General features: G+C 41.2%; 1 protein-coding gene across 1 annotated transcript; it reads right to left on the bottom strand.

Moving 5' to 3' along the window:
• Positions 1-7,269: 7,269 nt before the first annotated feature.
• LOC106581802 (fidgetin) lies at positions 7,270-48,906 on the bottom strand. The gene is made up of 3 exons (XM_014164127.3): positions 48,743-48,906; positions 47,873-47,910; positions 7,270-13,345 (listed from the first exon to the last, which is right to left on the bottom strand). The coding sequence occupies exons 2-3, from the start codon at positions 47,895-47,897 to the stop codon at positions 11,121-11,123; spliced, it is 2,250 nt and encodes a 749-aa protein (XP_014019602.1). The 5' UTR covers positions 47,898-47,910; positions 48,743-48,906; the 3' UTR covers positions 7,270-11,120.
• Between the last annotated feature and the right edge of the window lie 23,183 nt (positions 48,907-72,089).

Consider the following 72,089-nt stretch of genomic DNA (forward strand, 5'->3'; position numbering starts at 1 on the left):
TTTGTTTCTGCACAGTTTCCTCGACTGTAAGAAACTCGACCAGACTGTAAAAAAACAATAAATCTTAATAACACAACAAAGTTGATACTGTGGGATTTCAAAATGTTTAAAACCATGACAAGAGAGAAACTGTAACACCCTGGCCATAGAGAGGGGTTTTTGATCTTTATTTTGGTTAGGCCAGGGTGTTACATTGGGTGGGTGTTCTATGTTCTTTTTTCTAGGTTGGTTTGTTTCGTTGATTTTGGCCGTGTGGCTTCCAATCAGGCACAGCTGTAGTTTGTTGTTGCTGATTGGGAGTCACACATAAGTATCCTGTTTTTCCTTTGGGTTTTTGTGGGTGATTGTTTCTGTCTAGTGTTTTCTGTTTAGAGTTTTTCCTGACAGGACTGTTTGGCTGTCGTTTTTGTTTATTTTTGTAAAGTGTTCTCTTTTCATTAAATACCAAAGATGAATACACATCCTCCGCTGCACCTTGGTCTCATTACGACGACAGCCGTTACAGAAACTCAACCAATACAGCAAAGAGCTGCTGTTTTTATGAGTAAGTTTATGTTTAAGTTGTTATTCACCACTGTCAACACTGTTCAACACTTTTATAAGCCATAAAATGAGCCTTCTCCCTACTTCCACTCACACTACATCCAGCACTGCAGCTGCAATGAGTAGGGCAGTGTTCCGATAAGCTTGCGTTGTAGTTATTAGCACCTTGTGTCTTTTTTAAAATCAAGGAATATTTCACTTTCTCCGGTCATAGGAGTAATAATATGAATTGGTGAATGAGGCAGAAATAATGCAGTGCGACATGAGTTTCGCCATCAGCTGGAAGACTGTCCCCGTTTCTCAGCGACGGGAGGGAGAGCGGAGGGACGGTGAGTCGGGTGAGAGGCAGCCTCGCCGCTGCTCCCTCCCCTCAGACTGACCATCAAAAGAAAGAAAAAAAAAAATATATATATATATATATATATATATATATATATATATATATATATATATATATATATATTAGTACGCTCACTCGGCTGTGCCTCACAAGTAATACAACAAATTGTCTATTACCAGTGTGATCATATACCTACATTTTTAAATAGAATTTCAAAATGGTCTGAGAACAACAACATTGGCAGGGCAATTCAAGCATAGCCAACATGCAGTGATAATGTATTGGGCCTATAAATTACTGCACAAACCTCATTGCTACAGAACTGTTTTTAATTGTTGCATAGGCTTACGTTTTTTTTAAGTCATGTTAATAAATAATCTGAGCTGTAGATCTTGGCATGCATTTTGACTCAGAAAGTGATCTTGACTCAGAAAAGGTTGGTGATCGCTAGTCTAGGGTTTACAGAGAATGGTACGACAAACAAAAAAACATCCAGTCAGCAGCAGTCCTCTGGGTGAAAACAGCTCGTTGATGAGAGGTCGAAGGAGAAAAACAAGGATCTTGCAAGCTAACAGGCAGGAAACAGGAAACAAACAGGAAAATAACGGCGCTGTACAACAGTAGTGTACAGAACAGCATCTCGGAACGTACAACTCGTCAGTCCTTGTCACGGATGGGCTATTGCAGCAGACGACCACACCGGAATCCACTCCTATCAGCTAAAAAGAAGAAGAAGCGGCTCCAGTGGGCAGCTATCATCAACACTGGACAGTTGAGGAGTGGAAATAGATTGCCTGCTCTGGCGAATCCCAGTTCCTATTGCTTCCCATCCTGCCTAGTGTCCATGGCTCCATCCTGCCTGGTGTCAACGGTACAGGCTGGTGGCAGTGATTTAATGGTTTGCAGAATGTTTTCCTGGCACACGTTATGTCCCTTGATACCAATTGAGCAACGTTTCCATGCCCCAAAGAATTCAGGCTGTTCTGGAGCAAAGGGGGTCCGACCCAGTACTAGATGGGTGTACCAAATAAATTGGCCACTGAGTGCATACTTCCATAATTTTTTTCAACTTGGTACCGTGCTACTTTCAGACCAGTCTTGTGAGGCTTGTGGGCGTCCTAGAGCAAAACAACCGACATGTACATTTACATGAGATACTCACCTTTCCATAGAGAGGTCATATTAGTTTAGCCCCAACTGTTCAGACGCTACATGGAGAAGACCTATTTTGGGGATATCTCCTGGTCTGAGAAACACTTCTGTAGCTGCGGAAAGGCCAACATCGGTGGATGCAGTGGATTGAGACGCAGCCCATGCAAAAAAACTTAAACTGATTTTTATGGGGATTTTTTTATTAAGCTAATTAGATTTCCACAGGGGCGAGGACATCGACTCTAGGGGGTTAATGCCACCTCCCTGGGAGCTATGCTTCAAGCAGTACACTAGATAGTCCCTAATATAATGGTGTTATTTTAATGTATGGTTGAGACACACTGATAATGAGACAGCCTAGTTCTAATCAACCCCACAGAGCTCTAAAGAGGAACGGTAATGTGTCGGCTGCACGCACACAGCACCACTAAAATGTTTCAATTAATAAAAATGTAATTTTGCCTGGTCCCTTAGGATAGGGATTAAATATGACTTCAGGGCCAAATCACACACAGCACCATGTTGTGGACAACACTTCCTGCTCTATGAGTGTGTTTACACACACACACACGCATACGCACACACACACACACAGCCCCAGCATTAGACTTGTCTCTACGGTTTGTTAGCACTTGAGAGATAAAACTTTACATGCTGCTCCCAATTAGCACAGCAGTGACCATGCACTGTCTCATCTGCTGAACGTTCCTCCTGAAGAGGAGCTAGTTATGTGGGGGCTCGTGAGAATGGAAAGAGTGTGGGAGTGGGAGAGAGCGAGAGATAGAGAGAGAGAGAGACAGGGTAGAGAGAAAAACAGATAGGTGGAGAGGAGAGAGGGAGAAGAGAGAGAAAGAGAGAGGGGGAGAGATGAAATGGCTTAAGCATTCATTTTGAGTAGAGAGACAGGTCCTATTAACATTTAACAGCATTTGTTCAACTTGGTGCGGAGGTTATGATGCAAATGAGGAGGAATTAAAAGTGGCCAGGGGTTTGTCATTGATGGATTGCAGTCTGGCAGTGCTTACACTTCCCAGTGTCCATCAGAGGCGATTACTGTGTAATTAAACCTTATTTCTGGACTCTCCAGCGCATAATTACTTTGTGAATGTAACCATCATCTAAAAGCTACCAAAATGCTTTAGCATTTAGACTAGCAGTAATTTCCATGGGCTTGTGTCAGATATAGCCATCAGACAGTGCAAAAGAACTGTCACTTTTAATAAGAGGCAAAATATTAAATGAAACAGTATGCTTATTACTGAAAAATGTGGCTTTCAAGAGTCCTTTCTGTTATTTGCATAATTTATTCACCCCCCCCCCTCCTCCCCCCACCACAAGCTTTAGCCAATTTCTCTCACATCTAAATAGATTGCACATTTAAGGCTACTTAAGGAAAATTATCACTTTGCATATTTTAATTGTTATGAAGGAAGTGATTTGAGAAAGGTCCATGGCTCATCCTCTCGAGCCACGCGGTTGCTGGGCTGTCTGATTCAGCTGCTTAGTGCTGCAGCGCCGCAGATAACCCCCAAGTTCACACACATCCACTACAGTTTCATCAGAATGCAAATGAACCACAGAACACTGAGACAAGTGGATCTTTGATATTTATAAAATACCCACTAATAACTTGAATGGACTTCGTTTGACACAACTTTATTTTCCTCTTATCAACATTGAGTTTTTTTTCCCTCGTCAAATGCTCCTGTTAAAAAAATTATTTGACATTTGACTAGATGCTCTTTTCCAGAGCGACTTACAGGAGCTGAACCGCACATTGACAGATTTTTCACCTTGGGTATTCGAACCAGGAACCTTTTGGTTACTGGCCCAACGCTCGGCTGCCTTCCCCTGAATGGGGGGGGGGGGGGGAAGAGTCGAATGTAAAATGTTTGTATATGTAAAAAAAAAAATCTAAACAAAAGGTTGTTTAAAAAAGACTGTCTACCAAATGTGAATGTGTTAACTTACCAGTAAATAATTATTAAAAGAAAACATGAATTTGATGAATGGCAACATTGGAGGTGTAGCAGCAGGTAACCAGGGCCCAGATTCACAAAATACTTCTTACGCAAAAACTTAAGAAGCTTCTTAAGAAAAAAAAAAAAAGAAGTTCCTAAGATAGTTAGTATGTGCCATTCCTCAACAGTGAAGCACAGTGGGTGACAAACAGGATAAATAAACAGACCATTATTTAGATAAGTTGTAATAGTAGCTTAATAGTGGCGGCAAATGAGATAGAATAAATATTGAAATACTAAATTATTACTACTATAATTACTATTCTTGCAGAAGTTTTGACAAGCAATTGCCTAGCTACAATATGGAAGACATTCATCTGATACTAATATCTTTATTGTAGCACTATGGAAACTTAAACATTTCAAGATAGGCAAAGTGGGGGATTCCACATTGACTTAGTTTAGCAAAAGTCAATGTGTAAGTAACCTAACATAAAGAATGATGCGTTATAAAAGGGATGATAATTTTCACTCCAATAAAGGTCTGCAGTAGCACTGTGAGTACAAAGGCAAAGGTTCCATGTTGGAAAATTGGAAGCGTACCTTTCAAATCTACTATATCTTGACTACGTATAAAAACCATGGTGGTCAAAAGGAAAGGTAGGTAGCATTATATCCATGTATAGTAACTGCATTCAACACATGTTTACTAAAACAAGATAATGGACATGAACTTAGGTAAAAGGTTTAATTCAGACTTTTATTTGAGGTATGATTGTTCTCTTTGTCCTTCACAATTAGTACCACAGACATAAATTACAAATGTCAACACGTGGAAACAGCTAATAAAAATATTTCACATTTTCTTTCTGCTTTTGATAACCTTCATTGTTGGGATTAGGCCCAGGGTTGTTCTGTGTGTAATGGAGAGAAAGCCTGTTGGAATGCATCCATAAATCACAGATTGTTAATATGTGCACACGGCAGAAACAGAGACACACAGCATTACAAATGAAACAGCACTGGGAACAAAACGCACTGGGACTTTGTTCCTTAATGTTAATTGTACAGCAGCTTCCTACGCACATACCATCAACTGTATAATGATACGATAAAAAAAGGAAATCTACGCAGAAATGTTCAATTTACATAAAGAGAATCAGAGGCAATGTGGAGCTGTGAACAGAGGCGTGCGGTTTAATAATCCTCCCTCGATGTTTTTAGTAAAGATTACATTTTATCATAACATTTGAATGACTGTAAAAACAACACATTTGGTTAATGGTAGTATTACAATTATACAGTCAAAGCAATTTTCTAATAAGACAAAGTCTTAAAGACAGATAAAAAAGTATGACTGTCTCAGAGAGCATTATTTGTTATTTGTATTGTGCATTGTATAGGTCTTTCAGAGGAAATAACTTAAGTTTCCAAATGTTATATCTCTTGAATAACGTTATCAATGTCAGAAGTGAAATTATAAACACACATTGCAAACATGGACAACAATCAAGTCTAACCAATGAGTGGAAATATAAGAAAACACATTTGGTTTCCAGAAAAAACATATTTATTCAGTATTTAGTTTTTTTGTACGGTACCTTGGAATAGATTAAAATACATTTACATTGACTGCAGGTATGGCAATACATACACACATACAGTATCAGTCAGAGGTTTGGACACCTACTCATTCAAGGATTTTTCTTTATTGTAACTATTTTCTACATTGTAGAATAATAGTAAAGACATCAAAACTATGAAATCACACATATGTAATCATGTAGAAACCAAAACAGTGTTAAACAAATCAAAATATATTTTATATTCTTCAAAGTAGCCACCCTTTGCCTTGATGACAGCTTTGCACACACTTGGTGTTTTCTCAACCAGCTTCACCTGGAATGCTTTTCGAACAGTCTTGAAGGTGTTCCAACATAGGCTGAACACTCGCTTTTCCTTCACTCTGCGGTCCAACTCATCCCAAACCATCTTAATTGGGTTGAGGTTGGGTGATTGTGAAGGCCAGGTCATCTAATGCAGCACTCCATCACTCTTCTTCTTGGTCAAATAGCCCTTACACAGCCTGGAGGTGTATTGGGAGATTGTCCTGTTGAAAAACAAATGATAGTCCCGCTAAGAGCAAACCAGATGGGATGGCGTTTCGCTGCAGAATGCTGTGGTAGCCATGCTGGTTAAGTGTGCCTTGATTTCTAAATAAATCACTGACAGTGTCACCAGCAAAGCACCCCCACACCATCACACCTCCTCCTCCTCAATGCTTCAAGGTGGGAACCACACATGCGGAGATCATATGTTCACTTACTCTGCGTCTCACAAAGACACGCCGGTTGGAACCAAAAATCTCAAATTTGGACTCATCAGACCAAATGACAGATTTCCACTGGTCTAATATCCATTGCTCATGTTTCTTGGCCCAAGCAAGTCTTTTCTCCTTATTGGTGTCTTTTAGTAGTGGTTTCTTTGCAGTAATTTGACCATGAAGGCCTGATTCACACAATGCTTCCTCTGAACAGTTGATGTTGAGATGTGTCTGTCACTTGAACTCTGTGAAGCATTTATTTGGGGTGCAATTTCTGAGGCTGGTAACTCTAATGAACTTATCCTCTGCAGCAAAGGTAACTCTAGGTCTTCCTTTCCTGTGGTGGTCCTCATGAGAGCCAGTTTCATCATAGCTCTTGATGGTTTTTGCAACCTGCACTTGAAAAAACTTTCAAAGTTCTTGAAATGTTCTGGATTGACTGACCTTCATGTCTTAAATTAAAGATGGACTGTCGTTTCTGTTCTTGCCATAATATGGATTTGGTCTTATACCAAATAGATCTTCTGTATACCACCCCTACCTTGTCACAACACAACTGATTGGCTCAAACTCATTAAGAAGGAAAGAAACTCCACAAATGCACTTTTAACAAGGCACACCTGTTCATTGAAATGCATTCCAGGTGACTACCTCATGAAGCTGGTTGAGTGAATGCCAAGAGTGTGCAAAGCTGTCATCAAGGGAAAGGGTGGCTACTTTGAAGAACCGCAAATATAAAATATATTTGATTTGTTTAACACTTATTTGGTTACTACATGATTCCATATTTGTTATTTCATAGTGTTGATGTCTTCACTATTATTCTACAATGTAGAAAATAGTAAAAATAAAGAAAAACCCTGGAATGAGTAGGTGTGTTCACATTTTTGACTGGTACTGTATATACATGTATGTGGTGCATTTTAATATGTATATATCAATAGCAAATGTACATTGAGTACACATATGTGCAAGTTTATTTCCTGTACATGTGTATGAAATGTATCCATTTGAATTTCACATATCTTAATGTTAACCCCCTCACACTTACACGTTCAATTGTAAGTGCACACACATACACATTAACATGCGCACCACAACAATTCACAAAGGATTAAAGCGAGTCATAGTTTAAAAACAGATTTTGCATTAGAGACCTTGGAGAAGACCTATACAGCCCACAATATACTTGCAGAAATGTGGCATTATGAGTACTTATATAGCCCATAGAAGTCAGTATCTCAAGTGTGTGTGCATTATCGTCACCTTCACACTCATAAATGTGTCTTATCAGTTTTGCTATTAATACTGTTCAGTCTTTCTGAGGTAGACTGTTCAAATTCAAGGGCAAGCTGTTCATTTAATTTTATTTTTATAATCATTTTTGTTATTTTAGATTTTTTTTTTTTTTTGTACAAATGCATGACATTCAAAAAGACAGAACATAAGTACTACATGTACAATATGTAGCAATGAGGTAGAAATGGTTATAAAGAACAACATTTAAATATAAAACGGATAAGACTACATAAAGATGAAGCTAACATTTATAGCAGTTCTGTACAAAACCCACCCAGAGGGGACACTGATAGAGTATGGAAAACAAAATTCAAGTGATTAAAGATGCACTATGCAGAAATCGCTCTGCCATTTCTTGGTTGCTAGAATTCTAATAGTTTGCCTAATTTCAGTTTATGCGACAAAACAAGCAAGTATAGCGTAGAGAATCATTGTACCATCTAAACCGCTGTGAAATATTGTTTCCATAACCAAAATATTGTATTTTCAGCTGTTTGAAGCTGGTGTACAAAACCGAAAGTAAAAGACACAAAAACAAAACATAAGCATGGGAAGCATAGAAATAGCGCACATTGAACATATCTACTGTACCACTTCTTAGACTTGCTTTCAATGAGAAGGACAGATCTATAACTATACTTCTATCTGAATTTGTTTTAACATTGTCAGAAATGAGGGAAATAAAAGTGCTTATCAACCTAGCTACTTTGTTGCACATATTTTCCTATATAGGCCGATCCTTCACATTGTTGTCCCCCAGACTGAATTACTTACTTCAGTGAACATCCTTAACCTCAAGAAAGAGTATCATATGTGTTTGAATGTGGTGCCATTTTTTTCTGATCGCTTTGCTTTCCCTGTTCTACTGCTCTTATCGTTAGTGTAATGTAGTGTAATAATGTATAACTTGTTCAAAAGCTATTTTCTTTACATTGAATTGTTTCCCTTAAATTCATGAATGTGTCCTACTTGCACAAGCAAATCTGCTTAAGTCCCTGTTAAAGAAATAATTGCCATTTTGAGGTTAATGAGCTTATGTCAAAATAAAACTGTTGATTTCACTTTGGCATCAAGAGAGGCTTACTAACAAATTTTTGTATGACAGAACAAAGCTTTCACTTGGTGAACTACACTTGAACTTCAGGGGACTTTTATCCTATGCTTGTATCTAAGGCAATAAAAGCCATATAGCAATATAAGACACAAAGATCAAATACAATAAAACAAGCAGATTTAGTATAGATTTAGATTCATGGGATATTCATCAATGCAGCTATTATTATTTTTAAAAAAAATTGCAGTGTTGTTTCTTTGTGCAGCTGTTATTCTTTGTAATAGCGTTCATGAAAAAGCAGTTCAAAGCTTTTTTAACAAAGCCAGGTGAATGTTTTGTCTTGAGACTACACCAGAACAGGGAACTGTCATGGACGATCAGTGATTCTACGGCCTCCTGTTTCTCAGTAAGTGCAGTTATTGAACAAATAGCTTTTGTAATTGTATCAGTGCATGTTTTGGAGAGAAACAAAATAAGCTGAGTAAGAGCAGAGAAATGTGTAAATATAAGAAATAAAAATTGGTGAAATACCACATTGAATTTCTTGTAAACATAAACGCAAGATCCCTCAGTGCACCTGCACTGTACTACTAACACGTTCAGTGGTACTGTATCTGGTGGCATCCCTTCCACTGTACTAGTGCCTTGCAACAGTTTCAATACTGCTTTAGTAAACAAACAAAAAATTAAAAAATACATTCAATGCAAGGCTCTTTCATGCAGTTGGCAGACCTCTGTGTCGCCATTGCCTCTGTTCTGGCATATTACTAAACACTGATAGTTAATAATAAAAGCCTAGCTGTAAGAAATGACACTTAAAGAAGGGCTCAAAGACAGGGCTAATGGGCCACACACGTCCCCAGACCCCCTTTTCAAGACCAACATGCTCTGAGAACTGAATAGTCTATAACATAGGTGTGTATGAATGGGGAGTACACTGAATGCGTAACACTAACACAAGCTGATTTTGTTGACAGATAGGCAGCATTTTTTGTTCCCTCAATAGGCTTCATAGTTTAATAAGCAAAACAAGCTCTGTCATCTATCCATTCTCTTAGATTTTGCTTTCAGAGAAAACTAATCAACTGAGGTAGAAAAATAACTTATGGCGTACATAATTCTTAGGTTTTATTAATGATAAAACAGCAGCGGAATGGGATTAAATACCTTGGGAAGCTGTCTGTTCAACCCCATGATGCTTGTCTTCAGCAAATGCGTCTTGCCATTATTCTGCCGCAAGAGGCCTGGCAGTGTTAACTGCAGATGAGATACAAAATGAAGCTGCTGATAATGTTCGACGAATACATATGTTATGCTTCCTCCTACAGATGAAGTTTAACAAAAAAACTCAAATGTGTTCATGTACTCTGGATCAAGGCCAGTCGAATGTGTTATAGTTGATAGAATTTAAGAAACATTATTCCTACATCCTTCCCACATATCAAATACAACTACAGTATATTCACAATGGGATTCTTCGCTTAGAAAATCGCAAAGAAAATACACAATACTCCTCCTTTTGTCTTCCAAATACTCCAGAATTCCTCTGGTACATTCAAAGTCATACTCTTGTCAATTTGTAGCCTATTGAGGTACCTTAACCCTCCTTTTAGATAAGGCAAATTCAAAAGCAAGCCAAATGCTCTTAGCAGTATGTCATGCTTTGACTAAATCTTTAGAGGTACTGCACATATCACAATCACTGTCCTGAGTTTTCAAAAAAGAGAACATCAAAAGAAATGATGTCTATAAATTAGGGTTCAGATTACCAATACCACATACTTTCTTCTGATCACAGAGACCGCAAAGCAGACACCGTTGAGGAATAGTGTTTCAATGGAAAAAAGCATTTCAAAAAAAGTTTTTGTCTCATATTAAAGCTTTTTGTCTTAGCACATGCCACCAAAGTAGATTGTGAGGCGAAGAAATAATAGCATAAAATAAAAGAGCACCACTTCAGGCACTTGATAGAAACTAAATCTCAAGAACAGCAGAACGATATATACACACAGAGGTTCCATTCTGTTAAACTCTACCCTACAGTCTCTAGGTCCCGTGTGGCTCAGTTGGTAGAGCATGGTGTTTGCAACACCAGGGTCGTGGGTTCAATTCCCATGGGGGACCAGTACAAAAATGTATGTCACTGGATAAGAGTGTCTGCTCAATGACTAAAATGTAATGGAAAAATGGACCCGCTCGCACCTTGGGAGGTGATGCTTGGCTTCAGCAGTATCAAGCGTCAAAATAATGGTTCTCTATGTTGTGTGCAGATTGCCAGCTGTTGTCTAAAGCGAGCCTTTGCTTCCCTCAGTCCTATGCCTTTACTGTACTGCAGGTGTTAAGGTCACCACTATCTGTAATTTTCCCTTGCCTAGTTTACTGAGGAGAGAATTCTAAATGGTAAACCTCTAAAGGGGTTTCCTACCCACATGTTCTAATGCTTCAGTTTCATTGACTACAACCAAACATTTTATTCCATTCGGTGTATGTATCCAATTCTTTTTGTGATATACTGGGCTGGAATTTGCTAAATACATTTTCAAAGTCTTGGTAGGAGACTGGTCTCATCTGGCTGGGATGGATGACTGAGAGGTCAGAAGCTGGGATGCCATGGAGCTGTCCTACCACTGCCTCCTGGCACAGCTGGGCCACGTCCAGTCCTGAAAAGCCTTCCATCCGCTGGACCAGCAGTGACACCTCTTTGTCACTGAGGCAATAGTTGTGCTGTGACAGTAGTTGGCTGATTATCTGGCGCCGTGCTGTGTTGTCAGGTAGGGGGATGAGGAGCCGTTTGGTGAAGTACCTCCTCAGGGAATCTTGGATCTCCTCAGGCTTATTGGTGGAGCAGACCACTAGGACATGGTCCTCGGCTGTGGTCAGCACACTGTCCAGCTGCATGAGGAGCTCGCTCTGGATCATGTTCACCGGACTCTCCTCACTGAGATGGGCCGATAGAAGCATGTCCACCTCACTGATGAACACAACTGAGGGCTGGCGACACCGGGCCAACAGGAAGGAGGCCTGGACAATCTTCTCGCCCTCCCCCAGCCACTTGGTCACCAGGGCTGAGCCACTGAGCTGCAGGAAGGCAGCCCCCAGCTGGCTGGCCATGCAGCGGCCCAGCAGTGTTCTGCCTGTTCCCTGAGGTCCGAAGAGAAGGAGGCTCCGAGGTAATGTGGGAAGTCCACTGAACATGTCTGGCCTCAAAATGGGCCACAGAATCTCTTCTTTGATGGCTGCTTTGGCCAGCTCCAGACCAGCTATGTCACTCCAGTCCACTGGGGGACCGGGCTGAAGGATCTCTGTGGTGACCAACTCCACCACGTTGGCATCGCTGTTCTTCAGCTGCTCCTCTGCAACGTGGCTGGATGAGGTAGCTCTGCCAATGTCCGAACCTGTAATGGAATGGGAGAGGTGCTCTTCACTTTGCTCGCCCGTGATGGGGGATCCAAACTTTCCAAAGGACTCACCTGATCTCAGGCTTCCCACAGAGCTTTTGGTTGATCCATAGGAGGGAGGGGTAAGTGCTCTGCCAGACTGACTGCTAAATTTTCTTTGCTGATCTGAGGATATTGCCTGCTTTGTAGGCTTAAACGCTAAAGATGACGGATCAGCATTCCTGTCAAATCCATTCCCTCTGCTTGAGTCTGAGATGCTGTTGTCTGGTATTCTGTACATAGGGCTTTGTGAGGAGCGCTGTTGATTGTAGTTGAAATTACTATAGCTAGAGTCCATATCTCCATGCCCTGTCATGTAGAAAGCTTTTCTTTTCAATGAGTTGGCTGAGCTGCCATTCAAAGGTGTTGGTGTAATTGGTGCATGGTTATGGGACTGGTAGGTATAGCCAGAGAGTGTAGAGGGGGGTAGGGGTGTGGGAGCTGCAATGCTGGATGGCAGATAAGAAGAGGGTGGTGGGCCCCCCCCAGGGCTATAGCCAGGGGCAATAACTGTCTGTGAGGGATAACCCGTCGGAGGATAATTGTAGTTGGAGAGGTTGGGAGACCCCACGTTGTAGCTGGGCACTAGAGTAGTGGGAGGTGGAGGAGGGGGTTGTATGAGACCAGCACTGTGCATAGGAGAAGGGTGTTGAGAGGGGAGGCCTGGGGTGGTCTGCCCGCTGTAACTAGAGTGCAGGTAGGAGCCATTGTAGCCCGTAGCGTATTCCTGAGAGGACAGGCCCGAGTGTAGACTGGTGGTCGTGTGACTCCCACAGTTACTTCTGGAATAGCTGGGCTCGTTCAGGCTGCTGGCCACCCCTGGGGTGCTACCTATGTTGGCCGACACGTCTGTAGGGGGAAGGGCAGCTGTCATTCCAGCTTTGTTCACAGATATAACATCTGGACCGCAGTTCATTGAGTAAATCCCCTCCTGCCAGGACTCACTCTCTGACTTACGTCCGTTGAGGAGTCCAGGCGTGCCATCGGAATACGAGCAGAGCAGTGCTCTTTCACTCGGACTTTCTAAAATCCCAGAGTACTTCTCTGCGTATTTCTTCAGCAGGTTGGAGGCGGTGAGTGCAGAGATGTCGTCGTTTGCCCAAGCATACTGGTAGGTGCGCTGCAGGTGCCCCCGGTAGGCCTCCACTTTGTGTGCAGGGGAGCGGGTGGTGGAGGAGATATCAAAGTGCTGCTCGGCCCACTGCGCATGCTCTGGGGTCCACTGCATCTTTAGGCCTAAACACCCAACAAAAAGAGAGAGATGGGTCAAAATGACTATCAGATAGCAGTTGCTATTTATTCTCAGTTTTCTCAAGTAGTTGTCAGAATTTTGTGTCTAGAAAAAAAGTTGGTTCATTTAACATGGTGGAAAAGTTGTCTTTGTGGCAATGAACTAACAAATTACTTTGTTTAAAAAGAAATCCCAATTTCCAATACCTTCATACAACTAACTTCCTCTACTGCAAAATAGGCTCTGCTGACCAGTTACATCATGGGCAGTGTGTGGATTTGGGACGCACAACCTGGTTAGCAAAGTATAATGCACCCTGCACAGAACAGAATGTCATAGACAGTGCAGGTCAGTCTATAATCCAACTCTCATGTAAGGCATTCCGAGACAGTTTCAAATCTGCTTCGAGGAGAGCAGCAAACCAATCTCTCAGGCAGCGCTCTGTTGCTTCCATCACACAAACCCCACTGCCCAGCATGAATTACAACGGCCCTGTGTCTGGCTGCTGCTTCCCAGTCTACAGAGTGAGAGGGAAAAACATGCCTCACTTGTCTTTCTCTCTTCCCAGACTTTATTTCACTGCCTCCAGGGCTCAAAAAGGCATGATCAAGTTTAATACTAAACTCCATCTGCAAACACAAGTCATTTTAGACTCAGCATGGGATTATCAAGAAAGAAACAGACCGCTGTGTTTACAGTATTAAAACACACACACACACACACACACACACACACACACACACACACACACACACACACACACACACACACACACACACACAGTCCTTATCAAAGTCAATCTGACTTAAAACCCTATTAGTAAACACTGAATCACAATGCAAAACCATCCATTCCATTTGCTTTATTGGTCTACCTCGGCCAGCCACACGTGCAGCAGCACAATACGACATCGCCCAGTAGCTTCATTCCCCATCCAAGTCTTTAAGAAACAAACAGAGAGTATCCAGCGGCGGATTACAGCGTAGTGTTTGTCTAGTAACAGAGAAGCACGAGGTTTCCCTCATGACTCCCTTCCAGCTGCTTGCCCAGCCGCCAAACCAGGCACCAGGAGCTAATTAGCAGGATGCCGCTGAGCTAATTGTGTTCATTTACAAGGTTTTAGTCAAAAGAGATCCATGCTACAGTACGGCTCACGCGGCTGTCAGCCTTCCGAGCTAATGGTTAAGAAAAGCCCATGGCCAAGAGCCCAGTCACTCACAGCAGCCATACTATACCGTAGCTAGCAGCAAGTCTATTCACAGTAAATACAATCTATAGAGCAAGACAATGATCTGAGAGACAAGTCTGTACGACCTCAAACAAAGGAGAATACACAGACAGACATATCCAAGTAACAGTGTACTTGAAGAGGCAAAATGAAAAAACTTTGCATTAAATAATAGGGATGATAGATGTATTCAACAAACAAAAAAAAACGATCAGCCGATTATGAGGAACAGGCTACACACAGTGCTGTAGGTGTTCCAGGGGACTGCTTGTGGCTGTCTTGGGAATTGAAAAAGTTACTTTCACCGATTACTGTACTCTTCGACCTTTCATATCTCTTGCATTACTCATCCTTTACGTTCTAGGTCATTAGTCCTCTTAGTAAAGTCCTCTTGATGCATGTGGGTTGTGCATAGCAATACAAAAAAAAGTATGATATTTCAAGTGGTAATTTTTTTTTCTGCAACAACACATTCAAGTGTATAAGAGCCTCAAACAATATTCTGCCTCTCATTTTAATGGCTTTTTTTTTTTTACATGATCTGTGCACATTATCTGACAACATCAATTTCTAGCTTTGCATAAGCAAAGAGATTGGATAGAAAACATATTTTGGCACCAGAGACTGTCTTCTACAATTGTTGTCCATCACATTTAACAGAAATCATTTTCAATGGCACCATTGTTCATCGTGCAGAAAAATATTTTTTTCTTTGAAATCCTCTCTGCACAAAGTGCCACTTTAGACAATCTGAGAGGCGCTTCTTGCAAAGTGTACTTACACATCTCAATATAAAATCATTTCTGCGTGATAATTAAGTACCTTACTGTGATAGATTTGAATTAAAATGGTCAAAAAAGAAACAGAAAGAAAATGCTTAGCAAAGAGCAATTTCTCAAGCAAGCATTTTGCTAGGACTGCCTTGGAGTGGTCTGAGTGGGGGGGTGTATATAAAACACAGGAAAATCACGTTTTTGACTGCATTTGGCCATCAATGAAATGGAAAGCCAGCAAGAAAAGAAAATGTTTTAAATACAGCAAGTCAGTGAAAACCCACTGAACTGTAGATGAGGGCTAACACGGAGAGACATCCCTCTCTCTGTTGAAAGGGGCATACCGCTTCACTTCGAAAGGTGTTTGACAAACTATAAACAAACTTGGTTTGAAAATTCTGTTTTCCCGCCACATAATAGGCTATATCCTTGCCTAGCCTAGCCATGGCTTTCAGTCAAGACGTGTGAGGACACTTGAATGATGTCAATCTGACCCAATAACTACATGAAATGTGATTACACACTTCAGGGATGACATTAGCATGGACAACTGTGTTGATTTAAAGCGTCTCCATACGTCATAAAAAATATCACCAGAAACTGCTCCTAACACTTAACTCCTAACGTCTAATACGGATGTTTAAGGGAGTAGCTTAAGGTTAAACATTTACTCATTTAAATCAGTAAATGAAGAGTGTGTGGCGCACACCACACACCACACAAATCAATTACAACCAAATCAGGCAACAATGCCAACTTTCTCTAGGTCTTGTTTTAGCCCATAGACATATGATTCACATTATCCCATCTGCATAGAAATACAAATGCAACAACATCCGCAGCTTCCTTTCTGTCTTGCAATTGGTATAATTACTGACTGTTCCATTAGTGGAATGTTTTCAGACAGCCTGAGGGCGTAAGCTAAAATTCCACTGATTAGCAACTCACAAAAAGCTCTTTGTTTAACTTAGCAGTCTCCTCTGTTGGTCAAATTCAAAACGGCATCCTCCAAATTTATGGGATACATGTCATTGGTCAGTTACATATTTCTTGGTTTTTGTTCAAAATGGCACTCGTAATGTTAAAAAAAGACATGCGGAAGTACAAAACCCTTTGTCTGGATATTGTATGATGTTTAATTTCTGCTACTGTGATCATCTCCAATGAAACAGAGACACTGACCTTTTTGGGAACTATTAATCTTGGTTGCCTTGGCCATTTTTAAGCAAACAGAACTGGGCCTCTGCTCTGTCCATCCAATTTCCCAGTGCGTAAATTGGACCACCGCTTGCACAATTCTCTATTCATTACTGGGCTGCTGAAAGGAAGCACAGAGGTGGCAGAGCGTTTTTCTTTTCCTTTTTCTGTGTGTGTGTGTGTGTGTGTGTGTGTGTGTGTGTGTGTGTGTGTGTGTGTGTGTGTGTGAGAGAGAGAGAGGGAAAGAAGAGCGAGAGAGAGAGGGCAATGCCTTTTAGGAGGATTCCCAAGCATAGAAAGCTGGACTCTCTTTTGGGGTGGGGGAGGGTTGAGGTAGCTAGCTGTCGTAATTGAAACGTGGCCTAATCAGACTCATTACCATTTCCAGCAATTTGCACCACCAAAGATGCTTATTAGGTAACTGTGTTTAATAAGCCGCCTTTTAGAAAATGAACTGTAATGAGCTCTTTAAAGTCAGACTTGAGCGTGATTATGCACTGGAAGTGTCTTGCAGGGCTGAAGCAGACTGGTACATTTAGTCGTGTACAATGTCATAATTAATCTGCACACACTCCGCACTCCACAGCACACAATAGCCACAGCTGAGCCAGTAGACCTGCTGAAAAATGTGTATAATTACTGATCATTACAGCCCTGGGATTTTCATCTGTGGATGTAAACATAATTATGAGAGCTTTTGCTTTTTATATTGCACACACAGACCACTGGATATGACAAGCGTGCAAATACTGTCGACAGACAATTACATTTACAAATCAAAACAAGCTCATATTCAAATTCAAATTCACTCAAGATATTTCGAGGGGGAGAGAATTTTCTAATGCAATATGTAGAGGTAATCGGCATGGCAACTGAAGCCCATTCATCTCACATATCAAGTTGACCATTTAAACTCAATTTAGAGGACCATGTGGCAGTAATTCCGATGAATCTATAGACCGCAGGGCACCATTTAACCCCTCATTTAGTAAAGATATGCCTTCTTCAGTCACTGTCTTTTTCACTGTTTCAACCCATTCATTTCTCAGCCAGACTATACTGTCAATGAATGTGATGCAGTTTTGCAGTGTGCTTTGTCTGTCACTGATGCTGGGCATCAGTAGCCAGAATAGATTCCAACCTTTACACTTGCGGACAGGCTTCCTGTTGAGATTAAGACACTGCCGAACCGGCGCGAGATATCGATCGGAAAACGTACCTCAATCCAGCGATGAGAAATTGTTGTACTCAGAATTGTCCCATTATCCCAACTGTTACACTGAGAAGATACAACGACTGCTAGGTTTTCAGAGAAACTGCCCTTTTCGTCCTCATGCTAGGTAGCAGAAGGTACAACACATCCCTGGTTGAGGTACGTTTTCTGAGCCATATCTCGCACTGGCTTCACGGTGTCTTAATCTAAACAGGAAGCCTGTTTGACCCCAGTGCAGCTTTAAGCAAGCGTAGGGTCGGAATCTATTCTGGTTTAGGGCATCAGATGATCCAAATGAACCAGACACTCATAACAATTTACCTCCATGGTGTGTTAATCAAATGAAATATTCAAACCACAATTAATCAAGTAATTACCTTTGAATATGGTCAGAGAGCAGTCAGCATCAAAGCATTGTGGTTAATTGTTGTAAGTTTCACACCGACTAAGGAAGCTAGGCCACGGATTCCAGACGATTCCAAGGCAATTCATGCAGGATATGATCGTAAATCTATGATGCACTTATCTTTAATGTAGTTGGCCTGTCAGTCAAACAGTACATTTGCTGTGACAAGGCCATTCTTCGTAATCACAGTAATATTCATGATGCTTTTCTCAGAGAACACACGGCACCGACACAGCCCGCTGTGACAGAGCTGTAATCATTTCAATCTAGTAAACACAGATTCTTCCTTTCAAAGCAGCCTGCTCCTTCAGTGATACAATGTGCCTCTTCCCTTTTCCTTTTCCTGGAAGCACAGGCACTCTTACCTCCGGCAATATATCCTAGAGGGAACGCGAGCAGAGACGAGTGTCTCACTGTGGCATTTACCCAGCAGCACATGTGGGCCTGTAAATACAAACAGGTCTCCAAGTCTCCAAATATATCCAGTTGTACCCAACTTGTTTCTAACCCCTTTTATTAAGACATAGGCTGCCATCAGGTATAGCTGCTTTATTTCAGCTGTTTGTGTTCGATGGATGACATAGGAAAATGTTAACATAGCGCTTTAGGAAAAATCAAATCACTTTGTTCATATCTATTCTACCAGTGTCATTCCTTCTTCTACCAAACACAGCTTTATTGTCTGTGATTTAATTGAATTGGATTACTCAAAATAGACTTTGATAATTTAAGAGAATTTATCTTTTCTGCTCTCTTTTCGAGACAAAACAATGCATAGTTGACCTTTTATATCCGTTGAAGGATGGACAAATTAATCAAACTCAGACACGGCACTAGAAAAATATTTAGGGTTGAATTATAATTGAGAAAATCTCTCTCGCTCTCTCTCTCACTCTCTCACTCTAAATACTTCCAGCGTCTCTTTTTGCCCAATTACATTATTAGAGCAAGAAAGGCCTTTCACCACCTGCATGGTCATCTATCAATACCAATAACATATTGTAATTATTGAGCCAACAACCAAGACACAATTCACATTTAATTGTAGTAATTATAAATCATTACACAGTATTTTCTTATATTAAGTACAGTGGCTGCATCATATTTCAAGAGCACGGGGTATATGTGCACACGACAGCAGGGAGTGTAATGACTATCTATTATCTTATATTGCTTGTAATAATACTTTTCAAGTATCTTATTTCATGAAGATTGGTCTAGGCATACTGTGTAACTAAAACTATAACGTATTGGAAATGTAAATAAGATACAAACCATGTCAACGCAGACTAATGAAACGTGAGAAACCCCGCAAATGTGGACTTCCATCCAAAAATGGGTAGTTTCAAATCTAACAGAAACACACGTGCGCACACACACACAGTTATTTTGGCTTGACTGAAAACTATAGCCACATCATAATAATTGAAACTGCTTGATGTCAAAATGTTCCATTTTCTGCAGTCTGACTTGGGGCGGTTAAAAAAAAAACGATCAGGAGCGCAAAGCAGCCTAATCCTGTCGGTAGAGACAACAGACACTACGAGATGTCTGGGAGCCCTCCCTCCCTCCCTCCCTCCCTCCCTCCCTCCCTCCCTCCCTCCCTCCCTCCCTCCCTCCCTCCCTCCCTCCCTCCCTCCCTCTCTCTCTCTCTCTCTCCCTCTCTCTCCCTCTCTCTCTCTCTCTCTCTCTCTCTCTCTCTCTCTCCATCACTCTCACTCTCTCGCCCTGACAAAACAAGGAAACACATGCATCTATGGCACCATCTCCATTGCTATTCAAATCTTCTAGCATTGCATTTTCATGGCCGATGATTCTTTTTTTTTTTTTTTTTGCACAAAGCTTCCTTTTTCCACACTTTATATGTATGCCCATAAAGTACTGCACACATTTCGACCTCTGTATCAAACGCTATACAGAAATGCTGAAGAAAAGCAATGAATCATCATCATTATGCAAATCCCCTACACATAACGCCACTTGTCCTGTTTTAACGGCCTGTGTAGACTACTGTAAGAATTCATTTGAGTGAAACTTGCATGGGGACATCTAAGATTTTCTCCACAATTGCAATAGGGTATGTTATTAAATAGGACAATACTGTAAAGTAATCTAAATTAACTGCAGTACCAAGCGGGTCAAACTGTACCTGCAAGTTTATCACCAAAAAATGTGAACATCTAAAATATTTGAACATCGTTACAATGCAATGTTACTTTCGGTACTTTTTTTACAATGTTACTTTCGGGTACTTTTTTTTTTTACATTGTTACTTTCGGTACTTTTTTTTTACAATGTTACTTTCGGTACTTCTGTCAAATGTGTCTCACGTCATATCAGGATTGAGAGGAGCGAGTCAGTCTAGTAAAATGTCTGAATCTTCTCAAGGGGGCAGTAGTAAGCTAGCCAGGCTACTTGTCTTCTCAAGGGGGCAGTAGTAAGCTAGCCAGGCTACTTGTCTTCTCAAGGGGGCAGTAGTAAGCCAGCCAGGCTACTTGTCTTCTCAAGGGGGCAGTAGTAAGCTAGCCAGGCTACTTGTCTTCTCAAGGGGGCAGTAGTAAGCTAGCCAGGCTACTTGCGCTTCCTCATGCAGCGACAGTGCAAGCCACTTTTGAGAAGCAAGCGAGAGAAGAGAGAAAATGCAGACAACATGGCTTCTAATGAAAACATCATACCTCCACACCAGCAGCTTGTTGACAAAACTGGCTCCAGAAGTGAACTATGGGAATACTTTGCTTACAGAGCAGATGATGATGATAATAATAATAATAATAATTTTGGGGTGCTTAATATTTGTCCTGTTACACAAAATATGTAATGGAAATGTGTTTCTTGCATAGCCCAACTCCCCCTGAGACACTCACATGGAGTGGGGTCATGGCCAGGATCACCATTGTCCAGCTTTCCTGAGGGGCGAGCCCACCAAAACAACTATGCAAAAGGTTTTACAAAGCAGTGCAGTGCAAGGGAGGTTCATTTTACCAAAACGACATAAACTATTTTACACATGACATTTGCATTGTATTGTTATTCTACTAGCAACTATATAATTATCTTCCCGTTTGTATGGGCTTGCTAACAGTAACCAGCCAGCCCTGCAGCCTTGGGCAGAGCATTGCACCCTGGGAGTTGTAGCATGCTGTGTAAGATCCATTGTAGAGACTATTTCAATACAGATGCTTTAGAAATGAGCTTCAAATTGTTATTTTATGTCATTTTGGAACTAAACTCTGTTAAATGATATAGCTGTAATGAATAATAAATCATAGGTTTAATAAATGTAATTTGACCCAATATTATGGCCATAGATGAGCAAATTATGTATCAAATTAATTTTTAAACAGTTTAGATGTAATTGTACAATTATGTTGTATGCTCTAAGTCTCAAATATGGTTTTGAATAAGGAACATTTAAGATATATTAAAGAAATGTAATATAGAATTGAATATATTATATTTGTTATTTTAGTAGTTCTACCAGTTATCTACATATTGTTCTACGTTTAAAAAATTAAGCCCAGTGGTTACTCTGTAACTTTAGCTAATACGCTTTCATTTTTTTGCAGTGGTATCGTTTCGATATCGAGTATCGTTTTGGTATTGAGTATTGTTTCCGTATTGAGTATTGTGATGCTAAACCTGGTATCGGTATCGAAGACAAAATTCTGGTATCATGACAACACTATGACCCTTGATGTAGTCTACATCATCATCAATATTCGGTCAGGCTGGCTGATATGCGCAGCAGAGAGAGGCAGAAAGACAAAGAGAAGTAAATCACAATCAGTCAAATAAATCGAGCTAGCTAACTGGTAGATTTACATCAATCATCAACATCAACGATCAGCTGATAGCCCACCCTCTTTTCCCAATGTCAATCATGTTTTTAGGAGTTACTGTAAGTAGCTTTCTTATAATTTGGGACAATGAGTGAGTGTGTTGTTGCTCAAATAAATATGGGGGGGGGGGGTCATTTTGAGCACCTTACCACTGAAAGGTCTGTGCACGGTCCTGAAGGGCAGAACCCAGCAAAAGCTTAAGTTTGTCCTCATATTAGGACCAATCTCTATAAAGCTAGTGTTTACGCTCAAAGTCACTGATCAGCCGATACTGTGTATTCTTCCTCTGTAGATGTCATGGGAAGATTTAAATGTTCACACATCAACTGAATCATGTTATAAATATATATGACAACACATTGTCAAACAGGCTACTCTATATTCCCAACAATTCTGTGCTGACATATGCCACATTGTTATCATTACGTAACATGCAGTGGCGACGCATCATTCAGGGCAGGTGGGGCTCTCTGCCCCACCTGATTTGCATGTTATTAATACATGTCACATATAAGTTTGCAAACAATGTAAAAAATAAAATAATCATTAAGTTAATAAAGCCGCATACAAACATGGTGTCTTTTTTGCTTTCTTGAGTAAGGCAGCTCCAAAATTAAGGTGTTTCAGCCGAGCTCAGTGCTGTCTGTGGTGGTGGGTCAGTCAGCGGAAAATACGGAGAGTAGGGGTTGGTAATGTTCTCTAGTTGCGCCGTGATTGGCTCATTCTGTCACTCATGGGGACACTACGTCACCACAAAATCTACAGGTAGAGCTCGACCATTCAAGCCCCTTGGGTGCTGCCATATACTTAGTGCCCATCCAAGAAGGCTCAAGGTCATTGGCCACAGATAAAATTACGTCAAATCACGTTATATCTACCGTAGCTTTGATTGGACTGATCATGTCAACATCATACTTTCAAATCCTTTTCAATCCTTGTCATATGAAGAGAAATTATAGATAAATTGTATCGGTGCTCATAGGCCATTGGACATAAACATTACAATTACACAACAAGTTGGAAATCACAAATTCAACAATGAATGTTAAGGTGCCACTGCAGCCCCGGGTTCGATCCCAGGCTGTGACCGGGAGACGCATGAGGTGGCGCACAATTGGCCCAGCGTCGTCCGGGTTAGGGGAGGGTTTGGCTGGCCGGGATGTCTTTGTCTCATCGTGCTCTAGTCACTCCGGGCAACTGTAGCCAGTTCGACAGTGTTTCCTTTGACACATTGGTGCGGCTGGCTTCCAGGTTAACCAAACAGTGTGTCAAGAAGCAGTGCGGCTCTCGACCTCCGCCGAGTCTGTAGGGGAGTTGCAGCGATGAGACAAGATCATAACTACCAATTGAATATTACGAAAAAGGGGGTAACGCCATGGGATAGAAAAGTTTGAATACGTTGGCCATGCTGTCAATCCAGAATGACTTCTGCCATGTTCAAGACACCTGGGAACTCGGATAAAACTAGCTCCAACTGGGAAAAAACTGAAGATATTTTTACACGGTCATCCAACTCGGAATTTCAAGCCAAGGCCTCTTTCTAGAGCCCACAAGAAGGACCGCTGCGAAACCTTCCTGTTCAAGCGAACGAACACAGCACAACAAGTTGAGTACAACAATGTATTGCATGCTGCTGCATAAATGATGTAATATGCCAGGGAGATATGTATACTGTAGCTAAGAATGTAATAATAAGTGTATGTTGTGTGGTAAGCTGTTAGTAGCCCATGTGCCTCACCCTAATCATTTGGTCACTTTCTCCCTCATAATATGCCTACTGTTCTGACTTGGTGGTGCACAGGTAGCCTATAGCCTGTTTTAGGGAAATGGAATCATTGAATATTGTAAGAGCTTTCATTGTCTGCTTATATGTCCCCTTTATTTATCCTATGGTTCTGCCTTGGTGTACAGAGGGAATACTGTAAGAATGGCCCATGTTCTGAATTCTGTCCCTGTACATTTAAAAAGTGCTGAACAAATCATTACATTGACTACGTCCATCCTAGCTCGATCATTAATGTCTTAATCGAAATTTCGGATTGTCTCTTATCCACTCGTCGTGAATTAATGCCATAGTTTACACATCTCAATTGTCAGTAGAAACCACATTTGTTTAAGCGAGTCAGCCATGTCAGCTTTGTTTTTTTAGAAGGCAGTAAATGAGGCTGAATGAATTGTTTCGCTGCCAGACAAGGCTCCGCTGATAGCCTCGTGTAGCAGTGGTAAGGATTCACTCCATGGTGCTGAAAAGAAAGCTCTGCTGTTGGGAGAGCTTTATGTATGCCCTAACAGTTCGTGGGCACAGTTTGTCACCGTTATAGTGCAATTCATGTATTGTTTAGTGTTGTGTTTTGTTGTGTAGCGGCTTAGCCTGCATGCATCTAAAAAAAAAAAATGGGCAGTTTGCCCCACCAAAATGTTCATGCTAAAATCGCCACTGGTAACATGTATTAGTCAACTTTTCGAATGAACATTGAGACATTAGCGTCGCTGTCTGATTAAAGAAAACAGCTGCAAAGCTCTCTGTTAACGGCTACTAGAGGTGCTTCTCAGGAGAAACTTATCTGGGCTGACATCTGAACGACAGACAGTATAATAACAACATATTGATCTGTCATTTGTAAACAAACTCACCGGAGCTTAGAAGCATCAAACGTGCTGTTAGAGCGTACGAGGGCAGAGGAAGGTTCAATGTACCAAGTGCGAACACTACTTCTACTCTGAATTATCAAGGAAGGAATGTTAAAATGGATTGATTCCAAATGAATTCTTTGATAGTTTTAGCTTGCTTACATACGTACATAAATATAGATATGTATTCCGATTTAGTTAAAAATCATGGGGTTGAGAGCGTTTCTGAGCTGTCAGAGATGCTCATTATACTATGACTCTTGAGGCCAAGAGACACGCAAGGCTACCTCTACAGCTAAATCCTCAGACATGCAAAACCAACAGCCCTCAACACAGAAACTGAGAACGATGCAATGTTCTTGTATGGAGAATAATACAATAAGGACAACTTACAGTAGGATACAACTCAATACTCAAATGGCCTGTTAGCTGAAGAATGATATAATGGTAGTTATTGTTTAAAATGTACTCTGCAGTGGTTTTGCAAGTCTCCTCCTAAGGGATCACTTACACACTTCAAAGGAGAGGAGCTGAGGAAGGCGACCTTACTACACTAAGGCTCATTGACCAAAATCCACTCTCTCACCAACGCCCCCATACCCAGTCCCAAAAGTCCTATCCCCATAAGGATGTGTCCAATAAAGAGAGCTGTGAACTGGTGGAAAAATTAGGGGGAAGAACGCAAGCATTCTGGGTGCTTATCACATTTACCACCTAGCAGATATTTACTGCATTTCAGCGGTTTAATGGCATGACGAGCCAGACATTTGATTCACAAACCAATAGGCCGGCCACGTTGGAAATGAACAGATTATCTTGTTCACTGGTCCCATTCACTACTGTGATTACTTCACACTTCCACCCATTAGACTTTACAGCAGACTAAATAATGATCATCTGATTCATGCTAATGCAACGTTGATGTAAAACATCTATCTGCGGTCTTGGCAGACCAACAAACTACTAATCTACTTGTGTTATTCAAACAATCCATTTTTTTTTTTTTAGAACAATATTTATATATCTAATCCCCAGTGCGTATACTCCGAGTCCTCAGTGTCCACGTAGTTCTATTTTGACAGGCATTTCAGCAGAGGATGTCTGAATTGCAGGACGTCTCCTCACTCTAGTGACAGACTGGGGTGTGTTATTTCTCTGCTAGGTGCTCCGCAAACACAACTCGGTTTTAAAGACTAAAGTAACGAGCCCTGGTCAGCAGCTCCCTTTCTCTCTGCGACACATCCCATTCCACACTGTGTAACACAACATTGCTAACTTCCCTTTTTTTTTGTTCTTTTTGTTGTTGTTGTCTAAGCCCTATCTAATCCGGGGGAGGGGGTTCAACTAAGCTATATGGAATTGTTTTAAGAAGGTCATATCAAGGATCATTTTTCTATTTTATTTTGAATTTTAAGACCACTTGAAGTATCCAAACAAATATTTTAAAATGATTTGATAAGAATGTATTTTTGGTCTTACTGGTAGTAGCCCATACAAACGCATTGAATAACAGATTCACTACATGGGACAACAGATATTCCCTCCCAAAAATCAAAAGATCTGGAAACATTTGTTATTTTTTTTACATTTATTTAATCCCTTATTTTCGGCACTAAACAGTCTCCATATATACTTCCATAATTCTTTTCAACTGGTACCGGGTGACCTTAAGATGAGTCTTCTAGAGCAAAACAACCGACATGTACGTGTTCGTGAGTGTCTCATCTTTCCATAGAGGGGTCATCACAGTTTGTGAGCCAAACAGTTTGGACACTATAGACGATTTTGTGAGATGTCTCATGGTCTGACAAACACCGCTCTAGCTCTGTCACCTTTCACCGCAGATATGTAAGTGCGACATAGGCGGATGCGGTGGATTGAGACACATCCAATACAATTTTTTTTGTTGCCCTAGCTTGAACTAGGGATTTTTGTATTATGCTAATTGAATTTCCAAGGGGGCACGGACATCGACCTTAGGGGGTTTAAAGTGAACTCTGCTCTTATGTAAGGAAAAGGCATCCAATCAGTTTGATAATGCTGGAATAGATCCTATCTTCTATGATGGACAGAACAAATTAAATGTAGCTATGCCAACAACACAACTCAGCACGTTTCACTTGTAGGGGGAGTTACTGCTATCGAACTCATGCAGAAATGACAGAAAGTACATCAATCAAGAGGCCTTTGTACTGAAATTGATATAGACGGGCCAGTAATAAAGGTAACAATTGAATGGGTGTCTTTTATACAAAGGAAGTCAAGGCTATTGTTTTATTCAACAACCTCCTATCTATACGACAATTATGGGTTTAAATAGAAGACTAATTGAAAATATCTGATTAAACTTACCAAGAAAGGAACTTTGTCTGTCGCCACAACTAACTTCCCCTGAAGCATTCTACTGTATGGTCACAATCGACTGCCGGTCTGGAGGAAGGTCATTTCTCCAACACAGGCCAGACAAAAGGTGAAATGAGACAACTGAAGCAATCTTAGGTCAATATGAAATAGAACTTGCTCAGCTATACTGTAATAAAGTTACTGAAGTGAAGTAGGGAAGCTATAAAGGGAAACTTTTACAAGGAGAGCTCTGTCTGGGAGATTGGTTCGCCCACCGGCAAACACCGCCCAGTAAGTGCTCTGTGGCGAGGGGAGTACAGTTACAGTACCAACGAATCTGATTACTGTGTGTACCATGTGTCACTCAGTTCACTGTTGTTTTTTTACCTCCTATCATTGACGCCATTTTGTCTGTCAATCTGCCCTGGTGTTTATTGTGGATATAGTTAATTTCCTACAGCCGAGAAAATGTCATGGTTATTCAGGGGGTGGAGAGACAAATACAGTGACTAACAAAGCTAATCAGAAGTCTCATGGTGAAAACACATCATAGCCTCAGTAAAACGTGGCATTCTAATTTTGCTGGATGGTCCTCCTGATTAAGACACCTCTATTTATCCGCGCATGAGTTCTCACTGCCTGGATTCAGCTGTCATCCCAGTATTGGTTTTATTTATTTATTTAACCCTTATTTTACCATGTAAATTGACTGAGAGCACATTCTCATTTACAGCAATGACCTGGGGAATAGTTACAGGGGAGAGGACGAATGATCCAATTGCAAGCTGGGGATGATTAGGTGACTGTGATGGTATGAGGGCCAGATTGAGAATTTAGCCAGGACACCGGGGTTAACACCACTACTCTTACGATAAGTGACATGGGATCTTTAGTGACCACAGAGAGTCAGGACACCCGTTTAATGTCCCATCCGAAAGACAGCACGCTACACAGGGCAATGTCCCCAATCACTGCCCTGGGGCATTGAGGTATTTGTTTTTAGACCAGAGGAAAGATTGCCTCCTACTGGCCCTCCAACACCACTTCCAGCAGCAAGTCAGCAGTGGGATGCAGGATGGTATGTTGCTGGCAACAGAGACTAAATAAATAACTCTAAGCTATGTACAGTAATTGTGAAGAAAAAGTTGAGTTGAGCAAAGAAGGGGAGAAAACAAGCAACTGACAAACATGCAGTGATAAGCAGTGTAAACACATTTGACTTTGATAGGCGCCCTATGTGGACTAAACATCCAATGCATAATGGGTACATCAGTGCTGTTCATCTTCATTGTCTTGTCATCGCTAGAACACTATCAATCTAAATTAATCAAGTGGCCAATCAAAACAAATTAGGGTGTTTTTGCCCAAAGCTCTCTAAGAAATCTCAAGTGAATCCAGAATCAAGAGTATTGCAGGCTTTTCAATATTATCTCAGACAATAAAAGTGACAAAAGTTAACCCATGGAACTGGTGTGATTTGGTATCTCTTACTTACTGTAGCACATTTACAATAGGCTTCACTAGTTTACATTGATCATTGGTCAGTTTAATGGCCATAAATGGAGGCCATTGGCAATAAACTGCTGATTGGGCTGCTGGTGGCGGCTGATTGTGTCTGATTGTTGTCCAGTGAGGCCCAGTGTCAACCAGTGTGGGCGGTGCTGATGATTGGGAGGGGGCGGCCCGCTAAGAGGACAGTGATTTGGAGGAAATGAGCTAAGAAGCTTCAGTAGAATTAAATATCCCAGAACATTCCTTTATACATTGGGAAATGAGTGGTCTAAGTTAATTTCTGACACGAGGGTTTGGAGCAATGGATGGGGGTGAAACTTTGATTCTAATCCCTGCGTTTGGACTTTAAACAGATATTGTAAAATAAATAACGGTCAACGATAATAATTGAGAGACTAAATGTTTCTTTCTTATTTCTGAGCTTTTTCAGTGCTATTTATCCTTAATCCATTAAATGTATTGTTTCCACAAACCAGAATGACCTTTTCTGATTACTACTTAAAGTGAAAGGCAAAATGCTACAAAGAACGAGGATATTCCATTAAGTAGACGCCGATGTATAGTTATTTATGCAGTTTAAATAACGATCGAATCAGAGTGTGCTGCATTTACATGTTCTGTCTTCTGCCAATTAAAGGCTAATTAATTAGACACAATTCTATTAAGAACAAAATCCCAATCATCAATATACACAACCTACAGTCACCCATTGCTCAAATGTGAATTGGCTCTTTATATCGTTTGAACCTAAAAATAGCACAATAGCAGTATATGAAGAGCTTGACATGGGCATGCTCTAAGGTGCAGGATCTCATCAGATCTGATGGATTTTTTTTCCCACCGGCAGACAGTCACATCAGAAAACATACCTTGGTAATACAGTACATACACATGGCTCCTAGCCTGTGAGCCCGAGCCATCACGTGCGGTGCAATCATATTTTAAGAATGATCAAATGCAGACAAAGTTGTTCATGCGAAAGACGATGCTGTGCCATCTAATTAAGTAACACCAAGGCTTTGAACTGCTCTCCATCCCTCTCTGTCATGTCCATTTATGTTGGTTGCAACAGATGTCTGCTCATTAATGGTGATTCATACCGAACCATAAACAGCTCTAGCAGTTCACCTTAATGTAAATAAGTTACTTGCGAGAGTATTCACAATAGTGGAACAGTTCACTGCTGTTTTTTTTGTGAGAATGGTAGTGGGCATTTGAGGTTGTATGGGTGGAGCAATGATGGGGTTTCATGAGCAATTGTTTAAACTCTACGCTCCTACGTATTGCAGTCCTACATTGGTGTATTGTTAGTAGCGTTGCTTAGTAACTGAACAGTGATTTGCGGAAGGATCTTCGTGAAACCTTTGATAATCTTTCTTTCATGAAAATGTGGGTGGATGTGTTTTAATAAAGCAATAATTCCCTGGGGCCGTGATACAGTATATTGTTCATGTAACTCAGTGTCTAACAACGCCCCCTAGCAATACGCATTTTCACGAGATACCATGGCCTCTCGGGCCTCATTGCTTTATCAAGAAGATTTATGTCCATTATCCCTAACCCAGCACTCACAGGGCAATAAACAGTCTTAAAAGCTCACCTTCTGTTGTTCAGAATGAAAGCTTGTTATGGAGAGAAAACACTGTTAGATCCTGATGACTAGCCTACAACAGGGCAATGTTTTACAGATCATATATTTCCCTCATAACACATTTCTGATGTATTAATTCCATTTCATCTCGCTTGCAGGTAGTGTGCCTAATGTTTAGCAAATCTGCTTTTAGCTGGTAGGCCTACGAGTCCCTTTGATGAATAGTCAACATAAAGTCTCTAGAATATGTGAACGCTCTGCGCAGGGCTATCACGAGCTGTTCATTGTGGGTACGCATGAAATAACAACAACCCACTAGGAGCATTCCAAGTTTCAAACACTTACGTCAAATACACGAGCAGATTCCACATGTGCAGCCTCTGGCCACTGAGGTCTGGAATCCACATCCCTTCTGACTCAATGACGTTGCATGTTCTATTTCCAGAGCTAGGGTTGAACTGAGGCTGCTGGGAGTGTAACACTGATCTCCCTGACCTCTGACCTAGAAAAGTTGCCTGAAGCCCTGCACACAAAACCTTCGCTCGTTTGCAATTATTAGCAAAGGGCTTTCAAAAAGGAACACAATCTTCTACAAATAGTATGCCTCTTTCATGCCAAATGATTTGCATCCTTTTTATTCATATCTTTGACTTTGTCAATGTATTCCACCACGGTTGTGGAGCTTGATGTTTTTTCTCTCTAGTCCAGGGTGGAGAGGGAGAAAGAGAGAGAAGGCAAAGAAGCAAGACTACTTTACTTTCAGCCCAAGTGTCTACGGACTGCATGTCTCCAGTCATCTGTCACTAGTTTACATACATACAATGACACTTCCCCTCTCTGTGGGAAACCATTGTCACCGAATGGCCGGCAGCTGAGGCAGACTGGGTGCTGGTCGGGTCTCCCTCAGGTACCTCTAGGGAGGAACATTAGGTCTGGGTGACAGACTGACAGGCACACACAGGCTGCCACCGTGCATGCCTCATCCCCTGTCCAAGCACTCACACCTCTTACATGAGACCACTGCCTCCCAAAGCAGAGCATATTTTGCATAAAGCAGTGACTTCGCTCTACATACATTTTGTCAGACACCCTAAAAAAATCCACCCCCCTAGCCTCCCATACTACATGAAACTTTGGGAATGAATAATGGAAACGACAGGGCTGGCTGAAGGCTCTGGGGATACGGTTGAAGATGCGGGAGAGCAGATGCAGTCAGGGTTTGGCATAGGGCTGAATCTGCATGTGCCAAGTGTTCTGATAAAAATATAATAATGTTCAATTAATATTAATATGGCGATATTTAGGCTATAAATGTTGCTTGTGTAAGAACCCCCCTTAGATGACGGATTCCTGTTTTATTACCTAATTTGAACACTATTTTTAATTTGTTACATTTAAATGTTACATTTAAAGACGGTTAAAGGTTATACTCAGGCTTGACAATACAAATGGTAGTGAAGTAGTGTGAGATAGGACGTGAATAACATAACCTTGCCTAAAGAGTCAACTGGAGACCCCGGACTGGAAGCTAGCTTTTCGGTCTAGCAATATGTACTGATGACTTTTGGGTGCAAAGCACTGACAACTGGTCAGTTACAGTGATCAGCTGATTAGTCAACTAACCAGTCTCAATACCTGCCATGTTGCTCCTTTTGACTAAACACAGAATATGAACAATATCAGAATACATGAGGTCAGTATAATATGTGACCCGTTTCAAAAAGCTAGGCATATGTCGTACGTTACTACTTCACAGGAGAGGCATTTTAATGTTATTTATTTAAAAAATGTTTTGCCAGAAATGCCTTCTGGAACATGTGAACTTTCATGTACCTTAATAACAAAATTGTATGCCATCTGTAAATAGGAATAAAATTGTTAAATTACGAGCCTAGTTGGTTTAGCCACGGAAAAATACACGAACCTTCCTGCTAGCTATGATTGGCTGAGATAATGGATGGGCTGGACATGCCGAGAGATGAGGTCGGATTGGTCTGCCATGTAGCTCGCTTCTGTCTATAACATGAGCTGCTCAGTATGTGTGAATAAACCTTTCTACCGTGGCTTTGATTGAAAGATATCTTAAAGAACTGAAAAGGTTTTGCTGGACTACTTTCTGGATGATGATCGTACCATGTGGACTCTCTCTGATTCTGAAAATCAATGAGACAATGAGGAAATCCCTGTTTTAGGTAAAAACATTTTCATTAAAACAGACATTGTAGAGTTTCTGATGACAGTGGTGGGGAAGAAACGGTGTCGTTGTCACGGAAGAAGTTGAGAGTTTTGAAATCGGTGGAATGCCCGGTGGAAGCAGAGAGATGATTGCCAAATGCGGAGATAAAACACCTGTCTCCGGATTACATCTTCAAACTAAGGGCAACCATGGCATCCATGACAGGGAGGGAGACCCTTTCCAGATATTATACGTTTCTAATTTAGCCAGAAAGTAGTTTTCATTGCAAGTTAGTGTACTGTTAGCTAGCCAGCTAACAGTACGCTTTACCATTATCTGCCTGGCTCACTAGCTAATGTTACGTGTATGATTTGTGCAGTAATATTATTCGTATCTCAGAAAGTCATTTGCATTGCTAGTTATAGCTTAATGTTAGCTAGCTAGCTAACATTGAACCTAGTTTGTTAGCTTTAGCTACCAGCAGATTCATGCATGGTAGTATTGCTGCGTTCAAAACAACTGGGAACTCAAATCATGACATCAGTGATCTTCAGGTCGGAAAGTCGGAGCTCTAGAAAAAGGCCAGCGTTCCCGAGTTGGTATTACGAGTTGGATGACCGTTCAAATAGATTTTTCCCATTCGGAGCTATTTTTTTTTAGAGTTCCCAGTTGTTTTGAACGCACTGGAGTCGGTAGTCTGAGATTTGTTAGTTCCCAGTTGTTTTTAATGCGGCATTAGAGTTGGGATTATGGTTAATTGTTTAGCTAGCTAGCTACATGTCTAAACAAAAGACTCCACTATGCAAGTAACCATTTCACTGTACTGTTTACACCTTCTGTATCCTGTGCATGTGACAAATAAACTTAGATTTTATTTGATATAGTGTGTGTTTACCAGAGACGGTAATGTGAAGAACAACATGACCTGTACCAAAGTCAGATTAGGATATAGGCCAAGGACTAGATCAAGTGTATTTTTACTACTTTTTCTACTACTTTCACCACTTTTAGTCTTACAATCTTTGGTTGTTGACTATATTGTGAATCCTTAAAGAGAAGGGTGGGGTTAAGGTTTGAAAGGGTGTGAACCATGCTGAATGGGTGTAGACAAAGAAGAGCTCTCCAGTAGGTGTACCAAAATATTCACGGGTCATTTTCTCAAAAGTGAGCTTCCAAGTTCATCAACTTTCAAAGCAGAATGACTTTCCCATTGTTCCTCAACTGCAGTGTATGATGTACCATTTTCTAGCTCTGACTCTCTACTTTTATCCAATGTAAAAAACACCATTTAAAATGTTGCTAAATAGGACTGAATCCAGGTAGTGGGTCACATACGGGCAACTACACACCAAAAGAGGGCATTAGTTTGTCCCCTAGTCTACTCAGAGTCCATACTTTCCTCCAGGCACCAATTTAACTAGAATAAAGGTCAGAACACAGAACATACTACAGATGGATAGACCGCCAATATAAGCTTTAGCTGACTTGATTCCCTTTTCGAAAGAGAGAGAATTAAAACAATGTTTAAGGTTTCTCAGCAAAACGTTGATTGGGTATTTCCACCTCCCTCCCCCGAGCCCCGGAATCTAAGTGAACCAGAGAGCATGGAACAGTGCTCTGTAACAGCTATTTTAGACCACGCAAAGTCAACACTACTCCCTGAGGTGATTTCCCGATAATGAACACAAAATAAGTGTCAACCCTCATAAAGCTCCAGGATGATGCTGAACTCTTCATGAGGACTATTTTATTTCCAGGTTTAAATTAATCTAATTCCATGTGGACACTAAGAGGGGCTGTCAAATAGGCCACACACAAAACGAGCTTTTCCATGGCGATCTGTTTATAACAGACATGGGATACTCTGCTAGTCTGTCTGGGAGACAAAGACCCCATACACCTGTTCAAATCTGATCAGAAACATTGGCTTTGTGTCTATCCACACCTAGTCCACACAATCTAACCATAGGACATTGACAGGGTTAAAGATGTTATATTTCACAAGACATTTCAGTCTCAAAGTGGGAAATTGTTAATTCTATACATATACAAGCAAATATCCCCGTGCAACAGTATTGTGTAGAAACTCATATGAACTTTCTGGAAACTTTCAAGCTAATTTGAAACCAAGCTGACTGTACTTTTGTGGCTAAAAATAGGCTAATCTTAAATGGATGAATAAGGTGGTTGGTAAGAGGGAGGTGGTTTGCAACATCTTAAAAAATAAAATCCATGTCCAGTCCTCTGGGGATGGTCATTATACTGTCCAGTAATATATTGCTGCTGTAGGACGACAAAATAAACAATATCAATCAACAAGCAAAAAGTAGGCAGCTTTTAATTTGCTCATGCAAAACTTTTCCTGTGCTTTTCTACCTACGAAAACAACGTGAGCAATAAACCACTTTGTTCGCTGTGCTCATCTTTTCATCTGCAAACACTCTATAACTTTCGACACAAGCATACATCTCCTAGTGCTTTATGGGATTGAACTTAGTCTAAAGTCTAATGGAAAAACAGGATGTATGAAATTTTCCTTGAAAGCCTAGGACGAACCAGGGGTTGTGTGCAGTATGTCCTCTGGCCATCTAAAGAGCCCAGTGCCATGCTCTAGTGCAGAAGGCAGAATGAGATAATCACACTACATAGCATCATTAGCAGCAGCTCCCCTGCCCCCCACCAGGGCCAGTAGCACTCACTCACCCCTGCAGTGGTTGATATCATCACATCACTGTGAAAATGCAGACACACTCAGCCCGCCCGCCCCACAGCCTGACGCCTTAAACCTCCATGGCAGTGTACCAGCCCCTCTCCTCTCTTCTCCCCTCCCCGGCTCTCCTCTCCTGCAGACAGGCCTCAGACCCATTCTCTCCCAGGCACTCAAGGTTATCTCTGCCAGTCCCTGGCACCCAGCCAACCTGTCAGCCACACGGCTCCGCCGAGGATGAATGAATCATTGGGAAGTTAGCGAGCACCCCTGATAACAAGCATCTCCCTATGATCATCTTCCTAATTAAGATCTGATTTCTTTTATGTGATCTTTAGTGGAACATCAAAATATACATTTGAGACAATTAACCAGTCAACGTGATGACTCTATTCATCATTCCAGAAGGAATTTCCAAAAAGCAGCCAAAACATTGACTTTCAGATTCACACAAACACATGCCTGGTCTCTTGAATATTCATGTATATCTTTATTGAGAAACTAATTTCAATACAGTAATTATATAACTACGGTGTCATTATGAGAATCTATTCTAATATAGTCAGTAAGAAGCATTACACATAGCTACTGATGCCTTTTGTGGTAAAATCTCGAATAAAAATAAATCAACCTGGCATTTTACAAATGATGGTTATGGGTGCTGAATTACAGTAGACTGTAGACAGTAGACTCCTTCCATGTCACCATTTGCAATTCAACTCAAAGTTGACGAAGATGAAAAGAAGATAATATGAACTTCGAATAACACAATGAATTTCAAACACTCACATTTCACATTCAAAGGATGGGGGATATTATTGTAAATAAAATAATGTAAACTATAGTGTGGGTTTAGATTTAAGCTAGCTCTGAAAAGAGACTAAATGTTTAATTCTAAGCTTTGACCAGAATCTTGAGTCGAGTATCTGTTCTGTCCCAGACTTGTTGAATGCATGGGCTTGGAAGCTACCAAGGATGGTAGCCTCGCTCGAAATATTACACACGTGTTCTGTGGAATTGTGGAATTTCAGTACAGTAACATATTGAGTTTTCGCTTATCCTCTTGAGCTTCAATCGCTATAGAAAACTCTAACCGCATTATGCAGGGAAACACCTTGAAGCAGGAAAAAGTGGCTCTCTTTACAAGGTTGTTCAATGATAAACCTACGTACAAGAACAGAATGATGAACTCCAACAATTTCTAAGTGTCTCTGATGGTCGAAAATCATGAAATTGTAGAATTTTTTTAATAGAATCCTTGAGTGTCTGACATTTCCTTCTATACAATAGGCAACCTCTCATGGCAAGATATTTACTGTTATTTAAAAATATCAAACTTAATTAAAAAATGTTGATAAGATAACAATTTCACAATCATTCCCCTAGCCTAAACATGTTGATAAGAGTACTCTATGAGAGGCCTCAAACTGACATATAAAGCACTTAGTCTTGCTAAGGGGTCATTGATTAAACCTGCAAAACATTTGTTTATATCCTCACAAACACTTGACCAAACTATTTCCTAGCATGGTGAGCTGTCTACAGCAAAAGACTCCTCCTACGAGTGTAGTATAACTGTATGATCAGCATGGAGCCTCCGCCTCCCTTGAACTAAAGAGGAGAACATCTCCAATCATTATGGCCATTAGAAATCAAAAGTTTAGCAAATCTAATTAAAATGTAAACAGTGTAATGAGGACATCAGTGATTTAGGCAAACGTCTCTCTTGCTGCCACTGGGGGTATGATAATTACTGAAGAAAATCTATGAACGCACATGAATCCTCTACAAGTCCAGATTAAAAGCATTACTGCTAAACCTAGTTTTGTACACCTGGGGATTGTCTATTCTAACCAATCCCCAACAGGCTCTGAGCTGCCTCCACTCTTTATGAGTCCAGAGACAGAGCGAGGATTATGTGAGGGAGATGAAACAAAACCTACATTTCATTGTTTCAAATTGCAAGAAAATGGGTTTAAAGGCAGAGTTACACTCCAATTAAATCATTTAAATTACCCATATGACATACATGGCCTGAATTAACCACCCTTGCTGTATGAATTTTGAAAGCATTTTAAGGTATCACTAAGTAAGCTCAATGTACCGTGCAACACTAAGATTTATTTAAAATGATGAATGAGGACATTTTGGTCAGTCAAACAATTTATGGGTTAATGACTGACTGCTACCTGGTATCATGCCTAAAAGCAAATCATTTTTACTCTTCTCTTGAAGGACGTATGCACATTACAATTTTCTGTGCAAATGTTCCTTATTTTAGTATTTTCTATATCCACTGGTTATGGTTTTAAGGGTGATGGACGGGGTTAAGGTGAGGGTATGGTTAGAGGTAATCTGGCTCTAAATACACTAAACACAACAGTCAAATCCTAACTGTAATCTTCAGAAAGACTGAAAAAAGCAAATGTTTTTTTTAAAACGCTGCGCTTTCCACAACATGTACAGTAAATGTCAAGCAGATATGCGAGTTGGGGGGGTTAAACCTCTTAAAGACGGGCTTCGAGAGACGAAAGGAAATGGTCTTAGCGCCTTTTAAACTCAAATGAACACCACTGTGAGTTTATGTAATTAACACACGCCATAAGAAGTAGCCTAAACTAACCCACATTAAAAAAAGACGATCTAAAGCCAAGTGTCTGATAATGTACAGTGTTATCCCTGTGTGTGTATTACGTTTAACAAGGATCTCAATGGAACTGCATGTCTTTAGATCCAGAAAGCCTGCATAAATAAATGAACAGGATAAAAGGGAGGAGACATACGCAGGGTGAGCATAAGCAACGGATGATGGACACACATGCATTTTTATAAAATGTCTATATGCTGTTGGTCAGGAAAAAGAAGAAGGAAAACAGTGAGCCCACAGTCCCTGTGTCTAAATGGCATGGTATAGGGGGTGGGGAGGGTGGGGGGGGGGGGTGTCAAGGATGCATGGTCCTTCATCTTTGCATTAGAGCACACACGTCTCTCAGTATAGCGACAGACAGCTGCTTCCACTTTCTAAAGCAACCCAACTTAGATCACTGGAGGAATTGTCAGCACACCCGAGAAACATACAAAGATAACATAGCAAGCTGCCATGAGGGAGACGAAAGAGACAGAGAGGGAGGGAGAGGGAGGGAGGGAGAGGGAGGGAGGGAGAGAGAGTGTGAGAGAGAGAGTGTGAGAGAGAGAGTGTGAGAGAGAGAGAGAGAGAGTGAGAGAGTGAGAGAGAGTGAGAGAGAGAGAGAGAGAGAGAGAGAGAGAGAGAGAGAGAGAGAGAGAGAGAGAGAGAGAGAGAGAGAGAGAGAGAGAGAGAGAGAGAGAGAGAGAGAGAGAGAGAGAGAGAGAGAGAGAGAGAGAGAGAGAGAGAGAGAGAGAGAGAGAGAGAGAGAGAGAGAGAGAGAGAGAGAGAGAGAGAGAGAGAGAGAGAGAGAGAGAGAGAGAGAGAGAGAGAGAGAGAGAGAGAGAGAGAGAGAGAGAGAGAGAGAGAGAGAGAGAGAGAGAGAGAGAGAGAGAGAGAGAGAGAGAGAGAGAGAGAGAGAGAGAGAGGAGAGAGAGAGAGAGAGAGAGAGAGAGAGAGGCATTGGAGAGGAGAGGGGGAATGCTGCATTGAGAAGAGATGGGATTTGTTCTATTTGCATGTCTCACTCCCCTGGGGTCTCCCTCGCTTTTCAAATAAAAAGCACGAAAGACAACACTTAACATATTTGCTTAAAGATGACAAGCCTGCACTGATTTCATTTGCGCAAGGCTTTGTCTAGAATTGAGATGGGAGAGACCGAATGGGATTTGTTACAGTTACTGACAAATGTATCTGTCTGAACGGATGAGTGTTTCATCAATTTACAACAGCCCCACAGACCTCCCAGGGGGTGTTTACACAGAAGTAACTTAAGTTAGTCACAAGCTTGCTTTAATTGTCACCATTAGAGGACAACAAAAACTGTCAGTCTTATTCATACACACCATCCCACAGGAAATGGCTCTGGTCACATCTTCCACTGAAGCCAATTCTAGCCCTCACTTATCATAATGCACCCTTTACTGTAGCTCGCTGAGAGACTTATCTACAGACAATGTTAAAATCCACTGCTTCATTATGCTTTGAGTTGTCTTGGGTATGTCTGTATCAGCTTTGCACATCTGGATTTGTGGATTTTCTCCCATTCTTCTTCCTTGCAGATTTTCTCAAGCTCTGTTAAGTTAGATGGGGAGAGGCGATGAACAGCAATCTTCAAGTCTTTCCATAGATGTTCAATGGGATTCAAGTCTCGGCTTTGGCTGTGCTACTCAAGGACTTTCACATTCTTGTTCTGAAGCCATTCCAGCATTGCTTTGGCTGTATGGTCATTGTCCTGTTGGAAAGTAAATCTTTGCCACGTAGTGTAAGGTTTGTTTGCACTCCGAAGCAGGTTCTCATCAAGGATTTGCCTGTATTTGGCTCCATTCATTGTTCCCTCTATCCCTACCAGTCTCCCAGCTCCCAGTCCCTGCCGCTGAAAAGCATCCCAATAGCAAGATGCTCCGACCACCATGCTTCACAGTAGTGATGGTGTTAGATGGGTGAATGAGCTGTAACTGTTTTTCTCCAGAGATAGCGCTTTGCATTCAGGCCAAAGAGTTCAATTTGTCTCATCAGACCAAACTCCAGGCGTGCTGTCATGTGCCTTTTTCTCAGGAGTGGCTTCCGTCTGGCCACTCTCCCATAAACCGCAGATTGGTGAAGTGCTGTGGAGTCTGTTGTCCTTCTGGCACGTTCTCACATCTCCCAGCCAAGGAACTCTGTAGTTCTTTCAGAGTGGTCATTGGGTTCTTGTTCACCCCCCTATCCAAGGTCCTTCTTGCCCGGTTGCTCAGTTTGGTCACCGGCCAGCTCTAGGCAGAGTCTGGGTAGTTCCATATTTTTGCCCATTTCCCAATGATGGAGACCACTGTGCTCTTGAAAAATGTCAACAACCTAGAAATTGTTTTATGTCCTTCCCCAGATATATGCCTCATCACAATTCTATCTCAGACCTCTAAGGACAGTTCATTGGACTTCATAGTATAGTTTGCATGTCGCCACCTACTGTGCTGGAGTGTGTGGTTAATCACGGTTTACAACATTTCTAAATCCTCCTACCTAACTCAGTACTACTAACTTCTAATAGACCCTCCCCCATCCCCAAAATCCCTTCCAAATCCCCCAAAATCCCTTCCACCCCCCAAAAAAATCCCTTCCAAACCCCATCCAACCTCAATGACCCTACACTTCTGACATGCACTGTCAACTGTGGGACCTTACATGGACAGGTGTGTTTCTTTCTAAATCATGTCCAAACAATGGAATTGGCCACAGGTGGACTCCAATCAAGTTGTAGTAACATCTCAAGGATGATCAAAGGAAAACGGATGCACCTGAGCTCAATTTGGAGCGTCATAGCAAAAGAGTGTGAATAGTTATGTAGATTATATTTCTGTATTCCATTTTCAATAAATTTGCATTTCTAAAAACATGTTTTCACTTTGTCATTATGAGGGATTGTGAGTAAATGGGTGAGAAAAAAAAAAGTATATTAATCCATTTTGAATTCAGGTTTTAACACAACAAAATGTGGAATAAGTCAAGTGGTATGAATACTTTCTGAAGGCACTGTATGTTATGGCCCTGGACTCGATTTCAGAGGTTGACGCCACCTCTCTCTCTATTGATTTACTGAAGGACAGGTTGGGATCCCTAGAATCTGACACGGTGGAATTAATCTTTCAAACATATTCTACCATACAACTACATGACTTGTAAAAGCGTATGAATATACAGCATGCATGATAAATCATAATGTATGGTGTTGATTATGAAAATGCTAGAGTGAAAATGAACAAAAATATTGTCTAAAAAACAAATGTTTGACGAGTGAATGTTGAGGTTCATATCATACCATGTACTGAGGGGATAGGAATTTAAATACACTATATATATAAAAGTATGTGGACGCCGCCAAATTAGTGGATTTGATTATTTCAGCCACACCCATTGCTGACAGGTGTATATAATCGAGCACACCGCCATGCAATCTCCATAGACAAACATTGGCAGTAGAATGGCATTACTGAAGAGCTTAGTGACTTTCAACGTGGCACCGTCATAGGATGCCACCTTTCCAACAAGTCAGTTCATAAATTTCTGTCCTGCCCCGGTCAACTGTAAGTGCTGGTAGGCCACACAAGAACTGTTAGTTGGGATCTTCATGAAATGGATTTCCATGGCTGAGCAGCAGCACACAAGCCTAAGATCACCATGAGCAATGCCAATTGCTGCTGGAGTGGTGTAAAGCTCGCCGCCATTGAACTCTGGAGCAGTGGAAACGCCTTCTCTGGAGTGATGAATCACGCTTCATCATCTTGCAGTCCGACGGATGAATCTGGGATTGGCGGATGCCAGGAAAACGCTACCTGCCCCAATGCATAACTGTAAAGTTAGCTTGAGGAGGAATAATGGTCTGGGGCTGTTTTTCATCGTTCGGGCAAGGCCCTTTAGTTCCAGTGAAGGGGAATCTTAACGCTACAGCATACAATGACATTCTAAACGATTCTGTGCTTCCAACTTCGTGGCAACAGTTTGTGGAAGGCCCTTTCCTGTTTCAGCATGACAATGCCCTCATGGACAAAGCGAGGTCCATACAGAAATGGTTTCTCGAGATCAGTGTGGAAGAACTTGACTGGCCTGCACAGAGCCCTGACGTCAACCCTACATCTAGTGGAAAGCCTTCCCAGAAGAGTGGAGGCTGTCATAGCAGCGAAGGGGGACCAACTCCATATTAATGCCCATGATTTTGGAATGTGATGTTCAACGTGCATGTGTCCACATACTTTTGGTCAGGTAGTGTATAATTTGGCTCTGTGACTTCTATGTTTTGCATGGACTGGTTGCTCCAATAAGGAGAAAATGAATCCAGAATGCATATGTAGCCTATGTTCTTCACTCAAGGGTTGCTGAAAAGTACTATTTGAATTGTACAGTACTAGAAACGGTCAGCAACGTTCAGATCAAACGCATGTCCTATCTTTCAGCTTATCGGCTTTAACCCTTCAAAGATGTTATCCAGTTTCACTCCTCTTTTAGCAGCAGCACAATTAACTGTAGGTACATGATTCCTATTCATACTGTATACAATGTACATAGTTGTAATGTAAAGAAAAAAGAAACAACTAAAATTCTTAATTACATCCATTTGTTTAATCAATTCAGAAAACTGATGGAAATATGTGTATTGAAACTATTTAGGAGTGTGTCCATGTACATTACATTTGTATTATTTATGATTAAGTTACTAACTATTCGTTTCAAAAAAATATACTGCAAGTATCATTTGCATAATTGCAGTAATTACATACTGTATCTTTCCCAATATAAAAACAACAATTATGAAGGGTGTCACAAGAAACGTGGATGCAATGAAAAACAATTGTGACAAGTAAGTAGAGTGTAGTCACATTAGCAAAAGCTTTGATATATCATGCTACAGTATTTGCCTATAAGTACTCTGCTAACATGACAACATGCCAGGCATCAGGTGAAGAGGGTGGTGAAAAGGGGAAGAGTCAGCATCTGTCATCAAGCGCACCACAAAACCCAAGACGAGGATCCATGTCAACCACACAGCTTAGATTGCAATCAGAAGTGCAATCAAATGAGCTGTCAGGGTATTGACCACACATACTGGAGAAGCCAAAAGGTTAAATCATGACTAAAGAAAATTGCCTATGAGCAGCCTATGGCCCCGGCGCTGCGTTAGGACATAGTAGTTAACGGGACTAGGTCCATGTCGTCTATTATTATCTATTCTATCCTCAGCTGCTAATAACTAAAGTTAGCAATACTGTACTCATAACTATATCTAAAATGTAAGATGTTCATGTATTAAAAAAAGCATTATGTTTTAAAACCACACAGCAACATCTTGGGAGTGCTGAATGCAATTAGTTAGATTCACCTAAAACCATCAGACATGTGAAAAAGCACTGAGAAATATGTACAAACAAAGTGCCTTAAAACACATTTATGATCATTTAAACTTTTATGGAAACACGTTACAGCAAAGACGGCCTACAGGGCGGAGGTTAGAGCCCTGGCGGAGTGGTGCCAGGAAAGTAACCTCTCTCTCAATGTCAGAAAAACAAAGAAGCTGATCGTGGACTTACAGGAGACACAGGAGGGAGCACGCCCCCATCCACATCGACAGGGCCACAGTGGAGAGGGTCAAAAGCTTCAAGTTCCTTGGCATGCACTTCACTGAGGACCTGAAATGGTCCCACCACACCGACACCTTGGTGAAGAAGGCATAACAGCGCCTCTACAACCTCGGACGGCTAGCCCCGAAAATCCTCAGAAACGTTTACAGATGCACCATTGAGAGCATTTTTTCGGGCGGCATCACCGCCTGGTACGGACACTGTACCGTCCTCAACCGCATGGCTCTCCGGAGGGTGGTGCGGTCAGCCCAAACGTATCACCGGGGGCACCCTGCCTGCCCCCCAGGACATTTACAGCACTTGGTGTCAAAGGAAGGCAAAGAAGATCATCAAGGACCTCAGCCACAGTCTGTTCACTCTGCTACCTTCTAGCAGGCAAATGCCTCAAAGCTGGGACCAAGATAGTGAAAAACAGCTTTGCTATCTCCAGACCATCAGACATCACTAGCTGGCTACCTGCCCGGTACTCTACCCTGCACCTTGAGACTAATGCCCCGTGTATATACACTGAGTGTACAAAACATTAGGAACATGATCCCTAATTGATGTCACTTGTTAAATCCACTTCAATCAGTGTAGACGAAAGGGAGGAGACAAGTTAAAGAAGGATATTTAAGGCTTGAGACAATTGAGATATGGATTGTGGTTTGAGTGTGTCAAGAACTGCAACGCTGCTGGGTTTTCATGCTCAACTGTTTCCCGTGTCTATAAAGAATGGTCCACCAGCCAAAGGACATCCAGCTAACTTCACACAACTGTGGGAAGCATTGGAGTCAACATGGGCCAGCATCCCTGTGGAACGCTTCGACACGTTGTAGAGTCCATGGCCTTACGAATTGAGGCTGCTCTGAGGGCAAAAGAGGGTACAACTCAATATTAGGAAGGTTTTCTTAATGTTTTGTACACTAAGTGTAGAGTCATTGAATGCTGGTCACCTCGTATCCTATGTATATACTGTTGTTTGCTCACTGTGTATGTACAGTGCATTCGTTAAGTATTCAGACATCTTGACTTTTTCCACATTTTGTTACGTTACAGCTTTATTCTAGAATTTATAAAAATGTTGATAAAAAATCTAGTTGTAGAAACATCTCAATGATGGTTTTTATTCCTCATCAATCTACACACAATACCCCATCTTTGCACATTTATTAAAAAAATTATATCTGAAATATCACATTTACATAAGTATTCAGACCCTTTACTCAATACTTTGTTGAAGCGCCTTTGACAGCGATTACAGCCTCAAGTATTCTTGCGTACGACGCTACAAGCTTGGCAAACCTGTCCAGAGATGTTCGATTGGGTTCAAGTCCGGGCTCTGGCTGGGCCACTCATGGACATTCAGAGACTTGTCCCGAAGCCACTGCTGCGTTGTCTTGGCTGTGTGCTTAGGGTCGTTGTCCTGTTGGAAGGTGAACCGTCGCCCCAGTCTGTGGTCCTGAGCGCTCAATAGCAGGTTTTCATCAAGGTTCTCTCTGTACTTTTCTCCGTACATCTTTTGCTCTATCCTGACAAGTCTCTCAGTCTCTGCCGCTGAAAAACATCCCCACAGCATGATGCTGCCACCACCATGCTTCACCATAGGGATGGTGCTAGGTTTCCTCCAGACGTAACGCTAGGCATTCAGGCCAAAGAGTTAAATCTTGGTTTCATCAGACCAGAGAATCGTGTTTCTCATGGTCTGAGAGTCCTTTAGGTGCCTTTTGGCAAACTCCAAGCGGGCTGTCATGTGCCTTTTACTGAGGAGTGGCTTCTGACTGGCCACTCCACCATAAAGGCCTGATTGGTGGAGTGCTGCAGAGATGGTTGTCCTTCTGGAAGGTTCTCCAATGTCCACAGAGGAACTCTGGAGCTCGGTCAGAGTGACTATTGGGTTCTGGGTCACCTCCCTGACCAAGGCCCTTCTCCCCCGATTGCTCAGCTTGTCCGAGCTGCCAGCTCTAGGAAGAGTCTTGGTGGTTCCAAACTTCTTCCATTTAAGAATGATTGAGGCCATTGTGCTCATGGGGACCTTCAATGCTGCAGAAATGTTTTGGTACCCTTTTCAAGATCTGTGCCTCGACACAATCCTGTCTCGGAGCTCTACGGACAATTCCTTCGACGTCATGGCTTGGCTTTTGCTCTGACATGCACTGTCAATTGTGGGACCATATACAGACAAGTGTGTGCCTTTCCAAATCATGTCCAATCAATTGAATTTGCCACAGGTGGACTCCAGTCAAGTTGTAGAAGCGTCTCAAGGTTAATCAATGTAAACAGGATGCACCTGAGCTCAATTTCGAGTCTCATAGCAAAGGATCTGAATACTTACGTAAATAAGGTATTTCTGTTTAAAAATTTTAATACATTAGGAAAAAAATGATAAAAAACTGTTTTCACTTTGTCATTATGGGGTATTGTGTGTAGATTGATGAGGAAAAACATTTATTTAATCCATTTCAGAATAAGGCTGTAACGTAACAAAATGTGGAACGCGCTGTATACTGTATAGCCCATCCTAATATACCTACTACTGTACCTACCACTTTCTTTTCTACAATATATACTGTCTATACACACCACGTATTTATATTCTGCTTCTGACACATGCTCATGCTAATATACAGTACCTTCTCAGGATTATTAATTGGACACGTTCTGTCATTTCTTGATGTCTTGTTTCGATTTTTGGATTATTTGAGTATTTGTATTGTATTTGCGAGACATTTTATTGCACTTTTGAAGCTAGTAACACAAGCATTTCGCTGCACCTGCTATAACACCTGCAAAATTGTGTACGTGACCAATACACTTTGATTTGAGTGGTTGTGATGTACATTTTACTGAAGAGGAATCTCAGCTCTCTGTTAATTGCTTAATTCCCTCGCATAGGAATTCAAATGAGATGTGTGAACAAAACTATGTTCGGTTTTTGCATTGAGAAAATAAGTGTTCAATTTAAGTATCAAAACTTCATACAGATAAACAAGACCCAATGGGTAAACACTGGTTGAATCAACGTTGTTTACATGTCATTTCAACCAAAGAAAATGTATGCGATGATGTTGAATCAACTTAAGGCCATTTTTTTTTTTTTTTTACCTAAATCCAATGACAAGGTGACATTTTTTGTTGATTTCATGTAGAATTCACGTTAGTTGAAAACTCAACCAAATGTAAATCAAAACTAGACGGTGAACTTACGTCTGTGTCCAGTGGGGAAGTTCCGAAACTTAATTTCATATGTGTCAATATTATAATGTTAAGTACAAATCTGGAGTAAATCTATTTATCACCCTGAACAACTGCTAACACTTGCAGGGTGGGCTGTGGACTGCATCGGGTCATAATATGTGCCCCTGTAGGCTATAGAATGAGGGTAACCAATTCTGATGGAGACAAATAATGTGAAAATGTTGAATGTGAATTTTCTGATAATAAAATAAAGAATGAGCAAAATTTCCCACAATGCTGAAAAGTGAAAGTACAAGGACAGCATGACACAAGACAGATATGAGGGGTGTAAACAGCACTTTAGGATGTGGGAGTTGTGCTGCTGATCATTGTCCTTACTGATTAACTCACACATTTGCCTACAGCTTTACTGAATCTTCACAAAAAAAGGTTGTTCCAGCTCTAATCTTTTGCTGTCTGCAAAGGCAGACTTAACCCACTAAAGTGGCATGTTATTTACTGGTATCAAATTACTTCAATGTATTAACTCCATATGAGAAATGGCATATACAAAGTAATATCTGATTAATAAAACATACATAAGTCGACACATGATGGGCCACTTATCCATTCATTTCACCACACAAACAAGAGTTAATGCCCCATACACTTTCATGATCATAAGCAAAGTCTATATGAAGTCGTAAATGCCCCTGGACTCGACTGGATGCATGACAGTGCAATTTGAAGCTAATGCCAATGGTCTAATATATTGGTTGAATTTCTGAACATCAGAGACAGGCAAAACAGTAGCGAGAAAATACATTGGAGCTTGTAACAATACATGGAAGAAATCCCTCATAAAGCAATCACTTCCCCAATGACATGAGAGCTGGTCTCCCACTCCCAAATACTACTTTTACATTATGTTAATCTGAAACCACCACTAATACTTCTGTTAATGCGGATAGGGGAAGCAGCTCCCGTCTGGTAAAGATAAATTGACGCATAAAATATGACAATACATACATTTCAGACACATGCAAAAATAAACAAGATGTATATAGTGTGTGAAACGAAATGTTAATGCAAAATACAGAAGTTACGCACTAACTTGTTCTTCACAATGTAGAACTGATAATAGCCTAAGTATCATCATTACCATTTTTAGGCTAGTGGCAGTATCATGCTATACTGTAACTATTGTTATTATTATTATCATTATTATTATTAGTTAACTTTTAGTTTTGAACCAATATACCTTACTAAAATAGTACAGTACAGCATATCCCAAATAAAATGCCCCCACATGGTAAACATGCTATTCACAACCAGCTACGTGCATTTAACAAACGATTGTTATTTTCTAACCTATTATTGGTATTTCTATAACAAACTATTGCAACGTCACTGTTTAACTTTTCAACATTAAGATGAGCCATGCATACACAACATAGACGCACCGGGAAAATGCTCCCAGTTATCATGTAATCAATCAATCAATAAGTGAAATAGTCCAACATACCATAAATACTGGTGCTAGTGATCATGTCTTCTTTACGCCTAAAAACAAGGGGAAAGGAAAAAACAGCAGAATCGGAATTTTCACGAGGAGGAATTCCAAATGTTGATTCTCATTAACAGGCACTTTTCCTTTAAGCTATCGAATTTCACTGCTTTTTCAAACGTGGGTCCTTTCGTCAGGTATTCATTTGAACCTACATGCATATAACTATGAAGAAAGAAAACAACAAAAAAAAAAGCTATTGGATAACATGTGAAGAGAGAGCCAAAACACATGACCATGAATGTTAAGCCTAGATCAGTACTCCTTGTTCCTTGCTGACGCTCCCTACGATGATTTAAAAACACATTATCTTGCAACCCCATTAGGGGAAGCGGCTAAAGCAGCATGAATGATGTGGTCACATTACTTTTAAAATACTGTTATACTACATACAGCCAATTGTCACCACGAAGAGCGCAATGACAACGTATTTATTAGCCACCTGCCACCAGTTATCGCAGCAAGTGTATCTTCAGAATATCATCATGTTTTCACTTGAAAGTTACTTTGCAACAATTTGTATCGCCCTCATCACTTTCTCATTAAAATGATTGATTATTAAATCATTAATTGCCTCGAGCGCCTGATTGATTCTCAACCGAGCCATAAACTTCAAATCCTTGCAGTAGCTATAGTCTACTTTCGCATTTGACATTGCCTATATATACATTTTTAATAGATGATAGTTGGATAGGTACTACGCTGCATAATGCGTGATGCGTGAGAACGTTTCAAGGGGTACACCACAAAAAGCGCTTACTCTTGCGTATTGCAGCCTCGCTTCTTTTTAATTGTTCATATCTAAGATAGAGACACTTTAACTCTTACCTGTATATATGACAGGGTAGCTTCAGAGATTATAGTAACATCGATCCAGTGGATATGCTTGATGAATGGGTGCTCGGGTTAAACGCGACTGCTTGCGATTTGAAACCATTCCAAGTTAGTGAGAGGAAGACTGACCAAAGCCTCTGCCATATTGGAATTCCAAACCCTGGACAGCTGCTCTATAGAAGGCAGCATGCGGCGCACTGCGCATGTATTCTGTCGGACGAGGCCAATTCAAAGCGCTTCCTTCCATAGATGTGACAATTTATAGGTTGCGTTTACATTGGGTAATTGCTTTGCTTTTTATTATGCACTGTAGTCTATATTTCACAGGGAATATACACTGAGTGTACAAAATATTCCTAATATTGAATTGCACCCTTTTGCCCTCAGAACAGCCTCAATTCGTGTGGGCATGGACTCTACAAGGTGTCGAAAGCGTTCCACAGGGATGCTGGCCCATGTTGACTCCAATGCTTCCCACGGTTGCGTCAAGTTGCCTGGATATCCTTTGGGTGGTGGACCATTCTTTATAGACACGGGAAACTGATGGGGGTGAAAAACCCAGCAGTGTTGCAGTTCTTGACATATGCAAGCCGGAGTGCCTGGCATCTACTATTATACCCCATTCAAAGGAACTTAAATCCTTTGTCTTGCGGATTCACCCTCTGAATGGCACACACACAATCCATGTCGCAATTGTTTCAAGGCTTAAAAATATTTCTTTAACCTGTCTCCTCCCCTTCATCTACACCGATTGAAATGGATTTAACAAGTGACATCAATAAGGGATCATAGCTTTCACCTGGATTCACCTGGTCAGTCTATGACATGGAAATAGCAGGTGTTCCTAATGTTTTGTACACTTAGTGTATAGCTTCAGTATCAAGAACGAATATATTGATAAGTTAATTCAATATAAAACCAAGGCTAGTAATTAGGCTATAAATAGATAATTCAATAGGCCTAGTCAAATGCTCTAGTGACTGTAATGAAACAATTATTACACAATCATTATTATCATTCAATACCTTGTATAGAAGATTCTTAATGTACAACATCACTTACTTACTTACTACATTATTAAAATAGACAAATATATATTTGGAGAACATATATACCCTTCTTGTCTTGCTTCAGAAATGTATAAATACATTATATTACATTATATAAAATTGATAATCAAATCCCCCATTCCATCTCTCTTTTATCATTTCTTAGCTTCTTCAAGGGAGAAAGTTATCTCTCTAGCCCATTGGGATGGCAGACTAGGAGGAAGCCCAGTTGGACACATGATCTAGATCCTGGCACCGTTAGTCCCACAATGCCCTCTGAAATTCATTTGCAAGGGCCTTGGAGTGATGCATTGATTCAGCCTTGAGCACTCCCCACAGATCCCCATGCCATTTCCAGCAGATCCTGAGCTCTTCAGATAATTCCTACCCATAGATAGACAAGACTCGCTGTGCAGCTCTGACCAATGCCAGCTCCAGCTCACACTTTCCAAAGGATATAATTACCTCACTGATTCAGCGGTGCACAGCGGATACCTATAGCTAGCAGCCTGTGGGAAAGAATAGCCCTACCTCGATTGTTCTGTGTTGCTCGCCCTTTTTCCAATCATTCCATCCTTATTCCATCTCTTAAGGATTATGCAAGGTAATATGACATTGTTTATGTGAAAGAAAATGATGAGCAAGATAAATATGTAATACATTGATAAAGAAAAGGCTCATTGCTTCATTCTTCAATTTAGATCAGACAAGGTGAAATCGAAGGAGGAGACCGAAAGTACAGGCAGAACAGTAGATGGTATTAATCCCCTGCTTGAGATGTTTCCAGCCCTGGAATTAGGTGAGGAAACGCTGCTGCTCATCAGTGCTAGTAGCTGAGAGTGACAATGCCCAGTTCATACTATAGCTACCAGACTCTCTCTGTCTGTTCCTAATAACAGCCTTAAAAGATCAGGCCGCGGCCCAAATGGCATCCTATCACTAGGCTACATAGTGCATGACTTTTGAGCCGGGTCCATAGGGCTCTGCTCAAAAGTAGTGCACGATATAGGAAGTAGGGTGCCATTTGGGGACATAGCCTCAGTGTGCTCTAGAGGTCAGGGAGAAAACAAACTCAGTGCATTTCCAGGTATAGCCACGTTCATTGTCTCCTCCCTCATACGAAAATGTTCTGTCTGTGCCTTTTGTCCTTGTGTCAGCAGGCAGGACATTCTAGATGATTTTGCTCAGCTGCCACCCTGAACTCTTGCTACAGCATGTCAGTACGCACATCATCTAGACTCCCCCACATATCAGGGCTGCCGTTTCATGTCTATCATATCACCCACCTGAAAGCTCCTACAGTCAGTGATCAAGTTATGAGACAAAAAAAGGAACATTGATCAGGAATCAGGAATCTTCTTTTCTCTTTCCACCTTTGCTCACGTGCATGACTGATACTGTTAATCGTTCATTCGGATTGACCAAATGAACATTCATTACCCTCAGAGATCATTCATTCACGTAAAGAAAATGCATTATTCTCACAAAATCCAATGCGCAAAACCCAGTAAATATGGTATTATAACTGTATTTCAATATGTTACTATAACATGCCATGTATTGATGTTACTGTGGTTTAAGCACGCCCCCCCCCCCCCCATTTAGAGTACAGTGTAATGCTGTTACAGGAGTAATGCTGTTACAATTCAGACATCTTTGTATGTTAAACTACAACTCATTGAGTTAATGAACACCTGTAACATGATCAGCAAAATATATAATTGCGACATGATTTTTATTTAAATAGTTCATACATGGTCTCTTACATAATATAGACAACAGGTTAGATTTGACAGAATTGAAAAATAGTATGCACTTACAGGTAACTAAACCACTACATTATGATAATCAGAGTACATTTTACAATTCATCTGAGGTTACGATCTGGGCCCACTTCACCTGTAACAAGCAGTAACTCTTTGATGCAATGAGTGTGGCTAGAATGTTTGCTCACGTGTCCCCCAAAGTGAAAATCTCCTCAGGAACAAGGTTAGGGATTTACAAAAGCATGTAACTAGCTGTTTTTTAACGTTCTGCCTGCAGACTCTTGTGTCACGTCTGATCACTTCAACAGTGGCTGCTGGTGGTTTATTAAGTCTGCCATGAAACACTAGCTTTGGAGAATTGCCTAACCAACTGCTGCTATCAAAGCAGGCGATTGTGTCATTCGAGATGCTTTAAGCAAATAGGACATGTTTCAGTCTCTGGCTCACTGCTTTGTGGAATCAGATAAACGTCTCGTTCTACGTTCATTGTATTTAGGCCGTTCACATTTATTTTGACATGCAGGAGATCTATAACTTAACATCAATCCAGCAATAGAGATGAGAACATCTTTTCGCATGAATCAAGCAAAACACACATGAAGTAGTTATCATTTTATAGTCTAGACTGTAGACATAATATGCTGCCTAAAATGAAATATTTAGCTACCTTTGAGCTTTTTCGGGGGTGTAATGTTGTTTCTATCACTCTGACTACGAGTCTGCACCTGTTATACTTAGAGTAAGCGCTGTACTGTGTTATTTCAAAAATGCAGTCCACAGATGCATCTTAACAAATAAAGCTAGTGCAACTCACCAAGGTCCATGAACAGAAATAAAAGTAGAGTTGTCCTCTGGGGGATTGATATACTGCAAGGGGGTTTGGGCGGAGGAAGTGGCTTGGTAAAGAATAAGTCTATAGCAACCTCCACAATGAAAATCCATGACGGCTGAAGAGTCCAGGTGGAAAAGGACAGAAAGGGACCCAAAAAAAACAAAATGAAAGGTTTGGTTTCTCACATTATTTGATGATGTGTAGCCAAGTCCCTTTATGGACTGGGGCTAAAATCCTAATGGGGACAAGCTTGACGTGAATGGAGCCCACAGAGAATAAGCTACTAAATGTTGCAATAAAAATTTGATTTACAGTAAATTCCACAAGGCTGACAGCGCCACAGCTGAGGGCATAAACACTGCTTTCAATGCTGTGCTGCCACTCGGCTCTATCTGCTTTGAACTACAATCGCGCAGCGAGCTGTGCTGCTCACCAGCAATGACTTTGATAAATAACCAGGAAGTCCACTGTTGGCTTAAAACTATAAGTTGTTCAGTTGCAATTCTGCATTGGTCCCTCTTTAATGGGTCTGGAAGTGGCTTTACCAGTAATCTGTCAGTGATTGATTGGGTCTCACTAGATCCCCCCCGCCCTATTTGCCTCTGCAGCCTCAGTGTTCAGTCACAGCTGTGAATGCGATACAGTAGCAGGATGGCTGTGTTAGGGAAGTGCATGCCTTATTTACTCCTCCACAAACACGCTTAATTCCACTTGAGTAAATGTGTGCAGGGTGAATGCCAATAAAACAGGAAACGAGAAGTGACATGTTCCTGTTGTGGCTGAATGCATGCAACCAGGGATAAACAAACACATTATTATAGACCGATGACTCCAAGATGTTTCAAATAACAATTTCAGCTGTTATCCCTGTGTAACGTTGTCTTGTTGAATTGACCAGTCTTCCAGTATCAGCAGCGTTAAATGGACAGTGTAGAAGCTGGCTATGGTTGTTATCATAATGGAACAAAACCTCGTTCAATTCCCAAATACACAGCAATCATTGTCAAAGGGCGTTGTTTAATGTATGTGTTGTACAGAAGTATTGGAACACCTGAATTATATGGGATTTGCTTTAGAATTAGCCAACAGTGTTATCTCGACGCTGCATTACATTTTAAACAAATCATACATGTATCACGGGGCTGTCATTTGAACTGAAGAAGAAAAAAAATGCACTGTACTATATGAAAATTCCTGTCAAACGCTCGTTACAATGAAAAAGCTATGTTTATTTGGAATGTGGCACAAGAGGTTGAAAATGACATTTAGACTGGGAGCTAGATATTGATTACATTCACCAGCAGATCCATTTAAATTAACTATTAGGTGAGAATGCTGAGAAAGATGCTGGTGGCTAAAAGTGGTTTCATGTTGTCGTTTGTGCATCTTCTGAGAAAGGACACATAGCAAAAAAGCAACACATTTCGTACAGTTAGACATTATTCGTTAATCAGGTATTTAAAACAGGGCTGGGGTAATAATCCAATTCAGATTCAAATAATATTTGAGTTATTTTTAACAGGAGGTTTGGTCATGAACATTCGTGTGTGAATTTTAATGGAGATACTTAAATGGTAATTATTCCACTCAGGCTCAAGCGCAGGTAACAAATGGAATTCAATCAGTGTCCATGCATAATGACCGTCATTAGGAGAAATAGAACAATAATGACATCTTATCTGCATTAAACCTGTACCCCATCTCCATGGAGATAAGCAGTTGTCACTTTTCAGCGTTGTGCGGTGAAGAACGTTAAGTACAACTGCTGCTGACATGAACTTCTGTATAAAATTCCTATATGCAATGAAAATGACAGCTGAAATTTGTTGTACGGCTATTTTGAGGTTTACTGTGATGTGAGTATAGTGTTTGTGGTTGAAATTCAAGTATGCTCTCTCTTTACCGCAATGCAGACGTCAGGTCCTCAATCAAATACACACTTGAACTAAATCAGGTCATCTCCTCTCCCACATCACTGCTTTAATGTTTTACCTGAGTAGTGTTTATCCAAATGATCAACTATGAATGAATCTGAACAACACAATAGTTCTGGTAATGCGTTCACTTATAGACATAAGTGGTCGGTTTAAAAAGCACCGAGGAGATCTATAAAGAACAGCGTGTTTCTGTGTGAAATGCAGATAGTATAGAATTTGTCTATATACCACAAGTTCAAACTCTTAGACATTCTGCCATTTTCTGCCCACTCCAGCAGAGTACAGTAATCATGGTTCTACTGAAGGGGTAACTGTGGCAAGGTGGAGGGGAATATTGCCTGGCTGGACAAAATCCCCATGGTTTAGACTAGATTCAATAGCTCTTCAGTTGGATGGACTCAATGAAATAAATATCTAAGCTCTGAGGAGCAAAATGTTCAACTGGGGCTCTAAAGCTGCTGACAGATTTTTAAACGTACACTGTAGCAGAATGCTCTCAGAGTATCAGTATATATTTGTACTGAACAAAAATATAAACTCAACATGTAAAGTGTTGGTCCCATGTTTCATGAGCTGAAATAAAACATTGCGCAAAAAGCTTATTTCTCTCCAATTTTGTGCAGAAATGTGTTTACAACCCTGTTAGTGAGCATTTCTCCTTTGCCAAGATCCACCTGACTGGTGTGGCATATCAAGAAGCTGTTTAAACAGTATGATCATTACACCGGTGCACCTTGTGCTTGGGACAATAAAAGGCCACTCTAAAATGTGTAGTTTTGTCACACAACACAATGCCACAGATTCTCAAGTTTTGAGGGAGCGGGCACATTTTGTAACTCAGTAAAATTGTTGAAATTGTTGCATGTTGCCTTTCTATATTTTTCAGTATATATTTGTGACAAAAGCATCAGTTCTATTTAGATATTATCCTGGTCTTTGGCTTTATTTTATTTATTTTTGTCAGTGTTTGTCATCACCATAGGTGTAGTGGCTATGGTATTATTGCAAATAAATATGTTTGTATCCAGATAATTGTAAAAAAAGAAAAAAGAAAAACAGAAGAAATAAATAGGTACAGTATCAACCATTCTGGCAATCTCAAAATCGATCTAATCAGTCGTTCATTAAGTGAATTTCACATGCAGTATGTGTGAGGTTCAACATAAAAACTTGCCAACACACACACAGTAAACAGCACTCGTGAAGACTTCTCGAAGATGGCCACTTGGAGAAATAATTGAATGACAATTCCAATGGTGTGATCCAAGATTTGACATACCTTCTGTTCCAGACTAGCTCCATCTGTTTGGTTTTGAGAACCCTGACACAGTCGCTCTTGTGAATTAAACACTAATAATACTATTGCATGTCTGACAGATACCCCAGACGATTCAAAGACGACAACATTGTCAGACAGAGTTGTCCTGGACACAATACAGTGTGTCATACGATGTCTGAGAAATTGTGACAATGACCATTTAAAAAAAAAAATATGCTGTTGTCACTTTTGACATTGACTTATTTGAAGTCAATCTATCAACATCCGTTGATATGATTTAGCAATTTTCTACATATCAATTCATGTCATTTCTATTTAACATCTTCTTTGAACTTCAAATACGGTGACGATGTACTGTGTCACTTGAAGCCCGAAACAGAAAGTTATAGGATCCTAATTGAATAGCAGGCTTCAGCATGAGCCTGAGGAGTGAAGGACAATAGTAGGTAGGCCAGTTTGGCTGGGTGCCAATGGACAGTGCAGTCTGGGCCCCATCTCTCTGCGCCAGGCAGAACCCCATGCCTGACTCCTCATCAGGTGAGACAGCCTCCACTGCTTTGACGGATCTGTCACTGTGTAGACTAGGCCTTACTCTCATTAGTTCAGCTATCCACCACCACCACTAAAACATCATTACAAAGCAGGGTGGGGAATTAGCCCATCCCCTTCCCCATATCCTCTAAAACTCGGTATTTCAGTCATTTTCCTACACATTTTGACCACGCTCAACAATGTGGAAAATGCGCACCCATTGTGTTGATAACCTTCCATTGGGATACATTGTTGGTCAGATGTTTCAACGTGAGAATAGGGACATTATATTCACTTTAATAACAAACAAGTTTCACAAACAACAAACAAGGTCCGAAGTTTATGACAGATGGTAGCTGTCACTTTCCAGCTATTCTGAGTGGCAGAGTAGGATACTTCTCATAAGTACACTATTTGTAAATGTGTCTCGAGAAGTAGACATAAGCCCCCAGACCTCTACATTGATCATAGTCTTGAAAACCCAACTCCAGGCAACACAGTGACTAGGTTCTGGCTTCAACGGGCTCTTTTGAGGAACTACATTATTGCCTACGTCAGTAAGGAAAATACAAATATTTCCGGGGACTCTCCCAACAAATCACAAGGCAGACATGCCAGAACGTCGCGATTCAAAACTAAAGTTTGCAGGCGAAACCTTTACAGTGGTAGTTAAGGTAGTTGACCCAAACTAACCATTTGCGAAATAGACTCTTTAATAATAACCTCTGTGATCTCCATCTTGTTAGCTACTACAGTATATTGTGATATGTTATTTTTTTTTGGTTTACATTACAGACAAACAAAAACTGTGCAATATACAGTACATACTCGGTCTTAAGATGTCTCGAAACATATTGAGACATAAAGTTGAGACATCTTAAGAGACTTTGAGACATAGGCGGTTTTAAAACATCTTATGACATCTAGAGATACATCTTGAAATACTCCCTGCGGTCTGTGATTTTCTCAGTGGAAGGACATCACACACCTGCCCTAAAAGGCTTACCAACCAGTTCTTTGTTGACTGTTACCTGCTCAGTGTGTCGTAATTTATTTCAAACTCCACGGGAGCAGGACTGTGAAGAAGGTCACCAAAGTTAACTGTGTAATGTTATTTAGGGCAACAGTTGTCAGTTTTCAGAGAGACATGGTCAAAGATGGAGATGAAATGCCCCCGAAAATAAAAAATGTCTCCCGCTGTATGCCTTTGACGTTGAAGTGGATCTCCTCAATAAAACCTGTGATGCCAAGGTCGTTCAATTAATGTCTGGGCCTTTCATCAGTTTTAGTAGCTCTATTGTGACGGAGCCACTCTTTGCCCATCACACTCAAGTGCTCTGTCCATAACAGAAAGAAGCCCACCATGATGAGTCCATGTGGTTTTTCTAGTTCTTCTGCATTCAAATGATTAAAGTAACTTAAGATATTAATGTATGTTTTATCTATATCAGTAATTATGTACTTTTATAGAGGAGAAATTACATATATAAAGGGAATACCGTACGTATACAGTATAAGAAATTGATGAACGCAAGGAATTGATTGTGTCAATAATTATGTTAACTAAAATTAACATAAATTGTATTATTTCTACATACAAGTAAGGATATTGCCTCAGAAAGCAGAAACAGAAAGCAGTCATTCCTATTAATTAATTCCTAGTATTTAGGACTATAGACACTAAAGAAGAAAAAAATCTTCCTCAAGCCAGAAATGAAGGATGTGATGCGAAGCCAGATGGTTACATCATTGGCAATACATGACAATACATGATCACGTAATGGAAAGCAAATCCACAAAAACTACACACTGTATCAAAGTGTGACAATAATCAGAGAAGAAAGAGGGCTTCTTGTGAAACAGTGGCGTTGGAGTCTCATTTTGCGAAGCGGCATCGCTTCTCCAAACCATCTCCAGGACTTCCTGATCAGGCCCTAATCCCCAGCTTTCACACATAACTCATTGTGAGCGATGGAGTCCTCTCTGTTTACTCACTCCAAACCAAATGATCTTTCACAAGCAGACCACTTCAGATGTGAAATGGAATTTGCCAGGGTATTCTATCCCGAGACTATTTCTCTGTACGCTTTACCAATTCCCAAATAGAGTTCAGACGTTCGCAGATAATATCTGTGTGGATTGAGCTGGACTCCTCGGCCATGTGGTAAAGACCCATGGGAGAGGCATTTGATGGGAACTAAAGAAGTGCTATTAAGCACACACAACGCTCAATTTCATTCTGTTCTATTTGCCAAAATGCATTTGTTCGTTGGACGGTTGAAGAATGTTTATATGGGGGGGTTGAATGATTGAACAATGGAATGGAGGCTGTGTGCATGAATCATTTAGTTCCACACTAACACCAGCACCCCTATAAATATACAATAAAAAATAGCTCAACAGAAACCCACATAAAAATTGTAGGATGAAAAGCCATGCTCTCCATGAAGACTGTGTAGTAGGATGATACTCATTCACTACTATGACCAACCCAACGACAAATGTACTCACACGTCAACTTTCTTGTATTTTTGTCTCTCGTTACTATTCCCGCCAGACTGGAATGATTTGAAAACCCAATGATGGCCTCGTCTTAGCAAAAGATGATAGCATTGCTGCTTTGAGATGCTGTAGTGATGATAAATGGTTGTTCTAGCGTGTCTACATTTACTTTGTAGGGTAATTATGAGATTATTACGGAGCAGAAAAACAGCCATTAATATTCATTATGATTGGGAAACACTGAGATGAATGCAGATTGAGTGTCTGTGGACACCAGCAGAGAGCTGGTGTTGTTTTCATTGTATTTCTCTCTGCACCTCGAGAACAGCAGTGCTGCTAGTGCAAGTGTTAAGGGAGGGGATTAGAATCTTCACAGATTTCGCCTTTATTCAATTAAACCCTCTACAAACTAGCAAGTAGACCTACTAATCAATCGATGTTTACATGTTTACTTCTGAATATTTACCTTCATTTCGTGCATAACAATTATTTTACAATTCAAAACGTTTAATTATCAGCTTGGAATGCACACTTCAAAAATGCTTCACGTCATATCTGATATGCAACGTAATTAAATCCAGATGAGCAATACAACAGCAATACAACTCCAGCACTATTTCAACTCATGAGGGCTAGCAAACTCCATCTTTGTTTGTAGCTGGTAATTGGAGGAATGTTGAAGTGAGGAGCATTGATATGTTTCCTGGTCTATCTGTGCATGAGGCTGGCTGTGGAAAGGAAAAGGTCAGGGCCTGAACTGTCCCCTATCCCTAAGGGCCTCCAGTTGTAGGGACTGGAGAACACCACAAACAATTAAACATGTTGCTTTTCTGGGTAGAGTCAGACTTTGTTGTTATTGTTGCTGTTGGTCACTCTTCACAGCAATAATCTGCAGGTCTGAGCAATCAATACAGCCACAATAGCTGCAGCTCTCCATTATTATCTCTGGAGTGCCTGTGCATGAGGAGGAGAGCACAGAGCAGGAATCAACCCCCTTTCACAACGCCCTCCTCCTTCTCCGGCCCCCCGCCACCACCCTCCTGCCGCGCCTCTGCGCTGGCCCTCAGTCACAGACATAAAGATGTTGGTCCATAGCGTCAAGCTGACTGAGGTATTATCAACGCAGACAAGTCAAATAAGTCCTCTAATTCCTGTTGCTGATGAAAATGATATCACGAAACCGTTGTCTATGTAATCATAGGTTGCTGCTAAGTACGTAGCAATAATTGCTCAACACAATGAAGTAGCCCATTTAGTGTTTTTTCTTGCTAACTGAAGATGACAATGACCTGAAGAAAAGACCAAAACGAACTAGCAAATAGCTATCGTGAAATGGCATATGACCATCAAATCAATTTTAACAAAGTAGAGGATAGGAGACAGCATATCCATTAGTTATGAATGAGAATAGACACTTGAAGAGTTTAATTCTAAAACACTATATATCCATTATCAGAAATGTTATTGTTTAAAGAAATTCTGACAGAGATTTGTATGTTTTTTCACTGCAACCATGGCATGGTTGTTCAATGATTGACATGTATTTGTTTAAAATCACTTAAGTCACTTCTTCCATTGACTGTGTTTTTGTATTTGTATGTGTGTACATAGCCAGCAGCATACCACCCTGCATACCACTGCTGGGTTGCTTCTGAAGCTAAGGAGGGTTGGTCCTGGTCAGTCCCTGGATGGGAGGCCAGATGCTGCTGGAAGTGGTGTTGGAGGGCAAGTAGGAGGCACTCTTTCCACTGATCTAAAAACTATCCCAATGCCCCAGGGCAGTGACTAGGGACACTGCCCTGTGTAGGGTGCTGTCTTTCGGATGGGATGTTAAACGGGTGTCCTGACTCTCTGAGGTCATTAAAGATCCCATTGCACTTATTGTAAGAGTAGGGGTGTTAACCCTGGTGTCCTGGCTAAATTCCCAATCTGGCCCTCAAAAAACCCATCATGATCCCCTAATAATCCCCAGTTTACAATTGGCTCATTCATCCCCTCCTCGCCCCTGTAACTATTCCCCAGGTTGTTGCTGTAAATGAGAATGTGTTCTCAGTCAGCTTACCTGGTAATATAACAGATTAAAAAAATACACAGTACCAGTTTGGACACTATTTACTATTACTATTTTCTACATTGTAGAATAATAGTCGAAGACATCAAAACGATGAAGTAACCAAAAAACTGTTAAACCAATCAAAATATATTTTAGATTTTAGATTCTCCACCTTGATGACAGCTTTGCACTCTGTTGGCATTCTGTCAACCATCTTCATGAGGAATGCTTTTCCAACAGGAGTTCCCACATATGCTGAGCACTTGTTGGCTGCTTTTCCTTCACTCTGCGGTCCAACTCATCCCAAACCATCTCAATTGGGTTGAGGTCGGGTGATTGTGGAGGCCAGGCCATCTGATGCAGCACTCCATCACCCTCCTTGGTTAAATAGCCCTTACAAAGCCTGAAGGTGCGCTTTGGGTCATTGTCCTGTTGAAAAACAAATGATAGTCCTACTAAGTGTAAACAAGATTGGATGGTGTATAGATGCAGAATGCTGTGGTAGCCATGGTGGTTAAGTGTGTCTTGAATTCTAAATAAATCACAGACAGTGTCACCAGCAAAGTACCCGTCACACCTCCTCCTCCATGCTTCACGGTGGGAACCACACATGCAGAGATCATCCGTTCACCTACTCTGCGTCTCACAAAGACACGGCGGTTGGAACCAAAAATCGCAAATTTGGACTCATCAGACCAAAGGACAGATTTCCACTAGTCTAATGTCCATTGCTTGTCTCTCTTGGCCCAAGCAGGTATTTTCTTCTTATTGGTGTCCTTGAGTAGTGGTTTCTTTGCAGCAATTCAACCATGAAGGCCTGATTCACACAATCTCCTCTGATCAGTTGATGTCTGTTACTAAACTATGTGAAGCATTTATTTGGCCTGCAATCTGAGGTGCAGTTAACTCTAATGAACTTGTCTTCTGAGCAGAGGTATCTCTGGGTCTTCCTTTCCCATGGCAGTCCTCATAAGAGACAGTTTCATCATAGCGCCTGGTCATGATGGACTGTCATTTCTCTTTGCTTATTTGAGCTGCCATAATATGGACTTGGTCTTTTACCAAATAGGGCTATCTTCTGTATACCACCCCTACCTTGTCGCAACACAACTGATTGGCTCAAACGCATTAAGAAGGAAAGAAATTCCACAATTGTTTTTTATTTTTTTAAATGTTATTTCACCTTTATTTAACCAGGTAGGCCAGTTGAGAACAAGTTCTCATTGACAACTGCGACCTGGCCAAGATAAAGCAAAACAGAGTTACACATAAACAAACGTACAGTCAATAACACAATAGAAATATCTATGTACAGTGTGTGCAAATGTAGAAGATCAGGGAGGTAAGGCAATAAATACGCCATAGAGGCGAAATAATTACAATTTAGCATTAACACTGGAGTGATTGATGTGCAGATGATGATGTGCAAGTAGAGATACTGGGGTGCAAAAGAGCAAGAAGAGAAATAACAATATGGGGATGAGGTAGTAGGGTGTGCTATTTACAGATTGGCTGTGTACAGGTACATTGATTGGTAAGCTGCTCTGACAGCTGATGCTTAAAGTTAGAGAGGAATATATGTCTCCAGCTTGAGTATTTTTTGCAATTCCTTCCAGTCATTGGCAGCAGAGAACTGGAAGGAAAGGCGGCCAAAGGGAGTGTTGGCTTTGGGGATGACCAGTGAAATATATGTGCTGGAGCGCGTGCTATGGGTGGGTGTTGCTATGGTGACCAGTGAGCTGAGATAAATCAAATCAAATCAATTTATAAAGCCCTTCTTACATCAGCTGATATCTCAAAGTGCTGTACAGAAACCCAGCCTAAAACCCCAAACAGCAAGCAATGCAGGTATAGAAGCACGGTGGCTAGGAAAAACTCCCTAGAAAGGCCAGAACCTAGGAAGAAACCTAGAGAGGAACCAGGCTATGAGGGGTGGCCAGTCCTCTTCTGGCTGTGCCGGGTGGAGATTATAACAGAACATGGCCAAGATGTTCAAATGTTCATAGGTGACCAGCAGGGTCAAATAATAATAATCACAGTGGATGTCGAGGGTGCAACAGGTCAGCACCTCAGGAGTAAATGTCAGTTGGCTTTTCATAGCTGATCATTCAGAGTATCTCTACCGCTCCTGCTGTCTCTAGAGAGTTGAAAACAGCAGTTCTGGGACAGGTAACACGACCGGTGAACAGGTCAGGATTCCATAGCCGCAGGCAGAACAGTTGAAGCAGCAGCACGGCCAGGTGGACTGGGGGCAGCAAGGAGTCATCAGGCCAGATAGTACTGAGGCATGGTCCTAGGGCTCAGGTCCTCCGAGAGAGAGAAAAAAAAGAAAGAAAGAAAGAAAGAAAGAAAGAAAGAAAGAAAGAAAGAAAGAAAGAAAGAAAGAAAGAAAGAAAGAAAGAAAGAGAGAGAGAGAGTTAGAGAGACAATACTTAAATTCACACAGGACACCAGATAAGACAGGAAAAATACTCCAGATATAACAGACTGGCCCTAGCCCCCCGACACATAAACTACTGCAGCATAAATACTGGAAGCTGAGACAAGAGTGGTCGGGAGACACTGTGGCCCCATCCAACGATACCCCTGGACAGGGCCAAACAGGCAGGATAAAACCCCACCCACTTTACCAAAGCACAGCCCCCACATCACTAGAGAGATATCTTCAACCACCATCCTGAGACAAGGCCGAGTATAGCCCACAAAGATCTCCGCCGCGTCAACCCAGACAGGAAGATCACGTCAATGACTCAACCCACTCAAGTGATGCACCTCTCCCAGGGATGGCATGGAAGAGCACCAGTAAGCCAGTGACTCAGCCCCTGTAACAGGGTTAGAGGCAGAGAATCCCAGCGGAGAAAGGGGAACAGGCCAGGCAGAGACAGCAAGGGCGGTTCGTTACTCCAGTGACTTTCCGTTCACCTTCACACTCCTGGGCCAGACTACACTCAATCATAGGACCTACTGAAGAGACGAGTCGTAAACAAAGACTTAAAGGTTGAGTCCGAGTCTGCGTCTCTCACATGGGTAGGCAGACCATTTCATAAAAATGGAGCTCTATAGGTGAAAGCCCTGCCTCCAGCTGTTTGTTTAGAAATTCTAGGGACAATTAGGAGGCCGGCGTCTTGTGACCGTAGCGTACATGTAGGTATGTACGGCAGGACCAAATCGGAAAGATAGGTAGGAGCAAGCCCATGTAATGCTTTGTAGGTTAGCAGTAAAAGCCAGTGTAGAGAGGCTAGCACTGGAGTAATATGATCAAATTCTTTGGTTCTAGTTAAGATTCTAGCAGCCGTGTTTAGCACTAACTGAAGTTTATTTAGTGCTTTATCCGGGTAGCCGGAAAGTAGAGCATTGCAGTAGTCTAACCTAGAAGTGACAAAAGCATGGATTCATTTTTCTGCATCATTTTTGGACAGAAAGTTTCTGATTTTTGCAATGTTACATAGATGGAAAAAAGCTGTCCTTGAAACAGTCTTGATATGTTCGTCAAAAGAGAGATCAGGGTCCAGAGTAACGCCAAGGTCCTTCACAGTTTTATTTGAGACGACTGATTAATTGTCAGATTCAACAGAAGATCTCTTTGTTTCTTGGGACCTAGAACAAGCATCTCTGTTTTGTCCGAGTTTAAAAGTAGAACATTTTCAGCCATCCACTTCCTTATGTCTGAAACACAGGCTTCCAGCGAAGGCAATTTTGGGGCTTCACCATGTTTCATTGAAATGTACAGCTGTGTGTCATCCGCATAGCACTGAAAGTTAACATTATGTTTCCGAATGACATCACCAAGTGGTAAAATATATAGTGAAAATAATAGTGGTCCTGAAACAGAACCTTGAGGAACACCGAAATTTACAGTAGATTTATCAGAGGACAAACCATCCACAGAGACAAACTGATATCTTTCCGACAGATAAGATCTAAACCAGGCCAGAACTTGTCCGTGTAGACAGATTTGGGTCTCCAATCTCTCCAAAAGAATGTGGTGATTGATGGTATCAAAAGCAGCACTAAGGTCTAGGAGCACAAGGACAGATGCAGAGACTCAGTCTGACGCCATTAAAAGGTCATTTACCACCTTCACAAGTGCAGTCTCAGTGCTATGATGGGGTCTAAAACCACACTGAAGCATTTCGTATACATTGTTTGTTTTCAGGAAGGCAGTGAGTTGCTGAGAAACAGCTTTTTCAAAAAAATGAGAGAAATGGGATACTCGATATAGGCAGATAGTTCTTTATATTTTCTGGGTCAAGGTTTGGCTTTTTCAAGAGAGGCTTTATTACTGCCACTTTTAGTGAGTTTGGTACACATCCGGTGGATAGAGAGCCGTTTATTATGTTCAACAGAGGAGGGCCAAGTACAGGAAGCAGCTCTTTCAGTAGTTTAGTTGGAATAGGGTCCAGTATGCAGCTTGAAGGTTTAGAGGCCATAATTATTTTCATCATTGTGTCAAGAGATATATTATTGATCCTAGGTCCTGGCAGAGTTGTGCAGACTCAGGACAACTGAGCTTTGGAGGAATACGCAGTTAAAGAGGAGTCCGTAATTTGCTTTCTTATGATCATGATCTTTTCCTCAAAGAAGTTCATGAATTTATGACTGCTGAAGTGAAAGCCATCCTCTCTTGGGGAATGCTGCTATTTAGTTAGCTTTGCGACAGTACGGCGGGGCTTTACCTAGCAAAGACTTATGGATGCCCTGGAGCCAGGTTTGGCGACGAATATGTAGTGAGGGTCAGCCAACGAGAGCATACAGGTCGCAGTGGTGGGTAGTATATGGGGCTTTGGTGGCAATATAGATGGCACTGTGATAGAACACATCCAGTTTGCTGAGTAGAGTGTTGGAGGCTATTTTGTAAATGACATCGCCAAAGTCATGGATTGGTAGGATAGTCTGTTTTACGAGGGTATGTTTGGAAGCATGAGTGAAGGAGGCTTTGTTGCGAAATAGGAAGCTGATTCTAGATTTAATTTTGGATTGGAAATGCTTAATGTGAGTGTTGTATGGCATTGAAGCTCGTTTGGAGGTTTGTTAACACAGAGTCCATAGAAGGGCCACATGTATACAGAATGGTGTCATCTGCATAGAGGTGGATCAGAGCATCACCAGCAGCAAGAGAGACATCATTGATATATACAGAGAAAAGAGTCGGCCCGAGAATTGAACCCTGTGGCACCCCCATAGAGACTGCCGGAGGTCCGCACAACAGGCCCTCCGAATTGACACACTGAACACTATCTGTGAAGTAGTTGGTGAACCAGGAGAGTCAGTCATTTGAGAAACCAAGGCTGTTGCGTCTGCCGATAAGAATGAGGTGATTGACAGAGTCGAAAGCCTTGGCCAGGTCGATGAAGATGGCTGAACAGTACTGTCTTTTATCGATGGCGGTTATGATATCGTTCAGCATCTTGAGCGTGGCTGAGGTGCACCCATGACCAGCTCGGAAACCAGATTGCATAGTGGAGAAGGTACGGTGGGATTCGAAATGGTCTGTGATCTGTTTGTTAACTTGGCTTTCAAAGATTTTAGAATGGCAGGGCAGGATGGATATAAGTCTGTAACAGTTTGGGTCTAGAGTGTCTCCCCATTTGAAGAGGGGGATGACCGCGGCAGCTTTCCAATCTTTGGGGATTTCAGACGATACGAAAGAGAGGTTGAACAGGCTAGTAATTGGGGTTGCAACAATGTTGGCAGATCATTTTAGAAAGAGAGGGTCCAGATTGTCTAGCCCAGCTGATTTGTAGGGATCCAGATTTTGCAGCTCTTTCAGAACATCAGCAATCTGGATTTGGGTGAAGGTGAAGTGGGGGGCAAGTTGCTGCAGGGGGTGCAGAGCTGTTGGCCGAGGTAGGGGTAGCCAAGTGGAAAGCATGGCCAGCCGTAGAAAAATGCTTATTGAAGTGATCGATTACCGCAGATTTATCAGTTCTTAGTTCTATATGTTTTAAATGGGGCATGCTTATTTAAGATGGAGAGGAAAGCACTTTTAAAGAGCAACCAGGCATTCTCTACTGACGGGATGAGGTCAATATCGTTCCAGGACGATTAGAAAGGGCTGCTTGCTGAAGTCTTTTAGGGAAAGTTTGACAGTGATGAGGGCTTATCGTTTGACCGTGGACCCATTACGGACGCAGGCAATGAGGTTGTGATCACTGAGATCCTGGTTGAAGACAGCAGAGGTGTATTTAGAGGGCAAGTTGGTCAGGATGATATCTAAGACGGTGCCCATGGTAACGGATTTAGGGTTGTACCTGGTAGGTTCCTCGATAATCGATCACTTTCATCCAGAGGCAAATCCCCCGCTGAGCCCTCTTCAACACGCAGCAGTCCAGCCTTTCGAAACCCATTGATAGTGGATTTTTTGACAATGCTGTCAGGACCCACAAATTTGAAAGCGGGAAAAATCCATATATTAGCCGCGTCATTGTTTAAGCAGCGAAGTTCAAAGCGTGGGAAAAAAGTTGCGCCTTATAGTCCGGAATTTACGGTAGTTGGGGATGGACATTTCAGGAGTTTTGGTGGCCTTCCTAAGCCAGGATTCAGACACTGCTAGGACATCAGGGTTGGCAGAGTGTGCGAAAGCAGTGAATAAAACAAACTTGGGAGGAGGCTTCTCATGTTAACATGCATGAAACCAAGGCTTTTATGGTTACAGAAGTCAACAAATGAGAGCACCTGGGGAATGGGAGTGGTGCTGGGGGCTGCAGGGCCTGGGTTAACCTCTACATCACCAGAGGAACAGAGGAGGAGTAGGATAAGGGTACGGCTAAAGGCTATAAGAACTGGTCATCTAGTGCGTTCAGAACAGAGAGTAAAAGGAACAGATTTCTGGGCGTGGAAGAATAGATTCATGGCAAAATGTACAGACAAGGGAATGGTAGGATGTGAGTACAGTGGAGGTAAAACTAGGCATTGCGTGACGATGAGAGAGGTTTTGTCTCTAGAGGCACCAGTTAAGCCAGGTGAGGTCACCGCCCATGTTTGCCATGTGTGGGGGGTGGGACAAAAGGGCAATCTAAGGCATATTGGGCAGGGCTGGGGGCACTACAGTGAAATAAGACAATAATCACTAACCAAAACAGCAATAGACAAGGCATATTGACATTAGCGAGAGGCATGTGTAGCCAAGTGATCATAGGGTCCTATAAGTAGCAATAGGTGAGTCAGGGAGCCGATTCAGTAGTCGCTAATACGCTAGGCAAGCTGGAGACACGGCGATTCAGACAGCTAGCGGGCCGGGGCAAGCAGCTGGGCCTTTAGCGACGTCGTAACGGAAGAGCCTGTTGAAACCACCTCGGACGATTACGTTGGCAGACCAGTCGTGATGGATCGGCGGGGCTCCGTGTCGGCAGTAAAGGGTCCAGGCCAATTGGCAAAAGAAGTATTGTAGCCCAAGAATTAGTTGGTGGACCTCCTCAGCTAGCCAGGAAATGGGCCTAGCTCAAGGCTAACTGGTGCTTTCTTCGGGACAGAGACGTTAGCCAGGAGTAGCCACTCGGGTTGCAGCAGGCGAGCTGTGATGATCCGGTGTAAAGGTTCAGAGCTTGTGGTAGGAATCCGGAGATGTGGTAGAGAAAAAGCAGTCCGATATGCTCTGGGTTGATATCGCACTGTGCAGACTGGCAGGTATTGACCGAGCTGAGGCTGGCTGGTGTCCGAGTTAACGGTGAAGACCGCTAGCAGTGGCTAACTGACTACTAGCTAGTAGCTAGTTAGATGGCTAGCTTCTGATGAGGTTTCCGGTTATAGTATAAAAATAGCAGATCCGTACCACATTGGGTGAGGTGGGTTGCTGGAGAGTATATTCAGTCAATAGATGGAAAGTGAGCTTAAAAAATATACTAAATATATATACGGGAAGAAAAAATAGAAGAGGAAAACGATATTTACACGGGACAGGATGGGACAAGACAAAACACACGTCCGACTGCTACGCCATCTTGGAATATCATGATAAATTAACTTTTAACAAGGCATACCTGTTAGTTGAAATGGTGACTACTTCATGAAGCTGGTTGAGAGAATGCCAAGAGTGTGCAAAGCTGTCATCAAGGCAAAGGGTGGCTACTTTGAAGAATCTCAAATATAAAATATATTTTTTGACATTTTTTGGGTTACTACATGATTCCATATGTGTTATTTCATAGTTTATGTTTTCACTATTATTCTACAATGTAGAAAATTGTCAAAATAAAGAAAAACCCTGGAATGAGTAGATGTGTCCAAACATTTAACTGGTACTGTATATGTATGTACAGTATGTATGTAAGCATGTATGTATGCATGTGTGTATGTGAATGTTGTATCATACAGGGTGCATTTGAAAAAGAGGCCTAGCTCTCAATATGTCCCTGTTAAAAGAAAGGTAAATAAATAAATAATAGTAAAATAACATTGAGAGACAAATAATCATGATTTTTTGCCAAATGCTATATATCCGACTCACTCTCAGATAAATAAGTAGTACTGCTAGGTTTTACACAATCAAATGTAACAAATGACTACATTTTTAATAAAGAAATGTATACATTTTTATTTTACGTTTTTGTCATTTAGCAGACAAATATACAGGATACAAACATTCCATTCGAGGTAAACAACAGATATATACAGTATATAGCGTTTTGCAAAAAATAAAACAATGAATTAATTCATACACTTCTAAAATCTATTAATAAAAAATCTGAAAACAGTAATATTTTACTCACACATGAAGGTACCCCTAACTAAGCAAATATTTCTGATGGAAAAAAAAACGTTACAAATTGGTGGATATAGCGTCTTCACTCAGGGCATTCAGAATGTATCTAAGAGAATGTATGCAAGAACTTCATCCCACATAGCAAATATTTTTGTGTAAACACTCATCCTCTTGTATTTCCAGGGCCTGCTGTAGGCAATAGTCGACATAAGCGACCACTTATATACATTTTATAGAACTCAGTTGGGGCTTTAACTTACTGTTGAGAGTTAGAATAGTAGAATACACAGTGTGCAGTTTCAAAATTTTGTTGTTCGTCAGCTGTTTTCTCTTGTTATGTCAGTCACTAACACTCACTCAATTAGCCCATGTCAAGAACAACATTTAACTTAGGGCTAGGACCGGCCCTGTGTATTTCCCTGATGGAAACCGGATGTAGATTTTTAGTGCTTTAGAAATGTAAAGATCATGACAGAATTACAGTGGAAAATTGCCAATACTCATGGTTTGCATGGCAGCCATCTTTGTTATTGAATAGTTAATAACTATGTAATTCTTATGGTCCCCCAGACGTCGCTGTGGGTGCATCAATCAGCTCCTCTCTTTGCTCTCCTTTTGTTTTTGAACTAATGCAAACGTAATAGACTGAACACATAAAGCAGAATTGGCACGGATCCAGCCAGTCACAGCCCCAGGGAAGGCAGTGCTACAGTAGTTTCACAATTAAGCAAACAAAGAAAATTCAGCAAAAAGCTTCCTGGAGGAAAATCATAACATATCCAGAGGGTTAGATTTTTTTTCTTTCTCACAACTTACAAAACTATTTGGTTCCCTTGTTTGTCATCCACAATACTGTGAAAATGCCTCTTTCTGAATGCTTCCCCTGATGAAGCAGGTTGTCTGAAGACAAGAAGGTCACATGAATTCTATACAGACTGTCACCTTGCAATAGGTCATGTCTGATGCCATTCAGCTTGACTAACATACCTGCTCTTGGATTTGACCAGTTTTTTTTATTGAAGGTAGGTACTCTATGCAGTTGCCCTGAGTAAATGTGCATTGAAACACATCATCAAATGATCTGATGAGCTCTGACTAGTAAATGTAAGGGCTATAGCGCTCCGATGATAAACCACACATGAAGTATTATACTGTACAGAACATAGCTGGTAAAATATTCATTGTAAACTTGTGATATTTTCTAAAAGAAAGGGAGCAGGAGAGGGAGAGAGTAGGGGGGACTATTTGAAGTTGATCTTAACACATAAATCAGCTACTACTGTCTTCTATATTTTGTTTATTGAGATCTATCGTGTGAAAAGTAACTTCAGATGTGTGCACAACTCTCATGTAAATAACGCATTTGTAAATGGGAAATGTGGAAAATTCATTAATGCATGAGCCTATTTCAATATTTGGGATTTACCTTATTAAAAGGAGGAGGGGCCAGCTGAGATGTGTGATGGATGGATGCAGAGAAAAGGGGAGACTTGATGGATTCTAGCATTACATAATCAATTGCCTGAATAGTTGATTTTCTCTAACTTGAACAGGCTCTTACTGAATTGAAATGTTCCGTCAAGTATGAGTAAGTGTTTGGAGTGTATGGCTCTCAAAAAAGCAGGACTTGATGTTGGAAGTATAATTGGCAATAATGGAAAAGAGGCACGTCCCTTGTGTTTCCCCACAAGTATTGTGAGTGTGGCCATGTTAAGTTTACTATAGGTGGATGAGATGTGAAAATGTCACAATATTTAATAGAAAGTATTCCTCAATGTGAAGATTGTATTTTTAATTTCATTTATTTAACCTTTATTTAACTAGGCAAGTCAGTTGAGAACAAATTCTTATTGACAATGACGGCCTTGTATGAGCCACTATGTCAATATTTCTTATTTTTCCCTTTGTGACTTGACTTCCCAACAATTGTATGGAGTGCTAAGTACAATGAATACACAAAACATTGAAGGTTGTTCTTACAGATCATGATTAAATGATATTGGAATGGAGACATAATTCGTAACATTTCGTATCGGTATGAGGGCACAGGGCGAGACCCAGATGCAGCACACAGGAGGCAGATGGTTCGAGTCTCTGATATTTATTAGAATCCAAGGGGCAGGCAAGAGAATGGTCGTGGACAGGCAAAAGATCATAACAAGGTCAGAGTCCAGGAGGTACAGGGTGGCAGGCAGGCTTGAGGTCAGGGCAGGCAGTATGGTCAGGCAGGCAGGTTCAGAGTCAAGGCAGGCAAGGGTCAAAACCGGGAGGACTAGGAAAAGAGAGACGAAAAAGCAGGAGCACGGACAAACACGCTAGTTGACTTGAGAAGACGAACTGGCAACAGACAAACAGGGAACACCGGAATAAATACCCAGGGACTAATAGGGAAAAACGGGTGACGCCTGGAGGTGGGTGGAGACAGTCACAAAGACAGGTGAAACAGATCAGGGCATGACAATCAGTCTTTTTTTTGGGGGGGGGGGGGGCCTAAGCGGGCAAACCATTCCCTCTCACTCTAGGCAGTGGATACTTTTTTTTGCAGTGTTAAAGTTAATTTCCTGCAATTCTACACATTTTTCCATGACTCATGCCATGTTCATATGATATCTGTGTTAGAGTGAATAACAAAATCAATGGGGGCCCCCTTGAGGTCCTGTGTGCCTGGTCTGTCACGTTCACTATCTTCAA

This window comes from Salmo salar, chromosome 21, assembly GCF_965601325.2.
Source record: "Salmo salar chromosome 21, fSalSal1, whole genome shotgun sequence".
NCBI classification, from domain to species: Eukaryota; Metazoa; Chordata; class Actinopteri; order Salmoniformes; family Salmonidae; genus Salmo; species Salmo salar.

Excerpts from the sequence above, each read along its gene's own strand:
- LOC106581802 (XM_014164127.3), bottom strand. The coding sequence starts at position 47,897 with ATGATCACTAGCACCAGTATTTATG. Across the intron at positions 13,346-47,872 it reads CACTAGCACCAGTATTTATG|GCCTAAAGATGCAGTGGACC; the intron begins GTATGTTGGACT and ends TTGGGTGTTTAG.